The 72,089-nt window shown below is 39.5% G+C and overlaps 1 protein-coding gene and 6 long non-coding RNA genes across 10 annotated transcripts in view; 5 read left to right on the top strand and 2 right to left on the bottom strand.

Moving 5' to 3' along the window:
• The first annotated feature begins 597 nt into the window (after window positions 1-597).
• On the top strand, window positions 598-1,868 carry LOC127534057 (uncharacterized). The gene is made up of 3 exons (XR_007942003.1): window positions 598-622; window positions 1,354-1,462; window positions 1,620-1,868. It is a non-coding gene; the product is annotated as an uncharacterized LOC127534057 (long non-coding RNA).
• A 32,043-nt stretch (window positions 1,869-33,911) lies between these two features.
• LOC127533897 (uncharacterized) lies at window positions 33,912-34,348 on the bottom strand. The gene is made up of 3 exons (XR_007941777.1): window positions 34,242-34,348; window positions 34,045-34,155; window positions 33,912-33,954 (listed from the first exon to the last, which is right to left on the bottom strand). It is a non-coding gene; the product is annotated as an uncharacterized LOC127533897 (long non-coding RNA).
• Window positions 34,349-40,203: 5,855 nt separating this feature from the next.
• Window positions 40,204-41,199, top strand: LOC127534067 (uncharacterized). The gene is made up of 4 exons (XR_007942014.1): window positions 40,204-40,251; window positions 40,510-40,679; window positions 40,770-40,868; window positions 40,961-41,199. It is a non-coding gene; the product is annotated as an uncharacterized LOC127534067 (long non-coding RNA).
• A 121-nt stretch (window positions 41,200-41,320) lies between these two features.
• Window positions 41,321-43,779, top strand: LOC127534066 (uncharacterized). The gene is made up of 9 exons (XR_007942013.1): window positions 41,321-41,459; window positions 41,541-41,634; window positions 41,712-42,055; window positions 42,199-42,316; window positions 42,395-42,486; window positions 42,579-42,696; window positions 42,839-43,291; window positions 43,416-43,568; window positions 43,681-43,779. It is a non-coding gene; the product is annotated as an uncharacterized LOC127534066 (long non-coding RNA).
• A 2,696-nt stretch (window positions 43,780-46,475) lies between these two features.
• LOC127534203 (uncharacterized) lies at window positions 46,476-48,480 on the top strand. The gene is made up of 2 exons (XR_007942240.1): window positions 46,476-47,440; window positions 47,977-48,480. It is a non-coding gene; the product is annotated as an uncharacterized LOC127534203 (long non-coding RNA).
• Window positions 48,476-53,235, bottom strand: LOC127534202 (uncharacterized). Of its 4 annotated transcripts, XR_007942239.1 has the most exons (5): window positions 53,134-53,235; window positions 50,524-51,515; window positions 50,211-50,390; window positions 48,982-49,093; window positions 48,476-48,898 (listed from the first exon to the last, which is right to left on the bottom strand). It is a non-coding gene; the product is annotated as an uncharacterized LOC127534202 (long non-coding RNA). The 4 variants fall into 4 exon arrangements; XR_007942236.1 differs by lacking the exon at window positions 48,982-49,093; XR_007942237.1 differs by lacking the exon at window positions 48,982-49,093 and having other exon boundaries at window positions 50,524-50,722; window positions 53,134-53,222.
• A 16,692-nt stretch (window positions 53,236-69,927) lies between these two features.
• LOC127534179 (homeodomain-interacting protein kinase 1-like) overlaps window positions 69,928-72,089 on the top strand; it is a 15,726-nt gene continuing 13,564 nt past the window's right edge. Inside the window, exons 1-4 of the mRNA XM_051948727.1 lie at window positions 69,928-70,028; window positions 70,115-70,225; window positions 70,316-70,399; window positions 70,520-70,673. Of these exons, the coding sequence (XP_051804687.1) occupies window positions 69,972-70,028; window positions 70,115-70,225; window positions 70,316-70,399; window positions 70,520-70,673 (406 nt within the window). The 5' untranslated portion in view covers window positions 69,928-69,971. The remainder of the gene's footprint in view (window positions 70,029-70,114; window positions 70,226-70,315; window positions 70,400-70,519; window positions 70,674-72,089) is intronic.

Genomic DNA, 72,089 nt, shown 5'->3' with positions numbered 1-72,089 from the left:
CTTTCTGTCTGTCCTGTGTTTGTTTTATGTTTCACTTGGGTGTGCACAGCCCTCAATGGCATAATGTAGGAAACAGCTTGAAATAAACATGATAGGTGAATTTGCCATGAGGACAGGTGATGGTCAAAAAAAAAAAAAAAAAAAAGAGAATGGATGGACATATATATATATATATATATATATATATATATATATATATATGGCATGCCGTTTAGGAAATTATACATTGAATGAAAGTCGATATATATATAATGAAAGCACAAATATATTGAATGAAAGTTGATATATATATATATATATATATATATATATATATATATATATATATATATAATGTTCAGATTTTCATTCCATATATTCCGACTTTCATTCCATATATCGTACTTTCATTCAATATATTCAGATTTTCATTCAATATATTCGTACTTTCAATATATATTCAGTCTTTCTTTCCTACCGAGCCCCGGAAGGGACATGTCCGTATGGCGAAGCGTCAATGAAGGACACTCACCCGGACGAGAATTTTATTGAGTTTTATTTTGAAATCAGCCTGAAATACACAGACATTCAAGCAGTGCAATGCGCTAAGAGTCTGCAATGCAGACCAGCGATCCTGATAATGGTAAGTTTTATTTCTCCAACATCCTGCTGTTAGCCTACTATGAATACGCTAGCTACAACAGTCCCACATCAGTATTATGAACGTTCCGCCAGCTAACGCGGTCCGGACACCGGATCACTGATTAGAGGTTGGCGTTGAACTATTGTTTGCCAGCCAGTTAGCCGCTGGTAAGCTAACAAGCTATGAAACAACTCCTTATAAAACCGGAGGAAAGCAGCAGCAATATTTCAGTCCAAGACCTGTATTCAGAACCTCCCACGCTGTTACACAATGACCCATTAATCATATTACTGAACTATATGGTTATCATTGAAATTTTCCTTGAAGAACCAGTGAACTCTTTGCGAACACATTTTAATTTATGTGTTGATTATGTTTCGTATCAGTAATACAAGTCTAAAAAACTGATTCAAATGATCAAGTTAACACAATGAAGTAAAGAGTACTGGTAATCTGCAGCTATTTTCATAATTTCAAAGTAAAATTCTGATGTGTGATTTTCCAGCTTTACAGATGTGGAAATCCAATGCACTGATTTCTTATACACAGATGCTTTTGGTGTTTTTTGTTATAAAATAAAACAAGGCATTTATCACTGTTGGAAATTATTACAGGTATTATTTGTAACACTTTCTAACATTGTATGGACAAAGCAATAATTAATCAGTTAATGGAGAAAATCATTTGTATTACAGATGCTATCAACAGCATGTCTTGTTCATTTTATTTAGTTGTCGGCCTTGGATGATGAGGTCCAGTTACCAGGAGCACTAGTCCGCAGCTTACTGGTTCCGTCCTGCAGCTCCTCCACGCTGTCCTCCTCTCTACAGACCAAATCAAGTAAGATCTGTTAGACTATGCAGACATCAACATGATCAGTATGTTATCTTTTGACCCATCCTAAAATCACAAACTATAACATTTACTTTAAGTTAACTGTGTTTATGAAAATAGAAAATAATTACTGACAACTAGTATTTTTGGTGCTTTTATGCAGGAAAAGGGAACCAGGAAGCTGCTGTGGATCCTCTGCAGTATCTGGAGAGGTCAGAGGAACGGTTCTTGGAACAGATCGGAAGACACCAAGACGTGACCTCTGCCATGCTCCAGAACATCCAGAAGATGAATGAAAACCTTGGTTGGACTGATGGGACGCATGGTGTCGGTGCTGGAGCAACTGTCCCAGAATTAAACTGCATTGTTGACTATTGACTTTTCTAGAAAATAAATCTTTTTTAGTACTTCACCTGTTTTGTATTTTACTCATGCACTTTGGGTGAATAAACAGAAATTTGTGATGAGAGATGCAAATTTTGTCTATAATCTACAGAGACTTTATTCAGTGTTCAGTGCACACTTTTGTTTCACACATTTTGACAGATAAGCAGTTGTGCTTTTCAAGCAGATTTTAGTCAGAAACATCAGCAGCATATGTTTTTTTTTTACTGTTACACCAATCTAGGCAGATAAACTGCACTACTGCAGCAGATATATTATTGAAATGTGCTTCTATTATGTGTCTACATACATTGCTCACAAATAGTTATTCAACTTTTGGGTGAAATTGATGGAAAATATAAAAAGTGCATGCTGTAGTGATATATCATAAAAGTAGGGTATTTAACTAGAAACATGCAATAGTGATTTCCTCATCTCAAAAAAAATTATTGAATCAAAAGCTAACAACAGTGGAGGGTATGTCACAATAAAAGTGTCTCAGTTTGGACAAAACAGCAGCCTTCAGCTAGCCTAGCCGTGCTAGACAACCCACGGCAACGAATTTAATTCTCTACCAGGGTGGGTCTAGTTACCCTCCATAAGGCTCGAGGCTGGATTCTCCTAAAACTGGCCGGACCAATCACCATCAAGTGTAGAGTCAGAAGGCGGGCGTAACGAAGTGACGACAGAGGCGTGACGATTCTGACAGAAACAACCGGAAACAATAAACAGTTATCTTTGGACTCGGCTTTGGCCACAGCCCTTAAAGATTTGAAGCTAAAATTCAACTTGAAAGATAAACAAAGGACGGCACTGAAGTGTTTCATTGAGAAGAAAGACGTATTTGGACTTATGCCGACGGGATATGGCAAATCCTTAATATACCAGTTGGCTCCGCTGGTTGGGAAGCTAATGGGACTTAGCCACAATCCGCCGGCGCTCTAGAAACTACGTCAGCCTATTCGTTGCGCTGATTGGTTGTATACCTATCCAATTGCTGCAGAGTGAGTTGAAAGACAACCTTTTAGCCCGCCTCCCTCCCTGTCGAACGGCCCTAGACCCTTGTGCCGTCAGAAACATGGGTCTAGTGTGGCTAGGCTAGCCTTCAGCTGAAATCAAGTACAACTGTGTCCCACCAGTGGTATGATCATGGATGTGTCCAGGCAACGGCTGACCTCTGCCTCGTAATTAGCCTTAAGACCAGCTATAAAGATAAACATAGATATTATCATTATCATCAACATATAGCGTGTGTTTAACCTATACGTAGGGATGCAAACATAGTCGAAGCTAAGTAGCTAAGCTAATGCTAACATGTTCAGTGTTCAGAATCAAAACATCTCTAAAAATTACCTGCCTTCTCAAACATAGTCGCCGTTCCCTGTGACAACCATGAAGACAGATAATCACAGAAGAGCTCATCTGAAGAGCAAATGTCCAATAAGGTTCCTGTTTTTGTTTGCCATGTCCTTCCAGGGCTCAGTAGGAAAAAGTCTGAATATATGGAATGAAACTTTGAATAGATGGAATGAAAATCTGGACATTATATATATTCCGGTTTTCATTCCATATATTCCGACTTTCATTCAATATATATCAACTTTCATTCAATATATATATATATATATATCAAGTTTCATTCAATATATATCGATATATATATATATATATATCAAGTTTCATCATGTATATAATTTCCTAAATGGCATGCCATATATATATATATATATATATATATATATACGGGCTTTGCAAAAGTTCTGTTACACTCGGTTTCATGATCTTTAGAGACGTTTACATGTCGGAGTGAAAAATTCCATTAAATAAACTGAAAGTTCTACCTTATAGGTAGGTGTCCTTAAAACAAATTTTTTTCTCCGGTGAAGTTGTATCAAGATGGAAGTCAAAAGAGTTGAGATATCTGCTCTCCTTTGTGCTGAACATCAGCCGGATGACCGTCCACAGAGTCACAGAGAGGCTAAAGAATGGTGAAGACCTGAAAGATCTTCACCATTCTTGAGCCTCTCTGCGACTCTGTGGACGGTCATCCGGCTGATGTTCAGCTGCTTGGCTCTGTCAGACTTGTTGTGGCCAGCATGAAGGAGAGCAGATATCTCAATATCTTTTTATTTAATGGAATTTTTCAGTCCGACATGTAAACGTCTCTAAAGATCATGAAACCGAGTGTAACAGAACTTTTGCAAAGCCCGGTATATATATATATATATATATATATATATATATATATATATATATATATTCATCGATATATTCGTCCAGACAGACTCTAACATACAAGCAGAGCTGTGTAAAGGAACACATGAGGCTAGTGGCTGGTGCTGGGAGATAAGACTGATGGAGGACATCTAATGCTTCAGTGGCTATAGTGCTTTAGTTGTTATACTGCAGATGGTTGGAATCCGGTGGCAGCTGCTGCTATAATTCATTATACTTTAAGGTCTGTGGCTGCTGAGATAAGTCTTTTGTCTGAGTTGTAACACAAAACTGCACCGTTACCTTACATAAAGATCCCCGGTTCATGTCCTTCCTGGGATCTTCCTTCATGGAGTCTCCATGTTCTCCTGTACATGTGTGGCTTTTCTCCAGATTCTCCAGCTTCCTCTCACAGTCCAGAAACATGCTGAGGTTAACTGGTGATTCTAAACTGTGTGTAAGTGTGAATGTGAGTGTGAGTGTTTGACTCTATGTGTAGCCCTGTGATAGACTGTTACTTGTCCAGGTGAACCTTCATCCTCTCAGTCAGCTGGAATCGGCTCCACCAGGGGCGTCACCAGACCTGATACTGTACTGGGGCACACCTGGGGCACAAAGCATTCATGAGAGTGCGCAAAGTGTGCGAGAAAAAAAACATATTCAGCACTTATTCACATAAAAAAACCTAAATAGTTCTTTAAACCATTCAATAATATCAGACTATGTTGTTGTCTAGATCTTTGATTAACCATCTGAAATGTACTGCGGTAATGCATTTGGCCTACTTGTGCACTTTACTCTCAACTTCTAAACCATTACTGATAAATGCAAATAGGAAGAGCAATGAATTTTTTTGAAATATTTATTTCAGTAAACATCTGCAAATTGAACATTTACAAATGTAAAAAATAAAATAAAATAAAATAAAGCACTGTGGTATCTGATCTGTTACATGTATTACTTAATAAGTTAGTAGACTAGAATCTGTTTTGTTTGTTCTAGTATTTGATATGAGTTGCTTGTTATATGTAGTGTTTGCTCTGATGTCTCTGACCACAGATGGAATCTGCATTATATTCAACCCATGCCATGGGAAAGTGTTCTCCTGTTTACAGAGCCCTGTTGGAGGTGTTTTTATGAGGGTTCTTCTGTCTAAAATACTGATTTAGGGATTCTTCAGCTGTTGGAGACACAGGGGGTTTGTTTGGGGATGCTCTTCACTTGTTTTCCATGTGTTAGACAATAAATAACCATATGTTGTACTCATTTACATGTTAAAACCTATAAAACCTGATTACTGGTCACTGTCGGCAGGGATTCAATTGGCCGACTCCTTCCAGGCAGGTTCTGTCTGTACTGATGCTGCTCTTTCTTTTAATAAAATACTTTTAAAGAAAGTCAGTGTCACAGACGTCTCTCCTTCACCTGCACATCACGGACACCAGAGAGAGAAACGACAGCACCCTAAAATCTCTGGGTTCTTTTATTTCCATAGTAGAAGAATAAATGAACAATTGTTGTGTGTCACTTCAGGCAATCATTTTTTGGGGAGTAAACTGTAACGTCTTGTTTTCATTTTTGCAAAGTGGTCAATCACTTTGCTGTGGCTTAACTTGGAAAGTTCCTCACTCTCCACTGACATGATGGCAAGATGGTGAAGCCTATCCTGCCCCATTGTGCTTCTCAGCCAAGTGTGGAGCCGTCTCAGCACACTGAACATCCGTTCACAAGTGCAGCTGGACACTGGGATGGTCAGAGCTATCTGAATGACCTGTGTCAAGGCTGGGAACATGACTTGATCCAGCAAGCTGAAAACACATTGCATGTCTGTGATTGGAGGCTCTCCCACTATTATTTACAGGTGATATATATACAGGAAAAGACCTTAAGCTGCTGCTGTTAAACAGTCTGACAGCAGCAGGTATGAATGACCTGTGGTAGAGCTCCCTCCTTGATGGTGGCGGCAGTAGTTAGTTAGTTAGTCAGTCAGTCTGCTACTGAAGGAGCTGCTCAAAGCTCCTTCAGTGTGGTGGAGGGGGTGAGAGGCGTTGTGAATAACGTTAGCTAACTTAGCATTAACTGAAGACAGACTTATGTTGCCTAGCTAGCTAGGACTTCACTTACCTCTCTCATTCCTCGCTGCTTTATCCCTGCTGCGGGCGAATAACTTTCTGATATCCATCTAGGAGTTACAGTTTGAGTCAAATCAAAATCAAAAAAATATATTTAACAAGTTGTCGGCTAACGTTACCTACCTCAGGCAGTGATTCTCATCGCCCCCCCTCCTCTCTCTCTCTCTCTCTCTCTCGACTTCAGTTGATCAGCTGAAGTCGCTACACGTGAATAAATTACCATATTAATTAGCCATGTGCACATTGTTTGAGTGGAGTGAATACAGTAGCAATGAATTACCATACTAAGTAGTATGTGCGCTGTAGTCTATGCTATGTAGACTTAAAACTCCGAAGTGATTTTTATTGTTTTTATTGGTGAAATTTTTACTGGGGCACTGCAGATCAATACTGGGGCACGTGCCCCAGTGAAATCTGTCTGGCAACGTGGCTGGGCTCCACCCTCCACGACCTTGATGAGGATCTATACATAGGCGTCAGTTTAGGGGGGGACGGTGGGGATGTGTCCCCCCCACTTTTTGTCAGGGGTCATTTTGTCTCCAACACATTCAAATTCTTCACATGTAAGCCGTTGTAAACCCAGTTATTTTCAGCAGTATAGAAAATTCCGACGCTCCTGAACGCACCATCCGCACTCGGCCGAGAGTTGCACAGACACACAGCACACCTTCGTGAGGTTAAAAAAAACGTGCAGATGCTAAATTTGCGCCCGTGCCAAGTGGAAGCTCCAACCAGAGGCGTGCAGGGGCAAAATTTCGGCCCGGGAGAATTAGTACTATAACGGCCCACAGACCCCTCTACCCGCATGTACGGATAGCTCAACAGCTTGAGCCTCTGCTTTTGGTGCAGTGGTTGTGAGTTTGAGCCCAGCTTGTGGCATTTTGCCGCCGTTCTTCGACATTTTCTCAAAGTGCTGTGGTCTCCATCCCCCCCACTTTTAAAAACAAACTGACGCCCTTGGATCTATAGGTGTATGGATAATGGATGATGGATTCCTGGTAATAAAGAGGGTTTTGTCTGTGGTTGGTTCATCTTGTAGACCATCTCTTACTCCAATGTTGCATACATAATTTTTTCATCGTAGTATTCAGTATTTCCTTTGATTTTAACTTTTTAAATTGTAATTAGCTCAAGGACATTCTAGTTATTATCTTTCAGAATGATTTGCTTGCCGAGCATCCCTCTTTGTAAGAAACAAACAAACCACTAAATAACTTAAGAGTTTAACCTGTTAAATCTTTATGTGTCAACAGGTGTAAACTGGCCCAGGCCCAGGTATACTTTGGCCCAGGGTTTAATCTGGCCTGTTACACCGGAATTAATATTAGTAATTAGTAATGAATTATTTAACGTTGTGGTGTGTAACATTTCCTGCAGTGGCTCATTGTTTAAAGCCTGTGAGGTATCAGGTGTTTAAAGTTCAGCTGATTCTCTCATTAATTATCCAGCACACAGTATCAGGTTGGGAGACACTCAACCTCACAGCCCTGTGGATGGTAAACAGACATTGTTAAAAGAAGTAAACAATTCCCATGTGTGTTTTTGACCTTATCATCATCCTTCTTGATGAGTACTGACCAAACATCTGACACTGGTGTGTTTTGTGTAATAGGAAAAAGCAAAGCAGTTCAACAAAATAACTTGAGCACTAATTTGAATGGAAAGGATGACTCTATATTAGTCAGTTAAATGGTTGTCAGTCCAATTTATTCTCCTACATTAGAGTCTTTAGGGACCTCCTCCACTTTCTGCTCAGATCAGTCAGGAAAAACAGCCAAATCTCAGCTTAGAATCATGATATTTCTTCAAAAATCCTTATTTTCTGCATGTCTCATTTAAAAATTCTCCCTGATTCTGGAAAAATACATTAAAATTCTATACTACTCGAAGAATAGTGAACCCATTAGTGACACAGCTGTAACCAACATTTAAAACTACATTCCCCAGCGGGCATCTGATGTCAATGCAACATCAAGTTGATGTCATTCAATGACATCAACTTGATGTTGCATTGACATCAGATGCCCGCTGGGTCATGGACTCTTTATCTTAGCTCGGCTGAACTGCAGACTCTGTTTACACAGAGAAGACATGAGGGAGGCATGAAAACAAATTAAAAATGTTGGTTATAAAATATCTATAGTATGGAGAGTTGCCATTTTTCTAATGTTCTGCATGTTAATTCCAGAAATCCATCCCCTCCCAAGGATTTGCTCCATCGTCTGGTGCCGTGTCGGGCTGGATCCTATGTCCACTTCCACCACACCACCAGCACAGGGAGCCAGAGTTGTTTGCTGGGAGCCCTGTAAAGCCACTAAAAGCACTGAGATGGACTAAAACTCAATGATGATTATGGACAAAATGAAGGCTAAGCTGAATCTAACCGCTACACCTGGGATGTCCACCCCTGGCCCTCACCTCGCTCCCCAGACCGTCTGGAACCACATACACTTCCACACATAGTCAGAAAACTCCCAAGAATAGTCACTGGAGGTGTGGAACAGAACACTTATCATTGGTGATTCTGTAACAGACGTGCAGGAGAGCGGTCAGGACGTCAAAGAAGATAACTCAGTTGAATTTTCTTCAGCCTTTATTCTCTGCAGAAGAGATGAATACATGTAAAATGTCTTCTGGTGAATTTCCTCCCTGCATTCTGCTTTCACAGCAAGTAAACTACTACTGTGTAGCATTTTTAGAAAGTCAATTTTCAACAACAAATTTCACAACAATGAAAACAAATCAAATGCAAAACAAAGAACAATGCCACCTGAGGACCACAAAAACACAGTGTATCAGTGTCATTGCTAGGTGGGGGTGGTTGAACCCAAACACAGGCACACAACAGGCAGACGGATTCTCAGGAACGGATTTTTTAATAAAGAAACACAAGACTGAGGCACACCAAACTCCGTGCAACAATTAGTGAATTTAACCGAAACAAAACAGAACTCACAAATGAACAAGAACAGCAACTAAACTAGCAACGACACGGGCTGAAAATCTAAACTGAAACTAACGGCTGAACTCACAGCTGAATATTCTAACGGGGGGGGGGGCGTGGACGGGGCCCGATGGTGGTGCACGCTGGGGCTGCCGACGTGCGGCCGAGTGAGGCAGCTGCAGAAACGCAGCAGGGACAGGCGGCTGCAGGGACACAGGGAAGGGGAGCCGAGGCAAGGACAGCGGGGGCAGGCTTCAGGGTGGGGGCAGGCAGGGGAAAGTCTGAAATTGTGGCAGACCAGAGCGGAGAGGCTGGTGGAGAGCCAGCAGGAGCAACCGAGACAATGACCAAGCAGTGAGTGACAGGGTGAGCCAGGCCATATATGCCGCTGATTGCTGATTGGGCGCGGCTGTGCTCCACGGCAGCCACGCCCAGTCAGCCTGAGCTGACAGCTGGCCAGGAGAGCAGCACAGAGAGGGGAGGGACCATGACAATCAGGGTGGAATGACTGAACAGAAACAAAACTTAGAACTTAAAATAAAACACATACTTGCAGAAGAGATTAATACATACAAACATGAGTTAGGGAAGTTTTGGCCCCGCCTCTTTTAACTGTTCCCAGCATTCATGAGCCTGCTGAGGCGTGGACGGTCCTGGTGAGCTGTCCTATCATCAGCAACTGCTGTTCAAAACATATAGGATTACAGAATACAGAGATTACTTTATCAACCCATTTTCCAAATTGCACCCCAGCTACATCAAAGACACATACGACTTTGTTCACAAAATGAAAAATTATCAGACACACAGCCACATTCTTATTTTTTCCATAGATGTAAATTCCTTATAGAAACTCCACTTGGAGTTGCTGCACATGTTTAACAAGAAAAACACTCAGAGAGCAGCACTCTGCCAAGGCTGCTCAGTCATATGACTGTTCACTGTTCTGCCTCCTTGCAACTGCCAGATGGACCCTCTTGACACAGTGCCCTAAGCAGGTCCAGATGCTCAGGGTTGTGGATTCCCATCCCTGTGTTCAAGATCTCAGACTGGATGCTGTAGTCGTTTTTGAGTACTTTCACACCTAGCACCTGGGTGACCCGAACCTGGGGGGAAAAAAATTAAATAAAATGAAAAAGTGTGTCTCAAATTGTACAAAGTAGAGCATTGATTCAGGGAGCTTTGTCATCTGACAATTAAGCAGTTTATTTGGATGGAAGTAACTGTATAAGGAGATGTTTCACCTTACCATAGGATCAACAAAAACAGTGTTTCCCAGACTGAGAACTGCTCTGCCTCGATGCTGCAGGCCTCGGATTTTCTGGCTGATTGCCCTGGTGACCTGCAGGAACATGTGTCCATTTAAATAAAGGCAGTGGGCCGTCAGCTTGAGCGCCTTTATAAGAAATCTGGCCTCACTGTCCACTCTCTTCTTGATATGGACCATGTCCAGAAGTATAAAGAAGCCCTAAACACTGCATGCTCCAATCACTACTCCTCAATCATCAATAACTCTAAATCCAGACAAAAAATTTTCAGGACTGTGAACAAACTGCTCAAGCCCCCGGTCTCTGCCTCCACGAGCACCCCTGAGAAGTGCCAGGCTTTTCTTGACTTCTTTGAGGCTAAAATAAATAAAATATCCTTCCTCCATCTTGCCAGTGTCCAATGAATGTGAGGAGTTGCCGACAGGAGTGGATTATACTGTTCTGCTATTAGATCAAGGTTTTAGTGTGGGAAAAGAGATCACAGGCTAGCCTCCCTCAGGCCATTCTACAAAGTCTGAGCACATATTTTCTGGTCATGCACACTAACAACTTTTTCAGATGGATGAAACAATCCTGGACCTGGGTGGTGACTCAACATTTGTAGTTCTAGAGCAGATTGTCTCTTCCACCACGATGTCTAAAACTATTTCTTAGATTTTAAAAAAATGGTGAAGTTGTGGACATTCAAGTGTCTTTTTTGGCCCAAACAGACATAGAATCCAGCAGCCAACAAATGGTTCTTGTATTTATTTTGTCATCCATTGAGTCGTGACACTTGAATAAAATTGCATTTTAAGGTGTTCCTTTATATTTACTTGTCAAAGGAGTGTTTATGCACTGGTCATTTTATCTGATCATTGTCTTTTAAAGCCATACTCAGCCCATGTGGAGATTACCTGAGTGGTAGAGAATTGGCCAAAGATGTACATCTAAAAAACTTCTTGTGCACAATTGGTTGAATTTAACCCCCTTTTTCAAAAACTAAATATAAATTGTATAAATGAGCTTTTGAACTTGATGCATTTATGGTTTTGGTCAGTGGTGGATTTATTTTCCTGTTTTGTACATTATACAGCTTATTATCAAATTAAATCAACCTAAAGCGGTTATCCTAGCCCAGAACAGAGGGGAAAAAACTTTTAGGAAGTTCACAAAACTTCCAAAATAAGGTTTGTCTTATGTAAAAAATTACACTTGTTGGTCTATACAGCAACTGATATCCTGACAAAGACTGATCAGATTGAACTGTTTTGTAACTAAAGTCATAAGAAAGTTCATGGAAGGATCAAGAAATGTGATTAGAATTTTATTCATGTTTAAAATAATCAGTGTGCAGTCAGTCATGCAGAGAAATATGCCAACAGGCAAGCATGAACAAATACCGAGACGAGAAGTTTTACTAATGAAAGATACCTGAATTCATGTTTACTTTAGTTTAAATGCAGCTCTTTTTTATATACAGTCTGCTCTTTTCTTTCTTTAAAAAAATCAGTTTTCTAACTTTAAGCAAATGCAATGCATAATCAATTTCTCATCAGCCAATAGAAATGTGCTAATTTTTTAATCTGCTGTAGCATTGTTCTACGTTTTTAACTGGTCGAAGGGCAAACATATCATTGCAACTGTTCAGGAAAAAAAAAATCCAAAATATTTACTGTTAATGTAAGAATTCACACTGTTATTCTCCTTGTGTTCAGTACAGTTCAAGATCTGGGGCCTCATTTATAAAGCTTGCGTACGCACAAAACAGGGCGAGAAAGTGGTGTAAATCACAACCTTTGCATAGAAAGAGGCGTACGCTGTGTACCTTGTGATTTATAAAAACAAACTTGGTGTGAGAATGTGTGCACCGGTGCGCCAACTTTAATGCTTGCTTAAGCACATTTTGGAGACAGAGGGAACGGCAGTGCCGGAGGGTGAAGTGGTGAATTGATACCAGATTGATCTCAAACCTTTATTGTTATCACATATTAGACTTGTAGAGCCGGATAATCATAAACCCTCATTGTTGTAGATGTTCATATAGTGCGTCATTCGGCCGACGACTGTATTTGCAGAACTATGTTCATATATCAAACTTCCATCTTCAAATGATATAGAGCGGTGAGTGGCACTGATTGATTACTAATTTGGAAAAGGCAAGTGACAATCAGTCCAATCGCTGATCAAGCGGATAAATAGCGGGTGACAGCCGTGCGTAATGTGGCACAATGGATGCGCTGGCAGTGCTGGAAGATCACGTTAAGAATGGAGAGAGATTTTAGGGATAACGGGGATTTCCTGGATGATGACTGGACGATCTTGACCGATCCACTCGCCGAAACCACGTCATCCCGGTACAGACACAGGAACTGACGACTCGGGGGTTTCTGGCGACACCGGCTCCTTCCAGCGGGAATTGTGTTTTATATGAAGAATATATGAGGTTACATTTGTTGTCTAAATCCTATCTGGGACTGATATACAGTTAAATGATGTCCTTTAGGTCTGGGATATCACAACCATCCCTCAGCGCAATAATGCCAGCTGTTTTGGATGACATTATAAACATGACCAGTCAATACATCAGGTTTCCTTACACTGTGGGTGAACAGGCCAACATTAAACGGCAATTTGCAGCGATGTCCGGTTTCCCAAATGTAATCGGCGTAACTGACTGCACTCATGTTGCTGTAAGGGTTCCGAGTGAAGATGAATTTATCTATGTGAACCGAAAAAATGTATTCAATCAGTGTACAAATTATTTGTACATCGGACATGATCATAACAAATTTAGTGGCAGGGTGGCCTGGGTCAACACATGATTCATTCATCCTGACGCACAGCAGGGAAAAGACTGCAGGGGGCGCTGCGTGAAATGCCGTGGATCAGCAGCTTATTTATATACAGATACATTCATGAGTTACTTTGCATTGACCATTCATGGTAAAATGTGGGTGTGTTGTGGGCGGGATGTGAGGTGGATCCACCTGTGCAATCTTCCAGCTGGTGTGTGATTTATCAAGAAATTGCGTGCAGCTGTGCTTACACACAGTTTTATAAATCAGGGGCGAAGGGCATACGCCCATTTCAGATTTTCGGCGTACGCAAACTTTTAGTTTGGATCCTACGCAATGTTTTATAAATGAGGCCCCTGCTCTTTATTCATGCACTTTTGAATGTGTAATTTGTGTTTCTTTGTTGATGAAGCTTTCATCAATGGGATCATGTGGAAGCGGGATTCCTGGTCATGCACGGGAGTCTCTCCTAGAGCTACGAGCAAACAAATGAAGCCTCTGCTGTGAGGTCGTGATGTTCCAGTGAGCAGCACAGGGCTCCTCCAACTCTAATGAAGTCATGACTGATTATGTGTAGATCTTTATTAAATTAACTTTCCCAGCCAGAGGCCTGAGCAAACTTTTCTCGGACTGGTGCTGCTTTCCTGGATCTGCTTTAAGTCTGAACTTTGGTTGTCATTGTCTGTCTTTAGTATCAGACATACAGTTGGTTTCCCAGACCTGAATTAAGTCTAGTCCTTGACTAAACAATCAGATTTTCTGAAGCGAGGTTAGAGCTACTCCAGGACTAATCTCAATAATAACTCAAGCCTTATGAAGGTTTAATTTCAGATTGATGCTCAAAGAAGACTGGTGACTTACTTGGACTATGTCAATGAAGATTAATGAGCATCATCAGCTGGACAAGTTCTTGTCAACAGAAGTGACCCATTGCAAAGGTTTTCTCACCTTCTGCTTGGATTGGATACATTTTCACATGTAATCAGCAAATGTCTGTTAAAAATAAAGAGTATATTTGGTCTTATATTTTGCAGAAACAGCCATGGTATCCAACATGAGTGAGCAAATCACATTTATTTCACAGATTCATGAATTAATGTGACTTTTGTGGGAATTCCATCTGTCTCTCCTTCCTCTTGATTTCCAGTGATTTGCTGTATCTTCATTTTAATTGCATGGAACTTCTAAATTACTTGAATTTATAGTAACTTTCCACTGTAGAAATGGCTTTTTGATGAGGACATCAACAATGTTTTGAAATGTTGCTAATCCAATATCTTGCATCCTTATTTATGTCTAATTTGTTCAATCTATGCGCAGACAGAAACATAAAACCAACTATTTTCAGTTTCAGTGGGAGTTACGTGCTACATCCACATCTTAGCTTAGTATTTTTCAATGTTTTTGCTCATTCACAAGCTGCCTCCCCTTCTCTCTGCAGTCCTTTCATAAATTTTGAATCCTGCTCTTCCTGACCCTCCTGAACCTGCAGCAGCTGTCACTTTGTTTGCTTTCACAGTCAGACGTTTTAAGTGGGACATCAAACAGAGAGTCGCCGTTTGTTGTCTTTCTGTTTGATACTTTCTGCAGGTGTACCTTCTCTTTTTGGAGAATTAAAGCACAAGAAGCTAAAAGTTAACGGAACAACGTCATCCCTTGATCTGACTGCCTTTCCCAGGTTCAGAATAAAGCCATAAGAAAGAAAGAAAATGTCACTTAAAGCCTGTTTGTTATTTAAAATACATGCATTCCTGTAGAAGTGTTTTTAATAATTTTATCAGTTAATGGATGATGATGTTATTTGGGTCCATTCATCCCTATTTTATCTTTTAGACTATTACAAGAACAAGATATATATGAATTTTGCAGTTGGTCATTGTCTCCATAGGGTGAATCTATTAAGTAAGTCCACAGCATTCTCACTAGTGTGACTTATCTTGCCTCTCCAACCTTTCATATATCTGTTTGAATCTACTTACTACAAAGGCCATAGTGTGACTTTATCATTGTTTTACCTTATAATGAACTAATTAAGCTAATTACACAAACTGCCCACATGCAAGTCCAATCTAAGCTAAACTGCTGGACAGAAAGTAGTCCTAGTAGTCGGTAGAAAAAACTTTAAAACTTTACATACTTGGAAAGAATGTAGTATTTTGAGCAGAATAAACTTTTTAAACTTTTAGTTGTTAAGACACAAAGTACTTTTTTTTAGGTGCAATAACCAATAAATCGTCAGCACTTCAGTACATGAAGAGAAAATTGTATATTTGGTGGAATAAACCTTTAAATTATATAGACTTAAAAAAGCATTTTAGGGGGAAAAAAACTTAAAATTTTTCAAAATTCGATAGGAAGTAGTTGGGTGGAATAAACCAATATAACTGATTTATATAAATGAGCTTAAAATTGTCATATTTCATTGTAGTCACTTTATTCAAAATGTTAAAAAATGATGTGTTTTGCACTTGTTGAAAGTTGTATAAAACCAAAGAATTCAACTGAGAAGCCATGACTAACTCAGGCCAGTTGTGAGCATCAACCATGTGACCAAAATCCAGACACTTTTTGGGTGAACCTTTCAATTCATTTTCAATACATTTTATTTACCAGTTCACATGTGTCATCTCAAGACACTTCAATAAGAAAAGTAAAGACAAAATTATAGAGAGAAATGCAACAAATCCAAATTTTCCTTTGGATTCCCTGTCTGAACAAGCACTTGGCGACAGTGGGGAGGTAAAACTCCCTTTTTCAGGAAGAACCCTCCGGCAGAACCAGGCTCAGACAGGGCGGCCATCTGCCTCGACCGGTTGGGGTGAGGGTGAAGGAGAGAGAGAACAGGAAAAGTGAAAAGAGTGGAATCCTGTTGCAAAGACCAGTCCTTCCTCTTCAAGTGTGGGAAGCCATGCGTTAAAGACGCTTCACAGTGAAAAACTGTGACAGTGAAAGACACTTGACAGTGCTGCTCAGTCCATCACATCGGACACACAGCAGCAGCAGAACGTCTTCTTTATCCAAGAGAAGACACGTTGGAAGCAGTTCTTCTTCTTCTTCTTTGTCTTTCTCTGCTCCTTCTCATTGACTTCAGTGTCTTCATCCTCATTACTATCCATGCTGTCCTCAGTGTCTTCAGCAGTGTCAGCATCATCACTGTCCTCATACTCACTGCTCTTCAGGTCACTGCCCTCATCAAGCAAGCCTGTCAGGTTAATTCTGTTTTCAGGGTCTGCAGGCTTAACCATGATGGACAGGCTGGTGGAGGGTCTAGATTCATCGCTAAAAAAAAGGAAACATACACTGTTGGGTTTACATCCGACAAGCAGAGAATGTAAACATGGAAATCAACAAAAGTCCATATCAGTCTTTTGTCACCTGCTGGGCTGCTAATGTCTCACAACCTGTGTACAAAGTAAATAGAAACACACTTACCAACTGCTGGTGGGGGAGCTGCTGCTGAGGTAGCTTTTGGTGATAAAGGGATGCTTGAGGATACCACTGGGGGTGATTCTGTCGTCATCATCCCACTGAAGCATCGCCTTCAACAGCTCGATGCACTCCCTCCTCTCATCAGCCTCTGCTGGGTTGTCCGTCTCAGAGCAGACCTGGTGCAGAAAACATTTTGAAAGTCCAACAGTGGTCAAATCACCTTCCACTGTGAAATGTGAATACCATAAATGAACGGGACTTTTCAGCAACTAGCTGCTGCTTCCTAAACTACCTACCATTTTCATTTCTTCCAGAGAGTCGAACTTGTAAACTGTGGGGTCGGAGTGGACGAGATCGGTCCCAAAATAATCCATAGGTGTCTGAAAGAAGAAAACAATGATGCTTACTAAAGTCTTTATCTTATTGAGTGAGTAAAGGTCAGAGGTAAAATCACAGTAGGAGTATTGTACCTTCAGCCGCCACCAATCATTTGGCATTCTCTCAAAAAATAATCGTGATCTCCGGCCAGCATCGATGAGATATTGCGGCGGCAGATCCAGCAGATGGATCATGCGTCGGAGCTGCAGACAAAACATAACACCATGTTAGACCTGAAGCTAATCCTGTGACAGCTTCTAATGTGTTTCAGCTGCAGTAATTTACTCACTGTCCAGTATTCTGAGTCTGATCCAAAGAGACGATCTTGAGTCATCATCCTGGCCATCACGCAGCCTAACGACCAAACGTCGATGGCCTCTGAATACGGCCGGCCCAGGAAGATTTCTGGAGCTCTAAATGTGGAAAAAACATCAAATGAAGATGTGACACAGTAGACAATAAGGAGACAGCGCTGAATTAAAGATTTCTCAATGTTTAAAAAGTATCAGTATTTCATACCTATATGCAAGTCCTTGGCATAGCTTTCCTGCCCTGGCTTTGGACCTGTACTTGGCCAAACCAAAGTCAATCAGCTTGACCCTGAAGGGCTGCTTCACGCGATCCACCATCATGATGTTATCCTCCTTCACATCAGTGTGGATTATGCCAGCACTCTTTGTTGTTTTCAAAGCTCCAGCCAGCTGCAAGTAACAACATTTATCAGGAGTTTGTTAAAGAAATCTGTCACATGACAATAAAAGTAGAAGTTGTAAAGGTTCTTGAACCACCGATGTTGATTCTAGCACCACTGAAGGAGAGAAATATAAGGAGACAATAGAAGGTCACACCTGCTGAATAACTGTACGGACGTGTTCCAGTGGCATTGGCTGTGGTAAATTCTCCACATAGTCCCACAGGGTGATGTCCAGTTTTTCAAACACCAGGAGCCGCGTATTTTCTACGAAGATGTCTCCTTTGTAGTCAATGATGTTGGACTCCTTTGACTTGTGGCTCATGAGCTTTTTCAGGATTTTCGCCTGTGGAGACATAATATGATTGCTGAGCCACATCGTCCAATCAGTTCTTCTCAACAACTAAAAAGTACATAACATGACCAGTACCACTACTCAGAATCTTGTAGTGGTACCACCTCTTTTTCAAACAATATCTTTTTTGTGTCACTGTTCAGCTGAAATCAGTGTCCTACCTCATGGTCAAGATTGTTCCTTTGGGGCACCTTTATAGCCACGTGCTCTTCAGTGTTGTCTTTCACACATTCCAGCACTGTTCCATAGCTTCCATCTCGCAGTTCTTTCACCACCGTGTAGCCTGTTGGGACTTCGGAACGCTGCCTTGAGGAACTCCCCTCGGAGGAAGATGAGGATGAGGATGATGATGAGGATGATGATGAGGATGAACTTTGAAAGTACATTTTTGTCTTGTCCCAGAAGACTGAAAGTGAAACAGACACAAAAGAGAACCATAATCTATGGATGTCTTGTTAAACCATTGGTAATCTACCACGCTGTTGTGATCTCAGTTTTCAATCATATTTGCTAAATATTGAACCAATTATCATAAAACAACAGCACTGAGTGTTACAACCTGTTCTGAATTGTGTTATAAGACATATTGGACAGTACTGCAGCAAAACTACATGGATGTTTCCTCAGAAACTCCAAAGTGTTTACTTCATTAAACAGAAGAGAGGAGTTACTTACTTCACAAAAGTTTGGTTATCTAGATTTTGCTGAAATGTGGATGTCTCTGAGTTTGGTGTGAAGCTGGTTTCACTAAACTACTCAATAAACGAATCATAAATAAAATACATTGAAATGGTGTCTCCACTCAGAGTTTTTGTGTTTGGCATGAATTCTAGAATGCCTTTAAAAACAATTTAAAATTTCTCAGCATCATTTCATTTTGAAAATGGCATGTTAAATGACCAAAACTGGCACTGTTTTTCTCATCTATCTGCACTTAATAACTTACAGTGACATATTCTGAGTAATGTTGTTATAAATTGTTGAAATCTCTCATTTGTTAGAACATTTTCTGCTTAACTGTGTCTCATTTGACAGATTTTTCTCACATAAAATATATTTCAAATATATTAAAAATGCTAACTTTTAGAAATGTGTTCAGCATTTTTATTCACAAATCAAGATATTTGAGATCATTTTTTTAAAGCCTGTTTATCCACGTCCAGCACATTTTTAACATATTACAGGCATCTGAGGTAATGTTTAAATGACAGTATCTCAAGAACTAATACAGATAAAGCATGATTTTTTTATGGTTAGTTCTAGTTTCAACTACAGGACAAGTCGATGAAATAATCTCTGATAGCAGGTGAATTGAAATTTAAAAAATAATTGAAATTGTCACTGAAAGTCTCATCTTTGAGCACACATTACCCCAAAAAAACAATAATGCAGAAATCATCCAATGATATTTTCTGACACTTTTGTACTTGCATGCCAGGATAATCCAAAACAAAACATGCAGAATATTTTTTTATGAAAAAGAAAATGTGATGAACTTTAGTAACTGATTGAGCAGATATGACAAGTTGTACCACCAAAGACAAAAATATTGCTGGATAGCATAATCCAATTTCATTTTTGGATTCCATGTTGCAAGTTAAGGAAACAGAATGAGCTATTACCTTACTTATTACACTTACTGAATTAATTTACTTATCAGAAAAAAGTGACCTTAAATCTTGCTCACATCAACACATCAGACTATCATTATATACTCCAAAAATGAACATTTCCCAGTAGAAAAATCCCAACATATCTATGCATTTGGTCATGGTTGTATCAAATTATTCCAAGTTTGAAGCTTTAAAACCAAATTTTGTCTTAACAAAAACGTTTGTCCTGCTCTTTACAGGAGTTGGTTTTAGTTATCCAGTTATGACCAAACCTGAACACATCACTTCCCTTCCACACTGCTAAGATCTGACTTTTTAATAACAAGATGTTAAAAATTACAAGACAAGTACAAAACTGAGTGTTACATCCTGTTCTGACTCACGGATTTCATTACAAATTGGACAGAGTTGTAGAAAAATAGATCTTAGAACTGCCTTCTGAATGTTTCCTCTGGTGTTTGCTTCATCAAACAGAACAGTGAAGTCACTTACCTCAAAAATGTTGGCTTCTTTGGACTTTGTTGAAAGGTTGATGAGTTTAATCTCGATGTCCTGCTAATTTCCAGTAGTCCTGTTGTCCTGCTGAAATCCGTAAGACACTGTCCCCAACTGTCTGCACACTGACACTTATATGCAGCATGAATTCTAGAATGTCTCATTCTGAACTATTTTTAGGGGTGTTCATTCTGCATAGAAACCATTGCATATCTTGACAACGGTACTTCAGATCATGCTCAAACTTGGTAGGGGTATTACAGGGGTCCTGAGGAAGTGCAGTGGGGAGTTTGAATCAGATTGGATGAATGGTGGTGTTTATTCGATGCAATGAAATCAAGGTAGTCACATTCTGACAGCAGTCTCAGCACTACTTTGTTTAAATGTAAACAAAGCAGCAGTTATTTTTTAAATTTTTAACTGTCATATTTACTGTAAAGAAAGCACACAGTGGATGGGTTTGGGTTCATGTAAAATGCTGAAACACTGGTGTAGTCACTGTATATGAGGAATATGGTTTTCCAAAGGGAACAAACTTGGAGTTAGTTGAGCCTTTGCAGAAAACATGTTGGGGGTAAATTGTGCCATCAATTATGTTGAAGTAAAATTTAAATTTTACACCTCATATAATGTAAGATCTGTCTCCATTTGTTCATGTATGACCTGATGGGCTGAAAAGTCATTCTGTGGATTTTCATCTGCCACCTGACGTATGAACTTCCCCTTCTTTACTTCTCCGACAGCTCTCTCCAAATCCTTAAGAGAAGCTGAATTCCTGTCTGTCTTCCACTAGTCTCAAAATTAAAATGTCACATAATTTTGGTTCTAACATGTCCATCCATCCATTCTCTATACACCGCTTTATCCTCACTAGGGTCATGGGGGGTGCTGGAGTCTATCCCAGCTGACTCAGGTGAAGGCAGGGGACACCCTGGACAGGTCACCAGTCTGTCACAGGGCTACATATACAGACACACAATCACACTCACATTCACACCTACGGACAATTTAGAGTAACCAATTAACCTCAGCATGTTTTTGGACTGTGGGAGGAAGCCAGAGTACCCGGAGAAAACCCACGCATGTACAGGAAGAACATGCAAACTCCATGCAGAAAGATCCCAGGCCCAGGCCGGGATTTGACCCAGGGATCTTCTTGCTGCAAGGTGAAAGTGCTAACCACTACGACACTGTGCAGCCCTAAATATTGAACCAATTATCATAAAACAACAGCACTGAGTGTTACAACCTGTTCTGAATTGTGTTATAAGGCATATTGGACAGTATTGCAGCAAAACTACACGGATGTTTCCTCAGAAACTCCAAAGTGTTTACTTCATTAAACAGAAGAGAGGAGTTACTTACTTCACAAAAGTTTGGTTATCTAGATTTTGTTGAAATGTGGATGTCTCTGAGTTTGGTGTTAAGCTGGTTTCACTAAACTACTCAATAAACGAATAAATAACTCAATAAAATACATTGAAATGGTGTCTCCACTCAGAGTTTTTGTGTTTGGCATGAATTCTAGAATGCCTTTAAAAACAATTTAAAATTTCTCAGCATTGTTTAATTTTGAAAATGGCATGTTAAATGACCAAAACTGGCACTGTTTTTCTCATCTATCTGCACTTAATAACCTATAATGACATGCTCTGATTAATGTTATTATAAACTGCTGAAATCTGAAATTTGTTTGAATATTTTCTGCTCAACCATGTCTCATTTGTATAATTTTTTATAGCACAAAATATGGATATTTATAACTGTATTTGTATATTTTTATTAATATCAAGTACTTTCAGATAATTAAAAAACTCAAAAGCCTGTTTATCCACTTCTGGCACATTTTTCACACATGAAAGGCATTTGAGGTGATGTTTAAATGACAATAGTATAATATTTGAACCGTAAGGGAATCCTGAAAGGAAAATCTCAGTTTGTTCTCAAATCCCAAATAGACCGGTGTCAGCTTTGAACAATAAAAACAGACTTCCACCCTCAGAATGTTTATACATGTCTCAGAATGTTCAGACAGTCAGATTTAAGAGGCAGATGGAAAATGTCACCAATTGATCTGTCCTTAATAACTCCGAATGAGGACGCCTGGAAATTGCTCTGCCAAGTGACACATGCCCTGCTGTTTCCAAATGATGTTGTGCTTTCTAGGATTTCTAGACGCAGTTATACATTCTTCTTTGGGGAGTAAAGCTGTGAAGTGATGTGATTCTGACATTTGGAGTTTTTATTGTTTAGAAATTGACTCAACTGAACTGAACTGAACTGTGTGAACAACTAAAGGTTTAAAAGGCTTATTTCCACCAAAATACTACTTTCTCTCAAAATATGTAAAGGTTAAATGTTATTCCACTCAAATAGCACTCTCTGTCTTAACAACAAAGGGTTTTTTCCCCAAAAATGCTGTTTTGTGTTCAAGTATGTATAGTTCTAAAGGTATAGTCCACCAATATACAACTTTCTCCTCAAGTACTTAAGTTTTACAGTTCATTTCATCCAAATAGTACTTTCTGTCTTAATGACAAAAGGTGAAAAAGTTTGTTACCCCTCAAATGCTTCTTTCTCTCCAAGTATGTGATGGTTTTAGTTTATTTTACCCAAATAGCACTTTCTGCCTTAATAATTGTGGTTTTAAAGGTATAGTCAACTTAAAATATTACATTCTGTGCCAGTACTTAAAAAGGTTATTTCACCCAAATGTTGACTTACACTGTAAATAGTTCTTCAGTGATGCAGTTCATATTACTTTATTTCACAAAGCATATCTGCTCCAGTAAATCAATTTAAATTTTGTTTTGCGTTTCTGAAAGTTACAGATAAGTAATATGTGTGAATATTCAACTGGCTTAAAATTTTCTATCCCAAAGTTGATTTTACTGAACTTATCACAAAATTGATTTAAAAAAGTCAATTTCTGAGCGTTTACCAAAACTACAGCTTTCGGACACGCCCACATCCTGCAGGACGAAGGAACATGTCCGGGTATCATTCAAACACTGGCGCCTTCCTTTGGTTGACTTGGTCTTCACAGAGAAGCTACAGACATGTAAGTAACCGTTTTCATTGCTCAAAAATAGGTTTTACCCGAATGAAGATGAGCCTGCTTCAATATTCAATCCCGACTTTAATGCAGAAGCATGGCTTGTCTTGTTTTCCCACTGTGTTAGCCAGTAATGTTGCTTAATGTGATGTAGTGAAAAACGGCTAACCTTACAAAGTATATTTCGTAGACAAATGAGGTTTCTACTATATATTATCCTCAAGCGTCATCTTCATGATCGTTTACTAGTAGGATTATAATTATTTTTTATTCTGTTACTGCTACTGTTATTTATTTTTTATTGCTACTGGAGAAATTCCAGCTAGCAGCTAGCTGTGCGCGGGGCTAATGCTAACATGCCAGCTAATCATTAGCAGCGCTGTTTGTAGTTCCTGTTCGATTCTGTACGGATGGCTATACAGATTCAATTTCTCGGGCTCTGTTAAACACCGTTTTTGGAGCTCCGGATAGTGAAGCTAATGCCAGCAGTGCATGGTGACTGATGGCTTCAACCGGGAGCATTTCTTCTAAATCGCTGTGACTGCAGAACAGCTGCAGACTGGTGGTGTCTGAGCGCTGAACGCACACTCAGACTGAGTACGTGCTGCTGTTATGGCAAAGAAAATGACTAAACGGCAGATAAAAACAGCTCTCCCATGGATAGGGAACGGCAGGCATAGGTGTGGTCTGTGGAATTGAAAAAAAAAAAAAAATTCTACTAATCCGAGATAATGGATGTCAGATTTGCATGACCTATTATCATTAAAATGTACACAGGCTTGAAATACACACGTGGACAAAATTGTTGGTACCCCTCAGTTAAAGAAGGAAAAACCCACAATTCTCACTGAAATCACTTGAAACTCACAAAAGTAACAATAAATAAAAATTTATTGAAAATTAAATAATCAAAAACAGCCATTACTTTTGAATTGTTGATTAACATAATTATTTAAAAAAACAAACTAATGAAACAGGCCTGGACAAAAATGATGGTACCTCTATAAAAGATTGAAAACTATTTGACCAGAGTGACATGATTAACTCAGGTGTGTCATTTAATTGACATCACAGGTGTTTCCAAACTCATAATCAGTCAGTCTGCCTATTTAAAGGGAGACAAGTAGTCACCCTGCTGTTTGGTGAAAAGGTGTGTACCACACTGAACATGGACAACAGAAAGCGAAGGAGAGAATTGTCCCAGGACATCCGAAAAAAAATGATAGACAAACATCTTAAAGGTAAAGGCTATAAGACCATCTCTAAACAGCTTGAAGTTCCTGTGACAACAGTGGCTCATATTATTCAGAAGTTCAAGACCCACGGGACAGTAGCCAACCTCCCTGGACGTGGCCGCAAGAGGAAAATTGATGACAAATTGAAGAGACGGATCGTTGGAATTGTATCCAAAGAGCCCAGAGCAACCTCCAAAGAAATTAAAGGTGAACTCCAAGGCCAAGGTACATCAGTGTCAGATCGCACCATTCGTCGTTGTTTGAGCCAAAGTGGACTTCATGGGAGACGACCAAGGAGGACACCACTGCTGAAAAAAACTGATAAAAAAACTCATAAAAAAGCGAGACTGGAATTTGCAAAAATGCATGTTGACAAGCCACAAAGCTTCTGGGAGAATGTCCTTTGGACAGATGAGACCAAACTGGAGCTTTTTGGTAAGGCACATCAACTCTATGTTCATAGACTCAAAAACCAAGCATACGAAGAAAAGAACACTGTCCCTACGGTGAAACATGGAGGAGGCTCAGTAATGTTTTGGGGCTGCTTTGCTGCATCTGGCACAGGGTGTCTTGAAAGTGTGCAAGGTACGATGAAATCTGAAGACTATCAAGGCATTCTGGAGAGAAATGTGCTGCCTAGTGTCAGAAAGCTTGGTCTCAGTCGCAGGTCATGGGTCTTCCAACAGGACAACGATCCAAAACACACAGCCAAAAACACCCAAGAATGGCTGAGAGAAAAGCGTTGGACTATTCTAAAGTGGCCTTCTATGAGCCCAGATCTGAATCCCATTGAACATATGTGGAAGGAGCTGAAACATGCCATTTGGAGAAGACACCCATCAAACCTGAGACAACTGGAGCTGTTTGCTCATGAGGAGTGGGCCAAAATACCTGTTGACAGCTGCAGAACGCTCATTGACAAATACAGAAATCGTTTAATTGCAGTGATTGCCTCAAAAGGTTGTGCAACAAAATATTAAGTTATGAGTACCATCATTATTGTCCAGCCCTATTTCATTAGTTTGTTTTTTAAATAATTATGTTAATCAACAATTCAAAAGTAATGGCTGTTTTTGATTATTTAATTTTCAATAAATTTTTATTTATTGTTACTTTTGTGAGTTTCAAGTGATTTCAGTGAGAATTGTGGGTTTTTCCTTCTTTAACTGAGGGGTACCAACAATTTTGTCCACGTGTGTATTTTACTGCCCATCTAAGTAAAATAGAATATATAAAAGTATAATTTTTAATCACATTATTAAACTAATGAACTTTTCACAATATTATTTACTGAGATTCACTGGTAGACTTTTAATCCACTTGTTATATAATAATATTTTTATCAGTTGTTTCTTTGCATTGAAATCCTTTTTGATGTTCTTGTTGCTTCTTCAGAAGACCTTCAGATCAGAGAAATACAACCCAGAAGTTCTGTGTCAACATCAGGTGCAGCAGTTTCTATCCTAATGTAAATCAAGCAGGTTAGAGGCTATTGCAGTTCATGGTTTTTGTGTTATACTGTAATTTACACACAGATTTAAGGTGTTCATTCATCTCCTCACCCCTTATGGATAGTCAGGTGAAGTTAAATAGTAAATTTTAAAGCTTTACAGGAAAACATAGGTTAAATCATTTTCAGCATTCTGCTGAACTGCTGCTACAAAGTGGGACTTTTGTTAAAACCTACCCCCACAGTAATACCTCTTTATTTTGTTCTGACAGATGGGATGGCCCTGTAAATTATAGTATTAGTTACATGATGGCCAAAACATACAGCTACAGTAGAATGGAAGTGGTTGTGCAGTCCCCAGGAGTGGCAGAATTTAAAGAAAGATGGCCGCCCCTCTTCAAACCATTCCAGGTAAATCATTTCTCATTTTACTGTTCCTGAACCTCCACTTATTTTAAACAGTAATAATGATTGCATAAAATTCAGAGGCTGTGTTTACACCTCCTGAAAGTCCCAAACACCTGCTGTCTTTCAGATCAGTGAGGAGTTTCGTAGGTGCACTGCAGTTCCACTACAGTCAACATTGATGTCCCAGCTGGACAGGTACACTCCAAAGCTCCTGCAGCTGTTTGATGCAACGGGAGGAGCAGAGGGTCAGAACATCAAGAACATGCTGATGGAACTGATACAGGTAAGACAAGAGGGGTTTATTAAGCCCCAAAACATACAACCACACTGACATCTGAAAACTACTCACACATGATGGGGTTTACTTTCCACATGACAGGAAGTTTAGTTTCTATTTTGTTGGTTTATTTATTTTTATTTATTGTATGTTGTATGTTCCTTGTTTCCCATCCCTCCTGCTCCCCCTCCATCTTCCTCTACCTCTATCTTTCTACCTCTCCTCCTCCTCTGTCCCTCTCAACCTGCCCGGCCAGCAGGCAGATGGTTCCCCCACATAAAGAACCAGGTCCTACTTGAGGTTTTTTCCCTGTTAAAGGGTGTTTTCCTTGCCACTGTCTCCTTAGGGCTGCTCTGGGAGTTCATATGGGTTCTGTAAAGCGTCTTAAGACAATTTGATCTCTAATTGATGCTATATAAATAAATTGAATTGAATTTATTTATTATTTCAACAAATGAGACATTTCATCCTAACTGTGTTCTCTTTGTATGTCACACAGGGAACAACAGAGACAAATATACACGAGGAACTGAAAACTCAAAGGTTGAGAATCTACACTTGCCAGGAGCAAGATGCTGCTGGTATTCTCATCGAGGATGTCCCAGTGCTTCCTGGTCTTGAAACTCCAGCAAGAGTATGCTGCCTACTCCTTGGATTAACATATGCCCTAAATCTGGAATATACACCCAAACTCTCAGACATTTGAGGTCTTCTAAAGACTTTGTTTTACTAGACTTTCTGCAGCCAAAACCAACAGCAGCTTCTTGCCTAAGCTGGTCCACCATGAACGGTCACAGTCCTCTGATATTGAAGAAGGGAGTAATATTAAAAGATCTGTTATCGGAGACCCAATTGTAGTTTTGGGAGGAGGTGATCTGCCCAGACAACCTGCCAGAAAGGAGTCAGGAGCTGCAAAGTTTCTTAAAAAACACAGACGATAACAGAAATACGTGCATTGTGTCTGTCTGATATCATCAATTAGTTTATTTATTCTTAATGTCTCTTTAAATTTAGACTGATTAGGATTAAATTCTGTTGTTGCAGAGGATTAGATGAAGTGAAATGGACACAAATGGCCACTGAATCATTTTCTTCACCTGGAATATCTTGGGGATGAATCATCAGCACAAATCACCAGCAGTAATAGAAAATGTTATCAGGCTGTAACTGAAACTTGAGCTTTGCAAAATCAACTCAATACTCTGAGCTGCTAAACTGAAAAAAAAAAAAAACAATTTGCATTTGTTCTGTGACTGCCTTCTTCATTGTACCGTTCCTTAATTAGCTTGTTATTTCTATGTTTAAAAAAGCAAAAACATCATATACATCAGTGATAGGATGACATTTAGAGGTTGGAGTGTTGAAGATGATGAGGCTGATGAGGGTTATAATGATTGTAGTGGTTGTGATGACGGCAATGAGGACGATGGTGCCAGCAGTGATAATGACGGTGATAGAAAAAAGGATTATAATACACAAAATACACAGTAGATGTTCTTGGGGCTGACAATGAGGATGCTAATGAGGAAGATGACGGTGGTATTCATGTTGATGGTCCACCTAGCCGTCCATTTTCGTCCTCTTATCCAGGGTTGTGTCACAGTGGTAGCAGGCTAAGAAGGACATTCGAGACACCTTCTCCCCAACAATGCTTTCCAGCTCTGTACAAAGACGTTCCCAGGCCAGATGACATATGTATACCCCCCATAAAGTTCTGCGTCTACCCTGGGATGTCCTCCCGGTTGGATGCTCTCTGAAAACCTCCAAAGAGAGTTACCATCAGATGCCAGCACCACCTGCATGTTCCTATGAGGTTAAAAGTGAACCAAAACAATGTTTTAACATTCAAAGGAGTTTTGGAAGATGCTGTCAGACTATGATAAATGACAACACACAAAAAAGACATTCAATTTTTTAAAGATGTTATTGAGACCTCAGAAAGCAGAATGTCATTCTGAAACGTTCCTCTCATGCAATTTGTTAACAAACGTGGAAGTTGGAAGTTGCTGTTGAGAACTTTCTTCTATAAAACAATCCTATTATGTTACATGATATGTGCATCAAATATTTTAAGAACATTTCTACAGTCTATAGAGAACTTTATCCTGCCTTTAAAATGACTGGATTCTGGGAACTAAATGAAAACTTCCCACTAAAAGCATTACAAGAACTTTGCAGAACATTTTCAAAATTTCTAGTTGGGTATCCAGAGCTCATGACCATAGCTGAAGGTAGGAACAAAGGTCAGTTCCCTCTTCACCACAACAGTCCCGTACAACTTCCACACTACAGCTACTGTTTTACTCCATGTTCCCTCGTGACCTGCATATCATGGTACAGTGAACCCTCGCTATAACGCGGTTCACCTTTCACGGCTTCGCTGTTTCACGGATTTTTTTAGTGCAGTTTTTTTATGCTTTTTTTAAACACTTCATTGTGTTCTGCATCCTGATTGGCTAAGGGACTGACCAACATGAACAGTCTCTGCGCCTCGTCTCCTCTGCCATACAGGCCAGCGCTGCCTGCTGTGGAGCGCTGGATCATTTCTCTCCTTGGTCTCCACGTAGTGAGACACCCTGAAAGACGGAGCCGACGGACATACAGACATACAGACATCATCACAGCAATGAAGAGTCCATTAGTGATGAGTGAGTACTGACCCTTGAGTGTTCTGAGAAACAACTCCAACTGAGAATGAACGAATGAGTCCTAATAGACGATGGAAGACACAATCCGAGCTGTTCGGGACTCTTGAAGGCAATCATTGGACGGTTGAAATTGTTGCTGCTGTTTAATGCGTCTGCATGTCAGAGAAAAACACTCCAAACCCTTGAACGGACAAAAGCATAAAGGCCGGCTTATGTCCCTGAAAGGCTGCACTGGTCAAGATATCCAATGTTAAAAAATGAGCCAAACAGTGCGAGGTGGCAGGATATTCAATTCAATTCAATACAATTATATTTATATAGCGTCAATTACAGTCAAATCGTCTCAAGACGCTTTACAGAACCCATATTCCTGACCCCCAGAGCAAGCCCAAAGGCGACAGTAGCAAGGAAAACACCCTTTTAACAGGGAAGAAACCTCGAGCAGAACCCGGCTCTATATAGGGGGGACCCATCTGCCTGCTGGCCGGGCGGGTTGAGAGGGACAGAGGAGGGCAAGGGGGAGGGATGGGAGAAGAGGGAGGGGTGGGAAAGCACGGAAAACACAACACACATTTGGATACATGTATGACAGGATATGTGAACCAAACAAAGTATAAGCTAACATTGAAAACTGACTCATAGTTTACTCTGATGATGTACGGCTCTGACATTAAACATACTCCATATATAGCTAGCAGTAAAATTCAAACAGTATGTAAGTTAGCATAACAAGTATAGTGAAGGCAATGCAGAGTTGACTGGTGGAAAAAGGGGAGTTGGAAGCAGAGGGCTGGAAGAAGGTCAGCAGCAGCATCCCACAGTGGACATGATGGAGACTGGACCAGCTGGTGGAACATCAACCGCAGATCTGAAGCATCCAGCTCTGGGACCAGGGACACTCGGAGAAATAGCACAGGGGGAAACAGAGTGAATGTACTGCAATAACGGTACACATATTAAATGTAAAGGTAGATAGAGAAGGGCTCAGTGCGTCAAGAGAAGTCCCCCAGCAGCCTAGGCCTATAGCAGCATGACTAGGGGCAGAACGAAGGGCCCCTAACTATAAGATTTGTCAAAAAGGAACGTTTTAAGCCTGGTCTTATAAACAGAGAGGGTATCTGCCTCCAGAACCCAAACTGGGAGCAGGTTCCACAAGAGAGGCGCCTGATAACTGAAGGCTCTGCCTCCCATTCTGCTTTTAGAAATTCTAGGAACAACAAGTAAGCCTGCAGTTTGAGAGCGAAGAGTTCTACTAGGATAATAAGGTACTATCAGATCTTTAAGATATGATGGAGATTGGTTATTAAGAGCTTTATATGTCAGGAGAAGGATTTTAAATTCTATTCTGGATTTAACAGGAAGCCAGTGAAAGGAAGCAAGTATAGGGGAAATATGATCTCTTTTGCTAACTCCTGTCAGTACTCTCGCAGCAGCGTTTTGGATCAACTGTAGATGTTTAAGAGAGCTATTTGGACAACCCAATAATAAGGAATTTCAATAGGCAAGCCTGGAAGTAACATAAGCATGAACTAATTTTTCTGCATCACTCTGAGACAGGATGTTCCTGATTTTTACAATATTACGCAGGTGAAAAAAGGAAGTCCTACAGACTTGCTTTATGTGTGAGTTAAAGGACATGTCCTGGTCAAAAATAACTCCAAGATTCCTCACAGTAGTACTGGAGGCCAACGTAATGCCATCCAGAGTAACTACTATATGGGAGAGGACTCGAAGGAGAATTCATTCATATTCATTCCTCAAACAATCATCAGTGTACAGGGAATGAAACTGTGATTCTATGTCAATGAAGATTAATGAGCATCATCAGCTGGACAAGTTCTTGTCAACAGAAGTGACCCATTGCAAAGGTTTTCTCACCTTCTGCTTGGATTGGATACATTTTCACATGTAATCAGCAAATGTCTGTTAAAAATAAAGAGTATATTTGGTCTTATATTTTGCAGAAACAGCCATGGTATCCAACATGAGTGAGCAAATCACATTTATTTCACAGATTCATGAATTAATGTGACTTTTGTGGGAATTCCATCTGTCTCTCCTTCCTCTTGATTTCCAGTGATTTGCTGTATCTTCATTTTAATTGCATGGAACTTCTAAATTACTTGAATTTATAGTAACTTTCCACTGTAGAAATGGCTTTTTGATGAGGACATCAACAATGTTTTGAAATGTTGCTAATCCAATATCTTGCATCCTTATTTATGTCTAATTTGTTCAATCTATGCGCAGACAGAAACATAAAACCAACTATTTTCAGTTTCAGTGGGAGTTACGTGCTACATCCACATCTTAGCTTAGTATTTTTCAGTGTTTTTGCTCATTCACAAGCTGCCTCCCCTTCTCTCTGCAGTCCTTTCATAAATTTTGAATCCTGCTCTTCCTGACCCTCCTGAACCTGCAGCAGCTGTCACTTTGTTTGCTTTCACAGTCAGACGTTTTAAGTGGGACATCAAACAGAGAGTCGCCGTTTGTTGTCTTTCTGTTTGATACTTTTTGCAGGTGTACCTTCTCTTTTTGGAGAATTAAAGCACAAGAAGCTAAAAGTTAACGGAACAACGTCATCCCTTGATCTGACTGCCTTTCCCAGGTTCAGAATAAAGCCATAAGAAAGAAAGAAAATGTCACTTAATGCCTGTTTGTTATTTAAAATACATGCATTCCTGTAGAAGTGTTTTTAATAATTTTATCAGTTAATGGATGATGATGATGTTATTTGGGCCCATTCATCCCTATTTTATCTTTTAGACTATTACAAGAACAAGATATATATGAATTTTGCAGTTGGTCATTGTCTCCATAGGGTGAATCTATTAATTAAGTCCACAGCATTCTCACTAGTGTGACTTATCTTGCCTCTCCAACCTTTCATATATCTGTTTGAATCTACTTACTACAAAGGCCATAGTGTGACTTTATCATTGTTTTACCTTATAATGAACTAATTGAGCTAATTACACAAACTGCCCACATGCAAGTCCAATCTAAGCGAAACTGCTGGACAGAAAGTAGTCCTAGTAGTCGGTAGAAAAAACTTTAAAACTTTACATACTTGGAAAGAATGTAGTATTTTGCGCAGAATAAACTTTTTAAACCTTTAGTTGTTAAGACAGAAAGTACTTCTTTTTTAGGTGCAATAACCTATAAATCGTCAGCACTTCAGTACTTGGAGAGAAAATTGTATATTTGGTGGAATAAACCTTTAAATTATATAGACTTAAAAAAAGCATTTTAGGGGAATAAAACCCTTAAAATTTTTACAAAATTCGATAGGAAGTAGTTGGGTGGAATAAACCAATATAACTGATTTATATAAATGAGCTTAAAATTGTCATATTTCATTGTAGTCACTTTATTCAAAATGTTAAAAAATTATGTGTTTTGCACTTGTTGAAAGTTGTATAAAACCAAAGAATTCAACTGAGAAGCCATGACTGACTCAGGCCAGTTGTGAGCAACAACCATGTGACCAAAATCCAGACACTTTTTGGGTGAACCTTTCAATTCATTTTCAATACATTTTATTTACCAGTTCACATGTGTCATCTCAAGACACTTCAATAAGAAAAGTAAAGGCAAAATTATAGAGAGAAATCCAACAAATCCAAAATTTCCTTTGGATTCCCTGTCTGAGCAAGCACTTGGCGACAGTGGGGAGGTAAAACTCCCTTTTTCAGGAAGAACCCTCCGGCAGAACCAGGCTCAGACAGGGCGGCCATCTGCCTCGACCGGTTGGGGTGAGGGTGAAGGAGAGAGAGAACAGGAAAAGTGAAAAGAGTGGAATCCTGTTGCAAAGACCAGGCCTTCCTCTTCAAGTGTGGGAAGCCATGCGTTAAAGACGCTTCACAGTGAAAAACTGTGACAGTGAAAGACACTTGACAGTGCTGCTCAGTCCATCACATCGGACACACAGCAGCAGCAGAACGTCTTCTTTATCCAAGAGAAGACACGTTGGAAGCAGTTCTTCTTCTTCTTCTTTGTCTTTCTCTGCTCCTTCTCATTGACTTCAGTATCTTCATCCTCATTACTCTCCATGCCGTCCTCAGTGTCTTCAGCAGTGTCAGCATCGTCACTGTCCTCATACTCACTGCTCTTCAGGTCACTGTCCTCATCAAGCAAGCCTGTCAGGTTAATTCTGTTTTCAGGGTCTGCAGGCTTAACCATGATGGACAGGCTGGTGGAGGGTCTAGATTCATCGCTAAAAAAAGGAAACATACACTGTTGGGTTTACATCCGACAAGCAGAGAATGTAAACATGGAAATCAACAAAAGTCCATATCAGTCTTTTGTCACCGGCTGGGCTGCTAATGTCTCACAACCTGTGTACAAAGTAAATAGAAACACACTTACCAACTGCTGGCGGGGGAGCTGCTGCTGAGGTAGCTTTTGGTGATAAAGGGATGCTTGAGGATACCACTGGGGGTGATTCTGTCATCATCATCCCACTGAAGCATCGCCTTCAACAGCTCGATGCACTCCCTCCTCTCATCAGCCTCTGCTGGGTTGTCCGTCTCAGAGCAGACCTGGTGCAGAAAACATTTTGAAAGTTCAACAGTGGTCAAATCACCTTCCACTGTGAAATGTGAATACCATAAATGAACGGGACTTTTCAGCAACTAGCTGCTGCTTCCTAAACTACCTACCGTTTTCATTTCATCCAGAGAGTCGAACGTGTAAACTGTGAGGTCGGAGTGGACGAGATCGGTCCCAAAATAATCCATAGGTGTCTGAAGGAAGAAAACAATGATGCTTACTAAAGTCTTTATCTTATTGAGTGAGTAAAGGTCAGAGGTAAAATCACAGTAGGAGTATTGTACCTTCAGCCGCCACCAATCATTTGGCATTCTCTCAAAAAATAATCGTGATCTCCGGCCAGCATCGATGAGATATTGCGGCGGCAGATCCAGCAGATGGATCATGCGTCGGAGCTGCAGACAAAACATAACACCATGTTAGACCTGAAGCTAATCCTGTGACGGCTTCTAATGTGTTTCAGCTGCAGTAATTTACTCACTGTCCAGTATTCTGAGTCTGATCCAAAGAGACTATCTTGAGTCATCATCCTGGCCATCACGCAGCCTAACGACCAAACGTCGATGGCCTCTGAATACGGCCGGCCCAGGAAGATTTCTGGAGCTCTAAATGTGGAAAAAAAACATCAAATGAAGATGTGACACAGTAGACAATAAGGAGACAGCGCTGAATTAAAGATTTCTCAATGTTTAAAAAGTATCAGTATTTCATACCTATATGCAAGTCCTTGGCATAGCTTTCCTGCCCTGGCTTTGGACCTGTACTTGGCCAAACCAAAGTCAATCAGCTTGACCCTGAAGGGCTGCTTCACGCGATCCACCATCATGATGTTGTCCTCCTTCACATCAGTGTGGATTATGCCAGCACTCTTTGTTGTTTTCAAAGCTCCAGCCAGCTGCAAGTAACAACATTTATCAGGAGTTTGTTAAAGAAATCTGTCACATGACAATAAAAGTAGAAGTTGTAAAGGTTCCTGAACCACCGATGTTGATTCTAGCACCACTGAAGGAGAGAAATATAAGGAGACAATAGAAGGTCACACCTGCTGGATAACTGTACGGACGTGTTCCAGTGGCATTGGCTGTGGTAAATTCTCCACATAGTCCCACAGGGTGATGTCCAGTTTTTCAAACACCAGGAGCCGCGTATTTTCTACGAAGATGTCTCCTTTGTAGTCAATGATGTTGGACTCCTTTGAGTTGTGGCTCATGAGCTTTTTCAGGATTTTCGCCTGTGGAGACATAATATGATTGCTGAGCCACATAGTCCAATCAGTTCTTCTCAACAACTAAAAAGTACATAACATGACCAGTACCACTACTCAGAATCTTGTAGTGGTACCACCTCTTTTTCAAACAATATCTTTTTTGTGTCACTGTTCAGCTGAAATCAGTGTCCTACCTCATGGTCAAGATTGTTCCTTTGGGGCACCTTTATAGCCACGTGCTCTTCAGTGTTGTTTTTCACACATTCCAGCACTGTTCCATAGCTTCCATCTCGCAGTTCTTTCACCACCGTGTAGCCTGTTGGGACTTCGGAACGCTGCCTTGAGGAACTCCCCTCGGAGGAAGATGAGGATGAGGATGATGATGAGGATGATGATGAACTTTGAAAGTACATTTTTGTTTTGTCCCAGAAGACTGAAAGTGAAACAGACACAAAAGAGAACCATAATATATGGATGTCTTGTTAAACCATTGGTAATCTACCACGCTGTTGTGATCTCAGTTTTCAATCATATTTGCTAAATATTGAACCAATTATCATAAAACAACAGCACTGAGTGTTACAACCTGTTCTGAATTGTGTTATAAGACATATTGGACAGTACTGCAGCAAAACTACATGGATGTTTCCTCAGAAACTCCAAAGTGTTTACTTCATTAAACAGAAGAGAGGAGTTACTTACTTCACAAAAGTTTGGTTATCTAGATTTTGCTGAAATGTGGATGTCTCTGAGTTTGGTGTGAAGCTGCTTTCACTAAACTACTCAATAAACGAATAAATAACTCAATAAAATACATTGAAATGGTGTCTCCACTCAGAGTTTTTGTGTTTGGCATGAATTCTAGAATGCCTTTAAAAACTATTTAAAATTTCTCAGCATTGTTTCATTTTGAAAATGGCATGTTAAATGACCAAAACTGGCACTGTTTTTCTCATCTATCTGCACTTAATAACTTACAGTGACATATTCTGAGTAATGTTGTTATAAATTGTTGAAATCTCTCATTTGTTAGAACATTTTCTGCTTAACTGTGTCTCATTTGACAGATTTTTCTCACATAAAATATATTTCAAAAATATATTAAAAATGCTAACTTTTAGAAATGTGTTCAGCATTTTTATTCACAAATCAAGATATTTGAGATCATTTTTTTAAAGCCTGTTTATCCACGTCCAGCACATTTTTAACATATTACAGGCATCTGAGGTAATGTTTAAATGACAGTATCTCAAGAACTAATACAGATAAAGGATGATTTTTTTTATGGTTAGTTCTAGTTTCAACTACAGGACAAGTTGATGAAATAATCTCTGATAACAGGTGAATTGAAATTTAAAAAATAATTGAAATTGTCACTGAAAGTCTCATCTTTGAGCACACATTACCCCAAAAAAACAATAATGCAGAAATCATCCAATGATATTTTCTGACACTTTTGTACTTGCATGCCAGGATAATCCAAAACAAAACATGCAGAATATTTTTTTATGAAAAAGAAAATGTGATGAACTTTAGTAACTGATTGAGCAGATATGACAAGTTGTACCACCAAAGACAAAAATATTGCTGGATAGCATAATCCAATTTCATTTTTGGATTCCATGTTGCAAGTTAAGGAAACAGAATGAACTATTACCTTACTTATTACACTTACTGAATTAATTTACTTATCAGAAAAAAGTGACCTTAAATCTTGCTCACATCAACACATCAGACTATCATTTTATACTCCAAAAATGAACATTTCCCAGTAGAAAAATCCCAACATATCTATGCATTTGGTCATGGTTGTATCAAATTATTCCAAGTTTGAAGCTTTAAAACCAAATTTTGTCTTAACAAAAATGTTTGTCCTGCTCTTTACAGGAGTTGGTTTTAGTTATCCAGTTATGACCAAACCTGAACACATCACTTCCCTTCCACACTGCTAAGATCTGACTTTTTAATAACAAGATGTTAAAAATTACAAGACAAGTACAAAACTGAGTGTTACATCCTGTTCTGACTCACGGATTTCTTTACAGATTGGACAGAGTTGTAGAAAAATAGATCTTAGAACTGCCTTCTGAATGTTTCCTCTGGTGTTTGCTTCATCAAACAGAACAGTGAAGTCACTTACCTCAAAAATGTTGGCTTCTTTGGACTTTGTTGAAAGGTTGATGAGTTTAATCTCGATGTCCTGCTAATTTCCAGTAGTCCTGTTGTCCTGCTGAAATCCGTAAGACACTGTCCCCAACTGTCTGCACACTGACACTTATATGCAGCATGAATTCAAGAATGTCCCATTCTGAACTATTTTTAGGGGTGTTCACTCTGCATAGAAACCATTGCATATCTTGACAACGGTACTTCAGATCATGCTCAAACTTGGTAGGGGTATTACAGGGGTCCTGAGGAAGTGCAGTGGGGAGTTTGAATCAGATTGGATGAATGGTGGTGTTTTTTCGATGCAATGAAATCAAGGTAGTCACATTCTGACAGCAGTCTCAGCACTACTTTGTTTAAATGTAAACAAAGCAGCAGTTATTTTTTAAATTTTTAACTGTCATATTTACTGTAAAGAAAGCACACAGTGGATGGGTTTGGGTTCATGTAAAATGCTGAAACACTGGTGTAGTCACTGTATATGAGGAATATGGTTTTCCAAAGGGAACAAACTTGGAGTTAGTTGAGCCTTTGCAGAAAACATGTTGGGGGTAAATTGTGCCATCAATTTTGTCAAAGTAAAATTTCTGCAAACGCGATTATACAAACACTATACGCCGATGGAAAGCTTAGATTCTCATGAATCCGCCGGTATAAACCACTTTCAGATGTGATTACCACACCGGGTAATATAAACACATTTGTCCGACAAACAACGAATATCCATCCATCCGTTCTCTATACACGGCTTCAACGCACACAGCGCGACTCACATTTCCGGGTTCATTATTACACACAGATGAAAATATTCCACAAAAAACGGCCATAATCCAACCTTAGACATCCAGACGACACAAGCCAGTAAAATATTTTGTCCAAAACATGTCCTGAAGTCGGTATATACTCCACGAATTGGTCGTTTTCGAGGAAATGCACCTCGCGATGCCCGTCCAATATTCCCTGTACTTCTCGTCATATTTTTTATTTACAAATAGAATATTAGCGATTTTTTTGTACTGAAAATGGCTGGAACTGACTGCAGCTTAGTGTTTGTTTGTTTGCAAACGGGTTTGATTTTATTTTCATATCTGAATCTTAATCACACCTGAATAGAACGTTTAATTAATCAAATATTCCTCGTGTGTCATGTTTCTCCTCGGTCAGATTTAAGCGAGTTAGGGCATTTTTGAATGGGTATGTTATATTTTTAATGTAAAAGCGTTGCGAATCCAACGCTATATTTTGCATTACATCGTCCCATATTTCTAATGTGATTCCTTTATTTTTGCTGCAGGATTTGGGTATTTGAGATTAAAAAACGTTAGTGTTTGTTTGTTTGCAAACGAGTTTGATTTTATTTTCATATCTGAATCTTAATCACACCAGGCTGTCAGTCCAGTAACCGGCAGCAGTCCCAGTGAGGGGAGGGGAGCCCCACATCACTCCGCGGCCAGACGGCAGATGAATCGCGCATGCGCAAAGTCACTACAGATCCCATCCAGACTTACGGAGCCATATAAACGAAAATGTTTCTTCACTGTCATGCTAAAATAAACCACAGCATTTAGCCTCTAGTGAAAAAACATATTTTGGGTGTTTTTTATTCACTTTTTGGTCTCTTCCACAACGTTGTTCCTCTCTCCTACAACGTTGATTACAATTACATGCAAACTGGGAAATATGCAAATTAGACGATGACGTCATTTAGCGACTTCTAGCGACTTGTAGGACAGCCAATAGCGACTTTCCTCACTGAGGAGTTGGCAACAGTGTCCGCGACCCGCCCTCGACCCACTCCCCGAGAGAAGAATCTGCCCTTTCTCCGCTAACCCCTCTCCAGGTAAGATGTGTTACTACGCTGCTGGTGTTTTGTTGTCTATCTCGTCAAGCACATGGTATACGTATTAAAGCAAAGATTCGTTTTGTTTTCAGGTATTAAACCTGACCATACGGAAATGATATTGTACTTTTTGTGCCTAAAAACAGCGATGTTTTGTAATGTTTGTCTAGCTAGCTTAAGGCCCCATCCACACGAAGACAAAACGAGGTCTAAACGCATAAGTTTCCACACAAAGACGGCGTTTTGGGGGTCTGTAAACTCTCATTTTTGAAACCAGGTTCCAGAGTGGAAAGATTTTGAAACGCCGTTTACGCGGCTCCGTGTTTACTGGCTATCCACTGATACGCTTGCTCCATAGTTTCATAACTTCATTGATACACATGCGCCACACGCGCGGCAATGGCGGCGTACAGTGTAGCAAATGTGCTGATGAAGCTAGTGACCCTACTATCCCTGTTGCAGCAAAAGCTCCTTCTTCTCAATCACCACCGAGTTGAACAAACAATTATCGAGGACACATTACAGCACTTTGTTTACTTTCCCGGCTTGGTGTTTACAACTTTTGCCGCAAGTGCGCATGTCCACTGTTTTTTCTTCTGTTTGCGCGTGTTTCCGTCATATCGTTACAGCGCCCCTAGAGGTCCGGCATGTGTTTTACAGCGTTTCCATGCGTATCGAGTGCATTCATGGAGACGGACACAACTTCCTCCGACGCCTTCGTCTTTATGGCGATCGTTTTTGAAACTGTTAAGCGTTTTGTCTTCGTGTGGATGGGGCCTAAGACACCTGTGTGTACACTAATATCAGTAGCCGGTTATTCCCACGTAGGGTGATAACATTGTCATAATAAGTCATAATTTCCTATTCGGCTCCCTTAAACCTTCTATGTTGATTGAGAAAAAACGGGAACTTTGTTTTTACTCATAAGATTAGGAAACTGTGGTTCATTCAGTTGCTTTTTAAACCTTTCTGTAAATACAAACACAGCTACTAAGTATTTGTCTCTGTTCTCCTTTTAGTTGCTGTTTCATCCATCCCCTGACCTTTCACCTCTGCGTCAACTAGAAAAGCAAACCCAAAGGCACTTTTAAGAGCCATATCTTTCTATCTTTCTGTCCATTTCTGTCTTTCTATTCATCTGTCTGTCTGTTTATCCCTCTATCAGTGTCAGTGTCCTCGTCAGCCATCCGTAAATTCTTTGTATAGTAAGTCTGCCTGTTTGTCTGCATTTGTTGGGCATCCTTTGTGTTGTCTCTGCAATGAACCTGCAGTCATTCGGTTAGTATTCTAAAATACTAAACTTATTTCATGGCGGGCTTTTTTTGGAATTATGGGTCGTTGTGTATTTATTGTATTTTGGGGGAGCTGGTAGAATTTTTTTAGAGTCAGAAGCACCCAACTGGAAAGTGGACAAAATAATTAGCACATCTTCTGCCAGAACTCAAAGGGGCTAAACCTTGAGATAGATATCCCAGTTTATAGCACATTATTCCCATGAAATAAATATTTTATAATCATTTTGCCTTTCTCTCCTAGGTGCAGAGATTGTCTTCCTGAGGAGTGGTTCTGTGGTGACTGTGATATACTGCATCACAAAAAGCAGCCACTCCACAACCGGGAGTGCATTATTGATGGTTTTTTTAAAGCCATTCCTCCAAGTACGTGCATCATGAACCAGGGCGATGGATACTGCACCCACGAGCAAGGTTCGTCTTGATCTGAGTATTGTTATCTTCCATATGTATTTCTAGCTTGTCACAAATAATGTAATTAATTGTTTTCTTATATTTTGTCAGCATGTCTTTTGCCAGTTGGGAAGGCATCGTGCTCTTCTTGCAAAGGCACAAATATTGTCACATCACCAGGGAAACCAGCGATTTTAATTACCATCAATGGTAAGAAAAATTCACTACACTACACTAATAATTTTTAGGAAGTATGTGGTTGTTATGTATTCATGATGTTGTTTATTTGCGTTGTGTTCAAGGACGTTATGACTTGCATCAACCACTGCACTTCTGTGAAACATGCCAGAGGCAGTGGGCTCCGGAACTGAAGGACCTCATTAGGAGCGGTTATTGGCCGGCCTCTCTTAGTGTGTATACCTTGTACACTCTAGACCTTCTGAGCTCCTTTCAGGAATTGAAGGTCATTTCTCCTGGTTTTGCCAGACAGGTCTTTGCAAAATTGCTGGAGCATCGCACAAAGTGTGGAGGGAGAGTAAGTTCATTTATTCTTCACCATATTAAACTGTATTTCAGCAGACAGTTTGTAATATAACTATATTTTTATATTCTCTTTATCTTCTAGTCGGGACATATCAATGGAGATGCACTGCAGCGCAGTTTTTTAGAGTTGTCATACTCATTTGAAAAAAAGCAACTGTGCTGTGGTGCTGAATTCACTTGCCCTGCCTGCACGCCTGAAATGTTGGCTGTTTCTGCAGATGGAAACAGAAAGTTATATCGCTTTGGCCAAAGTGGAAGGTGCTCTTTTTCCCAGTCTTTTTTATGATTCACTTATATTGTTATGTGATGAATGGATCTGTCTGTTTTTATCTCCCTCAGCTCTGATGACCCTGCCTTTCTTGAGGGGCTCTTTGTAGCCAAAGACAGTGAGGTGGCCATATTTACAGATGCCATCCAAAAAGCAGTCAAAAATGTAAGATATATTTATAATGTAACAAAATATTAACAGAAATGCTTTCATTTTATTAAAGTTTGTTGTGTATGTCATAGACACAGGGAAAAGGGAAGTGTGGGGACTCCCAGTGGACAGCAGCAAGAGAGAGATCAAAGAGGGCTTCAAAATTGGATGAAGAGGTGATGGAGGTGGCAGTATGTCGCCATGGCTTTCTTTTGAAAGCCCTTAATATGTACGGGGGGAGATATTTGCATACCCCCTCTTCCTTCAGAAAGAACTGATGCCAGCCAAGCCTCAGTTCTTTGCAATGGATGTGGCTTGCAAATACTGGCCCTACCTTGAAAAAGCCGCCAATGTCCTTCCGGCCCTCCAGGAGCTGACAACCATGAAGCCATTCCTTAGTGTGATGCATGCAAGAGCTCATGCAACAAAGTGTGAGGTATTTTAAACATATTTTTACATAGTCATATGTGAATTTTCAATGTTTACAAAAACAGTAATAACATACAAATGAATCTGATGCATAACTATGGTATTTATCTTTTTTGCATTATCATTACATCCACATTTACTTACTCATAGATCAAATGGAGCGGTAGGAACCAGGAAGGAGCAGGGACAACTGCTGGTGAGGAGGTTTAGCAAGTGAATAGCTACCTGTCTCGTTGTGCCCTGACGACAAAGTACATGTCGAAAGCAGGTGAGTAATTCTTTTGCCATAATTTTTCTCTGTTCTTTTTAGATTGCATTTAATAAACTTATTTTTCATTTTCTACAGCACGAGTGGACATGCTTACATTGCATGCTCTGGGGTGGAACCACAAAAAAAGGACCTTTTTACATCAGGCCCTTTCTACAAGATATGTAAAGGTAAGTCTGTATTTATGGTTTTGTTGTGTCATTTGTTGACCACTTTTTTTGTTCTCTCTTTAATATATTTATTGTATAACACTTTTTATCAGACCTGTCAAAGACTGCTAGATGAGACTGTAAGGCTAGCTGAGCTGAAAGCAGAGCTACAGTGCACTGACGAAATGGCATCACAGTGGATGTCCGAGGTGACTGAATGGGCAGCTGACAGTAAGTACAGTAAGAGTTGATACCAAAAAACTGAAAACAACAGTTTGTTGTATTAAAATGGGTTTTATATAAAGATCAAAACAAGGTTTTACATTTCAAGTCATGTGTTCTATTTTAATTTACTTTCCCTCTAATTCTATAGAGACACCTCATACCACTGAAGGCACCACACGGGAAGAACGTCAACAGCCCATTGTGGGACTCTTCCTGAGTGTCAGGCAGCGGAAGTAAAGTCTTTATCGTCAAAATGGTATAACAATAAAACGTATATCCATCATATATCATATTCATATATCAATCGACCTTATATAACTATATTTGACATTCCACAAGCAATTGAATGTACTTGCAATCCACTGCCCATTATCTAAACTTTGTGTTCTTGTTCTTAATGTATCTTTAGACAGCAGCAAGCTTCGCCACTGCCTTCGTAGGAAGCTGGGAGAGGACAAGAAGGTGCTTCTTCAGGAGATGCAGACATACAATGCCTCTGCTCTATCAGAGACTGAAAAAATGGATGTGGCTGTTGTGGAGCATGCATTGACTGGAGAGTGCACTGTGTCCCCTTTGTGGCCATGGGAGGATCATGGCATGGGTAAAGATTCATAAGAACTGATTTTGAGGTTGTACAGTTTATTAAACTAAACTATATGTATTAAGTGTAATAATATTCCTTTTGTTTTGTGGCCTTTTTTTACATTCACTGTTATTGGGAATAGCAAACATCACAATCAAGAAGAGGGTGTATGACCAAGTGATGCTCACCATGAGACTGCAAGAGGAGAAAAGCATTTTGGTGTTGGAGATGGTACAACATTGCACATGGTTGCAGAAGAAGGCAGATGAACTTCGAAACAAGGTGGCTGAGAATGGTAAGTTGAAGCAAATATGTGTTCATTGGAATCAAGCCTTTCAAACTGAAACAAGTCAAAGTGGTAGTGTAGTGTGTGCATTATGTAATCTCTTTTGTACTTTGAAATTTAGGCAAGACCGACGAAGGACTTTGCTGTCTCTTTAAAGGACAACTTTCAGAGGTGTCAGAGCAGTTGCAAGTAGTCATGCACCAGTACAAGACTGTTTTAGGCCCTGAGGCCTCTGCCCTTCAAATGGAGGAGGAGGAGGAGGATCAAAGGGCCCTCAGCAGTCCAGACAGCAGTGAAGATGAAGACATCGCCGATTAGGTAATTTACTCATGTGTGTACCGTATACTTGCGTTTTATACCTGTGACTTTTCTATACTTTCTTTTTTCCAGATAACAGACTGCAGTGAAGGGCATGGACTTGGCATGTTTTGTTTGATGTAGGACAGTAGTAGCTCAGGGGGTAGAGTTTTTTTTCAGCATACAGAAAGTTGGCAATTCAATCCCGCCCTATCCTAGTTCTGTCCACTATGTCCCACAACACTGAACCCACATTGTTCCCAGTGAGTCCTCCATAGTGATGATGATGAATGATCAAGTTTGCTCAAGGATGCCTTTGAGTTCCACTTGGGAGTGAAGAATGGTGTCCAAGCTCCTGCTGTGCTCCAGGTCCCCTAGCCAGGGGATTAACTTACCTCTATAGTCTCTACAGTGTTCAGAAATAAACTCATCAATGGAGGGCTTGCATTGTTTGTGTTTACTTTGAGACTTGTTGGATATCAAGTGTCTCTTAAAATGTGCACTGTTTAGGAATGGGGCCTTAACCTATGGCTTGTACAATAAATATGCATCAGCAATAAATTTGCCTCAATAGTCTTAATACTTATCAGCCTATTGATAAACATATCACCTTGCTGAAATGATGTTCTTGTGTTTTATTCCTGTCTACACACATTTACAACTGGGAAATATATACAAAAAAAACTTTTGCATTAACTAGATATCTGCATTGATCAATAGGCTACATTTTATTTTAAAAAAAGTTTAGATTTCCCTCTAGGTGGACCAGATGTAATAGTTGTTTGAAAAACATGAAAAAATCCTGATGCCACTGCACGCATCTCTTTAGTGAAGCGCGACGATCACAAGTCATGTCTGAGACTATTTTTGATGTCCTTTCTTTCTTTGAATTTGGAAACGTTTTTATAAGTGCTATCAAAACATTGTACAAAGATAACAATAGTTCAGTGAAACTTCTACATGGCACTTCTCCAAGATTTAACGTAAGTAAAGGCGTGAGGCAAGGCTGCCCAGCCTCTCCTTACATTTTTTTACTAGGTGCTAAAGTGCTAAATTCTTTAATTTCTCAAATCCCCATTAAAGGAATCAATGTTCTTGGCAAAGAACTTAAAGTAACACAGCTAGCAGATGATACGACAATATTTCTGAAAAATGCCGACGAAGTTCCCATGACACTATCCACTTTCACAACATTTTCTAAAGCATCAGGCTTACATTTAAATTTAAAAAAGTGTGAAATTCTATCCATAAGAAAGATCAATCGCGCTGAAATTTGTAGCATTCCAGTCAAAGACTCAGTTACTTATCTTGTTATTAATATCAGTAATAATTCTAACGACAGAGAACGGAATAACTTTGCTCCAATTGAAGATGCTATAACAAAGAAATTTAACTGTTGGCCGGTAAGAGATTTATCGATATATGGAAGAGTCTTGTCAAGTAAGGCAGAAATTGATGAAAATAGTTCTTACCAATCCTGTGGCTGAAGGAGGACTAAATGTGCTTACATTTGTTGTTTTCAATCAAACAATTAAAATAAATTGGATCAAAAGATACTTAAAAAATGTTGATAGTTTTTGGAACACTATCCCTAATTATCTTTTTCAGAAAATAGGTGGCCTTAATTTTCTCTTTCTAATAGGAAAACTACCAATCAAACTTGAAAACTTTCATCATCAAGTTTTATTGTGCTGGCAGCTTCTCTACAAACACAATTACTCTCCTCACCACTGTATCTTATGGAACAACTCTTATATTACACACAGAAATAAGACTTTGTACTTGAACAATTGGTTTATGAACAATGCAAACACTGTAAAGCAACTCTTGAATGATAATGGTGAGTTTTATAACTATGAGGCATTCGTAGACACTTATCATTTGGAGGTTTCCAGGCAAGAGTTTCATACTGTGATTACAAAATAAAAATCCTTGCTTGTAACATTCAGAGTATCACGCTCTCTGTTTTGGAGAGCCCTATTTCCATAAATGGCATGGATTTGTTAAATAAAAACTGCTCAAATAATTTTATTAGAAGTGGTCTAGAGCATATCACAGCTCCAGCTTGTAAGTATCGATCAGTATGTCTGAATAGAAAACAGTGGAACACAATCTTTTTAATGCCTCACAGATATATACTCACAAATACAATAAAAGAGTTTCTTTATAAGATTACCCACAGATACTATCCTGTTAAAGCAAATGTATGTCGTTTTATGTCAAACATAAGTAACCGGTGCACTTTTTGTAATTGTGAAGGAGAAACTGTTGAGTATATATTTGTTGACTGTTTTCACACCACTTCCTTTTGGTTCCATTTAGAAAGATATCTCGCAAGAATATTTAAAAAAGAAACTATGCTCAAGAGAACAGGTATTTTATTTTACTATAACAACCCTAATTTCTCTGGTGATGAAATATATATCATTAACCGGATTTGTATACTAGCAAAATTTTTTATGCATAAAATGATTTGGATTACGAAATGACCCTCCTTTTATGTATTTGAAACTACAGATTTCCAAAGTTACTTAAAAACTATTGCAAAATTAAAACAAATGAATAAAAAATTGACAAAAACATTAAGAATGTTAGATAAATACAACTTTATTACCCCTTCTTGACAGACTCTATATTTTTATTTATTTTTTCTTGTTATGTGTTTCATTATGACTGTACGATTATTGCAATTGCAATGCATGTGTCTTAAGTTTACATTTGTATGTTGTTTCTGCTTAAAAGAAAATAAAGGATGTTAATTCTTTAAAAAAAAACGAGTCACCTCTAAGACCTCTATTTAATAATAAATGTATATGTTTATGACTTTTAGACGTGCGTCTTCCCGTTATGTAACCATATATCTTAGGTTTAAACGTTTCCTACCAAAAAGTCACCACATATGTTTTCTCAACCCTAACCTGTCAACCAAACCAGCATTCAGTAAAAAACTACAACGGCATGCGGAAATGTCCGGAAGTTGCAATACACAGTGCTGTGCGCCGCCATATTGTTTTGTAGTTCCAATGTGTTTTCTCTATTATGTGAAGTTAACACAAGAATATTCTAGAATTTATGTTAGGTATGGAGGATGGAGAACACACCCACTCAGTCAAATGTTAGGTTTCCTAACGGTAAAAGGGCAAAATCATGTTTTCTTCAGGATTTATCACTTATCAGTGGTGCCCTCTATTGACATTTTTTCAGGTTATAGTAGTACAGGGGCCTATTTCACGAAGCAGGTTTTACAAACTCTGAGTTTCTTCCTCAACTCTGAGTTGATCTACTCTGAGATAGAAAACTCTGAGTTTTCGGTTTCACAACGGCTGATTTGAGTTGGTTTAATTAACTTGGAGTAGTTTGACCCGGAGTTACGCGCGTGCACCGCAAGTCTGAAAAGACAGCATCAATGGAACCCCGATTCGACGAGTCACCATGGAAACGGGGAAGCGAAAGGCTGCGTTTTTGAACTGGAAGTTTTTAACGCGCTCATATGGCGAGTTTGAACACGTTTTTAGAAAGAAGTGCAACACCGCTGCAGCTGCAAAAGAGAGAGAGACGGCGTGGAGAACAGCCCGGATCAATGCGTAAGTTTAAATGTAGTCCTTTGTAATCGTAATAATATTACAGGGAATAACTGTCTGAATGGCAGCCTAGTAAGTTATTTCATTTAGGGGAAATCCCGACGGGGCAGCAGCTTAAGATGAAATATAAAAACATTGTTCAAACAGGTCAGACCTCGGCATTATCTCATGGAGGTACTTCATGTTGATCATGTTTTACATCGTAAAGTAGCCTAAATATTAAGTGACTGTTTGACTGTGCAGTTGTTTTATCCACACATAGCCTAAATGTCTGCATCCATATCATGTCCTGTTAAATAATTAAGCCTATTTAAACTAACATAGACTTCTGCTCAGCCAACAGAAAGAAAGCAGATGACTGTAAAACAGTGGTATAAAAGGTCATGGATGCATATATATATATATATATATATATATATATATATATATATATATATATATATATATATATATATATACCTTGTAACTGTAAGTAGGCAACACTCCAAAGATTGATCCAAATGGTAGTTTAAGTTTACTGAAACATGTCACTGATCTAGGATGAAGAGGATGAAACTGTGTCTGCTGCCTTTACAGAGGGGGATCCAGAAAGGCATACAGAGCTATGTTACTGATAGTTCTCTTCCCATTCACATTTTGGGTGGAATATAGAGTGTGACATTTAGCCTACACTGAAGTATTGCACATTCTCATCCTTTTTAACAGAGCATGGCTGGACAGCAGCAGGATGGTTCCTCAGCTTCCACTGCACAGACTGACACAGTGAGATGGATGTTCAGGAAACACCAGAGCTTCATTCTGTGGAATTCATGTGCAACTGTAGAATTGAATGTCCTCTATGTATTCCCAGTTATCAGTAAAACAGATTTACAAACTGCATTTGCTGAGAAAAATCCAAAAAACAGATTAGGAGGGCAGATCTGGAAATTGAAATACTGGAGCACAAGTTAGAGGTGGTGATGGTCACAGGTGAATTATGTTAACTACTGGAACATGAACTGAACTATCTTTTATTTGTAGGAAATAAAGAAGAGCAAATGAAATGTGTATCATGTCTTTATTTGCTGTGGTGGTGATGATGGAGACTTAAACTCTAAAGTGATTATTGCATACGGTGTCTCTGACTGCTCTGCTGTCCTGGATAGCTGCAGGTGGATGGGCTCATCATCTGGGTCTTCAGTTTGTAGGGCAGGGTGTTGCTCTCCTCTAATAGTGGTAATATTATGAAGAACAACACATGCCACAGTAATATCACAGGCCCTCTCAGGGGTCACCCTGAGGAGACGTAGACTCTGGAAACGGGCTTTCAGCAGGCCTATGGTCATCTCCACCCGGGCTCTGGTCCTGCAGTGAGTCCGGTTGAAGTTCTGTTGGGGGCCTGGTTCAGGGTCAGGGTATGAGGTCATCAGCCTGGGTTGGCATGGTAACCCCTGTCACCCAGCAGAAGGCCATCAAACTCTCCTGTAATGTATAGAGGATACATCAGAGTATATTAAAGGAGGGAGACAAGAGAATTCTATTGTGAAAATCTTTATGCTGCTGACCATGCTGCAGTCTGTTGCTCAGGTTAGACTCTCCATAAATCCTGGAGTCATGAACAGACCCAGACCACGTGGCCTCCACATTAGAAATGATGTATGCAGCATCACAGATGATCTAACAGTGCAGAGAATGACAGATGTAGTTTACACGAGTTAAAAGGCTGTTTGTCCTGCTATTGTACTCCTAAAGGTTGTATAAACATTTTTACAAGGCACTTCAACAAAACAGGATCATTGTAAGATAAACTACTTGTCCTATAAAAATGCTTCAGTCAACAGAAGCCATCCAGGCTAGGAAAAGAATTTCTGATGATTTCAAATAAACAGAATACAGCTAAACATAACTTTAGTGACTATGACACACCTATATACCTGTTTTTAGAGCTGCAACAATTAGATATTGCCAAATACATTATCAACTATTTTAATCTTTTTTTGTTGTTCAAGCAAGGAAAAAATGAAGCCTTAAATTGAAGTCTCTTAAAAGTATTTTTTTTTAAATTCTAGGCCCCTTTAGAGGAAATATTCAAAATGAAAAATAAATATTATTCCTGAAAAAACAAAACAAGCAGACTGGACCAATACTTGATCATTAAATCATACAAATATGGCGGTGACTTCATATTGTTTTGTTCTCATGCAATAAAAAAAGTACAATTTAAAACAATTAAAATTCTGGAAAACCAAAAGTGACATTGAAGGTCTTTAATATTGTAAATACGATAACTTTCTGATAGATTTTTCAGATCAAATAAAAAGAAAATGTTAAAAAAAAAGTCACTGGGTGTATTTGGGTCGGAGATGAAACTAGACATTTGTCATCTTCAGTTTTTGGAAACAATGGCTGACATTTTTCAGAATTTAGACTAAGAAACTCATGATGTACTCATTTAATCAAGACAATTATTGACAGATTTATTAACGCTTTAAACCATTGTTAGCTGCAGTACTACGTGTTTAATAGCTGGAACAAGAAACCTATTAACTGATTAGTTTATAGTCAGAAAATAAATCTGCAACTACTTTAATAGTCCATTAATCACTTTTATTTTTAGCCAAACATTCCTTTATTTGGCTTTTTCTTTCTGTAATTTTTTTTGGTCCTTTTGATAAAAAAAAGTCTGAAGAAGATGCTTTCAACTCAGTGAAACTAAAATGGTAAAGTTATTAAACTAATTAAAGATTAAATGAATGGTAATAAAAAATGATAAGCTACACTTTGTCTGACTTACGATGCAGTATCTGGTGCACATGCTGCAGAGTGATTGTGGTACGATTGGCTGCGGGGTTTTTATGGAGATGTTCGACTTTCTGTAGTTGCAGGCGCTTCTCTTCTGGTTGAAGGAGGTCAGACAGTTCTGGCTGCAAAAATCCTTCATGGCTCTTTTAGCATCCGGAGCCAGAATGATGTCCTGAGCTCGAAAGATCAACCGGAGAGGAAACAAGATCAAGAGGAGGTACAAATTCAGTCACATTCAGCATTTTCAGGCACATCATCAGTCACTTTGCACATTAAATCAAAGCTAATCTGGCCCTGTAGCTCACTTTTGGCAGTTGTGGCAGATCGTTGTGGGTCCTTTGATGGTGGGAAGCGATGTGGTGAGGCAGTTGGTGGAGCAGAAGAACGCAGGAGAACCTTTCCTCTGGAACGCCATCTGGCCTTTAATCAGGTTCTTCTTGCAGTGTGAACAGGACATGTGCAGAGACGACGGGTTGGTGACGGGCAGCGTCTGAGTATCGGTACCTGAAGTTACAGAAAAGACAGATCCGATCCTCAAGTCCTCCTGTCAGCAAGAAAACAGCAGGAAGGAACAACAGGTGAGCCAGTGCTGCTCTGGATCTAATCCGAGCAAACATTGTGAAAAAAGATGATCTCTTTGAATGGAGAGAATACTGAGGTTGAAAATTTGCTGGCAGGTTCTAAAGATGTATTATCTTTTTAAAAAATATAAATATTAAACCATTTACGAGAGCCAGAAATTGTTAAATAACAAAACTAAATAAATGACATAAAATATACAAAGTGCAGTTCCATCAGAAAAACAGATCGACGCTTAAATCCACATTATTGTATCAAAATCACTGTTACACCCAGCCTCGGGTCACTGAACGCAGCATGAAACTGTCATCCTGTTGAAGCAGCACACACCACAGCTTTGTCCAACAAAAGTAACAATTTATTTCCAATAAACAAATATAAACAAAGGTTGTATTAAACAAACTAAAAGTAGGGATGAGCTTGAGCCAAAAATCACTAAACAAAGCCACGCTAAATTTCCTGAACACAAGGGTGAAAAAATGAAACAAAAAGTAGCAGCTCGGTCTCTCTCCTACAAATAACAAATGACAGGATGGACTGTGCTGCTGTGTGCCGGTTGGGACTGCGCAGGATGACTCGCCCATCTGGTCCTCCCTCTCTCTGACCCCCGGAAACGACGTCATCTTCCGCTTTTACATCTGACCTCCAAGCAGAGCGAGCCAATCCGGCGCCGATCCGTCAACGTGGTGACCAATCCTGTCGGCGGTATGGCACAGTCCTATTTACATATTTGGTCGGTGAAATACACAGGACACACAGCGCAGAAAAAACAACCATGAATGACCGCAGTCGTAACAATCACATTATGTTTCATTTAAAAAACTGCCAAAAATACGCTCTTTGCACTAGACCCTGTTGAAAAAATAAAAACTAAAAAAAATTGGCATTATTTGACCAAAAATTGTCAAAAAAAGGAAGAATGATTGCATTTTAAGCTTTCCAGCTGCCCTTGAACTAATGCAACGTGCAATTCTGTCAGGAAAGTTAACACAATCTTATATTTCATTAAAAGGAAATTATATGGTATCAAAAAAGTTGCCAAAAAATAAACTCCATGAGATGCTGCTAAAAAAAATAATCTGCATTCCTTGTCAGAACTTTAAAGTCATGACCGACTCAGCTCTGACCGACGGTCACACGGCAAAAAAAAAATCAGAGGCTATTCAGCTGAACTGCAGTCAATGTTTACACACAACAGACGGGTGAATGGAAACGAATTAGAGAAATTTAGAGCTAAACAGAAGACTGTTCATCAATACAATAAAATAACATGGCTCAAAAACAGTTGTTGGAAGAAACATTCAGCACGGTGAAACATCTTTATCGATCACATACAGAGCTGTGCGGGAAAACCTTGTAGAGGTTGTAAAATCCTAAATATTAAAATATCTTCAACATGTAGAGTTATGTATGTATCTGTGGACACTTGGAACTATGTTGTACAAATGTATGATGTGATTTCAGGTTGTTTCCTTTGAGCTCTTGTAAAACAGACTTTAATTTTTCACTGTAAATGCGTTCTACTGCGCAAAACTCACTTCTGAGATCTCTCTACCTCCAGTCAGGATTTTATATTGCAGACAAAAAATGAGCTCATAGTGAGAAAAAAATGCATAAAAATGCACAAAACCTGCTTGGGGTTCAGAGGGTTCACGGAGTGTTGCATTAATTTAGTTCCATCTTTTAGAATATGAAGGCTGTTGTAGGAGAGGATCACTATTTGTCTGATAGGGTGCTGACTCAGGGTTGGATAACCAGGGTCACACCAGGAGTACCGGCCAGAGCACCACTTAAGGCCGCTCAGAGTATAAGGTGAACAAAGGCTAGGAGGCGGATGTTGATACTTTTTCTGTACTTTACTCCTTATGCAGCATCAAACCGAGACAGACCAAGTCTTTGGTTAGTGTGTGGTTTCCTACAATAAAATAAAAGATGCAACTTAGGTAAAAATAAAGAAACATATCCATGAATGAACTTAAAGTATAAATTGTCACTAATTCAAGAAACAAGCAATAATTAAATGAGGGAGGTAATCAAAGATTACAGGCTTAATTCTGCCACACAGTGATAATAAATACTTTAAACATGCTGTCAAGTTGCCGTAAATATCACACAGCCCACTTCCGGTGTAACGCTCTTACTGTGATACAACTTCCGGTAACGATCCGCGCTAAACAGCGGCAACGAACAGCATCAAACTCAGCGCATTTGGCACGGCGACAACGCCCCCCAAAATACACATACACCAACAACTAACGTACAATCATTACTAAACATGATATTCATCACTAAACAACACATATATGCCACACAGGTCACACAACAACCGCACTCACCCGTCTTCTACGCACACACATCCATCTGCAGCACAGGTCCTGCCAGAATGACTCTAACCAGCAGAGCAGCGCACACACCCACTCGCTCTCACGCTGCATGACGTCACTCACCACACAACTATCACGTAAACAGGCCCATCCACAAGGTTAGGAATGCAATGAAAACAACTGAGAACAGATAACAATGTACATCAGAAACAGTCATATAGACTGGCAACTTTGGGACCTTTTCTACAGCTGTGCTGCTTAAAGCTCCAGTGAAGCATAAGATTTACTCCAGGAGTCCAATTTAAACAGTAAATCTGTGAATTTAAAGAACCCTCCGGTGCCAAAACACTTCACAGCAGATTTATTACCGTCACAATGAATTTCTGTCACAGCAACTGCAAGGTAATCTGCAGAACTGAGCATTGACCGTACGATGATTTCCATCAGAAATGTGTGTCTGGGGCGCCCGTATAGCTCAACAGGTTAAGCGGGTGACCCATGTACAGGGGCTGGTCTCTGACGCAGCGGCCGGGGTTCGATTCCTGCTTGCGGCCCTTTGCTGCATGTCTTCCCCCTACTCTTCTCCCCCATTTCCTGTCTGCCTTTACTACAACTTTACAAATAAAGCCAAAAGTGGCAAAAACAAACTAGAAAAGCACTCAGAGAGTGCAGACGTCCACCAAGGATAGAGAGGAAAACAGGAAACCCATGCAGTAAAGGATCATGAGCTGGAATTAAACCTGCATCTCTGACACAGTTCTGTTTATGAATCACCTTCTTAACCAGTTGAGCTATCTGGACACCTTGCTCCAATTTGTTGGACGACATACTAACCTATGATGTTTTTGTCATACTTTGGACCACATACTAAAACATACTAAAAAATTCAAAGTGATCCAGAATCCAGGATCCTTTCCGGATTGCCACCAAAATTAAATCAGCTCTTCCTCTTACCATAGTCTACATCCCCTCAAAATTTCATGTGAATCTGCACAGGCGTTTGTGAGTTATCTTGCTAACGGACAGACACACAAACGCTGGGTGTCACACACTGTAAAAACTGCTGCTTAGATCCTACTCAAAAAACATGAGGCAACATTTTCCAAGCACTTTTCAGTAGTTTAGTGAACTTCTCTCTTTTTTGATTTAGAAAAACTCAAAAATTAGTATTTCACCAAGTTAAAAGTTCTGAGTATTGTGTGGAAGAAAAAGCCAAAAAAAAATTGAGTTGAACTAACTTAAAAAACAGTCAGTTGTTAATGACATCATACTGTCAAGTAAGATGCAGATGTTGAGGTCTCAGAGAGCACTTAGGCCCACTTAAGCCTTAAAGGTAACAAAGGTTTTGAAGCAGACAAAGATCTGAAGAAGAAACATTATACGTTAACCACATGATTATGCTTGCTGAAATACATATATTCTAGAGTGTTGATCTGATTAAAGCGATGATTCGGATGATTTATTATGTTTAGATTAAGAAGGATGATTTGAGGAGTGATTCTGTGTAAAGTAATCTCTGTTTAAGCTCTGTGTGTGTGCAGGCCTTAAGAAAGCAGAAGTGCAGAAAGCAGCAGTCACCATGACACAGCAACCTCCTCAGAAAAGGGAAGTTTGGGGAAATGTGTGTGTGTTAACAACAGAATGTGGACACTGTATTTGCTGTAAAACCATGACTTCTGTATTACTGATGTATGTGATAACAAGTTGATTGCATGAGTTAGACGGTGTCAGGGGCGTACCTAGCTAGAGATGTGTGTAGGGGAGAGAGTATAAAGAAGCAGTGACACAAGCACTGAACGGGAGACGTTCGCCGGAGCTGTCAGAAGAGCTGCAAAGGGGAACTTGGCCGGAGTTCTGAAGATTCTTCACCGCATCTATTGCCCTAGAGACGGGAAGACGACGCAGGACTTAGGCTCCAGAGATCGCTGAGAACATCGCTGGAGGCAAAGTCTTTTTCTGACTTTGATCAACAAGCGAAGACCACACTCTGCCAAACGGAGAGTCCTAAGAGGTTCTGCAGTTATCCAGAAGAGACCAATAGAGGGAAGAACCGACTACATCCAGAGAGGCAAAGGAGGCAGCAGCACAGGGCTGTTCCCCTCCCCGGGGCTGGGAGACCCAGTGACCCACTACAGCCTGAACAGAAGAGGGTTCCCCATCATCACCATCCAACAGAGAAGACAGCTGGGGCGTAAGCACTAACGTTCCAGCCGATTCCAGAGATAACTGCCAGACCACGATTGGCTCACGGGACTCCTCCGCTCCCCCTGCTGAAGGAAGAAACCCTTTTGTCCGCAAAAAAGACTTCGTACCGAGTCTACCGGACAACTGAGGACTCCTCCCAGACGCAAGTCCAGATTGGGTGGTACAGTAGTGGCCACGCTGTTCGCTCTCTCTCCTAAAAATACTAATTAGAGAAGACTGTCAGGTACGCTCAATTTAGTTACTTTAGTATCATTTTTAATAATCAGGACTAATTAATTGTTTAATCATGAATTGATGCTGTGCCCCTGCTAATTTTGCTTAATAAAACGCTTTATTGCATTTAAAGAGAAGCCTAATGAAATTATTATAAACCACTGATTCTGCATAGTGGTAAAAAGTTAAGTTGATTGTGTGCATTAAATCCAATGGTTCTTAAAGGTTACTTAGTCCAAAGTGAGAGTGTTTAAACATTACCCCTGAGGTTAGTTTTCCAAACCTCTAAAACCAACCTAGGAATATCACTTAGTGCATGCAGTCCTTAGAGAGAAGCTGACCGATAACGAATGTGAATGATAGATCAATTCTACTACTTAGAAGGGCTGCTTAGTGAGATAGCATTTATCAGATAAGAGGGGTGAGACGTTTGGATGTAAGGCAGTCAGAACCTGGGCGAGTGTCTCTCGACTCCAGCTTAATTATTCTACTGAATCCTGTTAGGTGGAATTCTAATAGGCAGATAGAATCTAACCCTTTAAACGGAGAGCTGGACCTGATTTAACCTGAGGCAAGGGTTAAAGAAGGCTAGACTGGCGGACAATACTTAATAAAATAAAGTAAGATGATGTCATACACTCAATCTTATTGCTTTAAAAAATTCTTTTTCATGGTTTGAAAGTCTAAATTACTTTATAAAATTAGTATGAAAAAAACCAATAAAATCTGGTCCATTGAAGAAAGAAAAGTATTTGTGTCCAACATTTAGTAATCAAAAGCATTTTCTGCAACTTCACAGTTCTTAACTGTTTAAATACGATTTTTGTTTTAAAATCTAAAATAGATCAAAGTAAACTGTGACCTGATCTTCAAGTGCTGAACAGAACAGTGTTTTAGCATATGTACATATGCCCGAGGGTAAGAGAACAAAACAAAGTTTTTGATTTTAAGATGCATATTAGAACACTTCAACTTCTTCTTCTTTTCCTTTCGGCTTTTCCCTTCAGGGGTCGCCACAGCGAATCAATTGCCTCCATCTAACCCTGTCTGCTGCATCCTCTTCTCTCTCACCAACTACCTTCATGTCCTCTTTAACCACAAACACTTCAACAATTTACAGAATACAAATTCTGACCTGCAGCTGATAAAATCTTCACAGCGAAAACATTTGTCATAAACTCCACCTACACCTGCCTACAAGGACAATTAACAAAAGAACAATTGACTTGTTGGTGGGTGCTCTCCATTCAGCTCCACAGCTGTCTGTAAACCCAGGTATGACGTTGTTGAACAGGAGCTAAAACTGTTCATGGTGGACCAGCTTAGGCAAGAAGCTGCTGTTGGTTTTGGCTGCAGAAAGTCTAGTAAAACAAAGTCTTTAGAAGACCTCAAATGTCTGAGAGTTTGGGTGTATATTCCAGATTTAGGGCATATGTTAATCCAAGGAGTAGGCAGCATACTCTTGCTGGAGTTTCAAGACCAGGAAACACTGGTCCTCGATGAGAATACCAGCAGCATCTTGCTCCTGGCAAGTGTAGATTCTCAACCTTTGAGTTTTCAGTTCCTCGTGTATATTTGTCTCTGTTGTTCCCTGTGTGACATACAAAGAGAACACAGTTAGGATGAAATGTCTCATTTGTTGAAATAATAAATAAATTCAATTCAATTTTATTTATATAGCATCAATTAGAGATCAAATTGTCTTAAGACGCTTTACAGAACCCATATGAACTCCCAGAGCAGCCCTAAGGAGACAGTGGCAAGGAAAACACCCTTTAACAGGGAAAAAACCTCAAGTAGGACCTGGTTCTTTATGTGGGGGAACCATCTGCCTGCTGGCCGGGCAGGTTGAGAGGGACAGAGGAGGAGGAGAGGTAGAAAGATAGAGGTAGAGGAAGATGGAGGGGGAGCAGGAGGGATGGGAAACAAGGAACATACAACATACAATAAATAAAAATAAATAAACCAACAAAATAGAAATTAAACTTCCTGTCATGTGGAAAGTAAACCCCATCATGTGTGAGTAGTTTTCAGATTTCAGTGTGGTTGTATGTTTTGGGGCTTAATAAACCCCTCTTGTCTTACCTGTATCAGTTCCATCAGCATGTTCTTGATGTTCTGACCCTCTGCTCCTCCCGTTGCATCAAACAGCTGCAGGAGCTTTGGAGTGTACCTGTCCAGCTGAGACATCAATGTTGACTGTAGTGGAACTGCAGTGCACCTACGAACCTCCTCACTGATCTGAAAGACAGCAGGTGTTTGGGACTTTCAGGAGGTGTAAACACAGCCTCTGAATTTTATGCCATCATTATTACTGTTTAAAATAAGTGGAGGTTCAGGAACAGTAAAATGAGAAATGATTTACCTGGAATGGTTTGAAGAGGGGCGGCCATCTTTCTTTAAATTCTGCCACTCCTGGGGACTGCACAACCACTTCCATTCTACTGGAGCTGTATGTTTTGGCCATCATGTAACTAATACTATAATTTACAGGGCCATCCCATCTGTCAGAACAAAATAAAGAGGTATTACTGTGGGGGTAGGTTTTAACAAAAGTCCCACTTTGTAGCAGCAGTTCAGCAGAATGCTGAAAATGATTTAACCAATGTTTTCCTGTAAAGCTTTAAAATTTACTATTTAACTTCACCTGACTATCCATAAGGGGTGAGGAGATGAATGAACACCTTAAATCTGTGTGTAAATTACAGTATAACACAAAAACCATGAACTGCAATAGCCTCTAACCTGCTTGATTTACTTTAGGATAGAAACTGCTGCACCTGATGTTGACACAGAACTTCTGGGTTGTATTTCTCTGATCTGAAGGTCTTCTGAAGAAGCAACAAGAACATCAAAAAGGATTTCAATGCAAAGAAACAACTGATAAAAATATTATTATATAACAAGTGGATTACAAATCTACCAGTGAATCTTAATAAATAAGAATATTGTGAAAAGTTCATTAGTTTAATAATTTGGTTAAAAATTATACTTTTACATATTCTATTTTACTTAGATGGGCAGTAAAATATTTCAAGCCTGTGTATATTTTAATGATAATAGGTCATGCAAATCTGACATCCATTATCTCGGATTATTAGAATTTATTTTTTTTTTAATTCCACAGATCACACCTATGCCTGCCGTTCCCTATCCATGGGAGAGCTGTTTTTATCTGCTGTTTAGTCATTTTCTTTGCCATAACAGCAGCACGTACTCAGTCTGAGTGTGCGTTCAGCGCTAGTGTTGTGACGTTCATGAACGAACTCGTTCTTTTGAACGGCTCGTTAACATGAACGATGGGAACCGAGTCGCAGCTGGGAACCGTTCTTTTTTTTCTTCTCCCACTTACATGGGGATTCCCCATTGGGGAGGAGTGCAGCCCAGCGGCTGCGCTGGGCTGCACTCCTCCCCATGCGCCACACAGACACAGATACACGTGAATGCCCCTTGCCTTGGAGAGCGGGTTAAGTTCAACGTGATTGGCTGCGAAAGTTCAGCCGCGCGGAGTGATTGGTCGAGAGCAGAGCCGCAGTAATGTGTGTGGTGTGAGTAGCGAGCGGTGTAAACAAGGAGGAGAGTCAGTCCGTCTTCGTCGGCAAAATGAGCCAGTTACGGAAACGGAGCAGCATTTGGATGCACTTTTCTCTCGTGGCAGACAGTAAGGCTCAATGTAGCATTTGTAAAAAAATATTTCATTTAAGTCAGGCTCCACAAATAATTTACACAGACACCTGAAAACTCAGCACCCAACAATAAAAGTGGCAGAGGTGAGAAGAGAGCTGGATGACTCAGACATTAGTGGCCATGAAGTCTCTGTAAATCCCAGTGCTTCTTCTGCCTCCACATCAGGTAGTGCTAAACTTCATACCAGTGCTACTATCACTCGAACCACAGCCACAGCTACAGCAGCCTCTGATTCCACTGGGCCCACATCTTTGCCTGACCAGGCACCTGCTGCTGCTACCACAAAAACAAAGCAGACATCGCTCAGTCAGTACTTCACTGCTCCTGTGTTGACCCCATTGAGACAGGGGAAGATAGATGAAGAACTGGCAAAGATGATAGCCACCGACTTCCAGCCATTTAAAATTGTGGAAGACAGAGGATTCAGAAACTTCTGCTATGCTCTCAACCCCTCCTATATTCCTCCATGTAGGAGGGTACTAACCCAGAGAGTGTCTGAAATGCATGAGAGAGAAGTAGCATCACTTAGGAGAAGGGTGTCCGAAGTGTCAGCAGTGTGCCTCACAACAGATTGTTGGACGTCAAGGGTTACTACCTCATTCATGTCTGTAACATGCCACTTTATTGAAGATTTCCACATGTCCTCCTGCCTACTGGACTGTTTTGAATTCAGTGAGCGGCACACAGCAGACAACCTGGCAGAAAAGCTTCGTAGTGTTGCAGCAGAGTGGGGGATTGATAAGAAAGTGGTGTGCTGCTTAACCGACAATGCTGCAAACATTACTAAGGCTATTCAAATAACAGGATGGAGCCACCTTCCATGCCTGGCACATACCATTAATCTTGTGGTCAGAGATGCCCTAAAGGTCCACAATCTATCATCGATAAAGTTAAAGAGGCAGTGGAATACTTTCACAGAAGCCCAGTGGCTGCACAAAAACTAAAGGAAACACAGCTCCAAATGAAGATGGATGAGCTGCGACTCAAACAGGACTGTGTCACAAGATGGAACTCTACGTATTACATGTTGGAGAGTTTTCTGACCAACAAAAATCCCATCGTGTCCACCCTGGCCATCACCAATGCACCAGTCCGCCCTTTATCCCAAGAAGAATGGACTACGCTGCAGGAAATGTGCACCATCTTGAAACCATTTGAGGAGGTCACTGTTGAACTCAGTGCAGAAAGGTATGTTGTTCAGCAGTAGATTTCTATAGCATGCATGCAAATTACCTGATACTAAATTATTAATATTTGATACCATAATAGATATCTGTGTAGTACATTGTAATATTTGTCATTGTTTAACAACTTTACAATTGTATCATTAAAGTAATATGTTTGTTTGTTTTTTGTCACTGGCTACGTGACAGTCTCCAAAGTCATACTGCTGGCTAGGGGACTGCAAAGAGCCACAAACGATTTCCGGAGGAGGGCAACAAGACAGGCAGCAAAAGACATGGTCAACTGTCTTTGTGCAAGCATGTCGACTAGATTCCATCGAATCGAATCAAACCACATCCTTGCAGATGCTGCTGCTCTTGACCCTCGATTTAAGAGGATGGCTTTCGCTGATGCCAGAACTGCAGACGAGACCTTCCAGAGGATATCAACTGCAGCAGGAAGACTCAGTCCTAACAGCAGCGAACCCATCCAGCAACCAGTCGAAGTAGAAGAAGCAGGCAGTGCGGCCGCAGCTGAATCAGTTGTTTGGAGCTATTTCCATGAGGATGTAAGGGTGGCAAAAATGTATCACATTTTTTTCTGTAAATCTAGGATGACATCAATCTAATATCACAATCTCATAACAATTGTTGTATCTCCCATTGTTATATCTCCCACCCCGAGCAGGTAGCGGGAACAGTATCAGCCAGGAATCCCATGGCAGATGCTGTCATGGAGGTGCGAGCCTTCTTAGAGCCTCTTCTTGCAAAAAATGAGGATCCCCTCAAGTGGTGGGAAAGTCGGGCCCCTGTGTACCCCAGGCTTAGCAAGCTGATGGCCAGGAAGCTGTGTGTTGTGGCGACATCAGTTCCCTCTGAGAGAATATTCTCGAAAACCGGACCGATTATCTCAGAGAAGAGAAGTCGCCTCAAGCCTTCGAAGGTCAGATCACTTGTCTTCCTTAACGCTAATTTGCCCAAAGACAAGATGGACAGGCAGAAGAAGCCATAAAGTATGGAACTGCTTTGTATTTGTTTACATTGGATTTTGTTATTGTTCAATTAAGACTTGAAGGGGCAGATCTCCCGTTTTTCGAAAAGGAGCTCATTTGCACACACTTGTAGGACAGTCCACCAGTCTATGCAGAGTTTATATTAGTAGTAATAGTGGGCTGTATGTTCATATTTTCTTATTTATTCTAGTTGTATCTGTTTTTTCCAATACTTGAAATATTTTTTGTAATTGAAGGACAGTCTTGCAAGTTGTTTTCTAAGATTTTCTATCAAAAATAACAATTGTATAGAATTTACACTGATTCTCAGGTATAGGCTGCTATTAACCCAAAGACAGTTCAAGAGTCCTCCTCAGGGTTTAACTTTTTTACAGAGCAACAAAATGCACCCCAGGACAGTCCACCAGTCTATTGAACAGTTTATTTGTTTGTATGTTTTGTTGTTCTGTATTATTAACAATGTTCTTGTGTGGAAATCTTTGCACTAAAAGCTGTTTTGCACAGAAATTCACTGTAGCCTGCTTTGTTTTTTTTAATGTTTATACGTGTTCAAGTCATGGTTTACACACATACACAGAATTTGTACAAAGGGTAATTCAAAATAGTCATGTCACCGTCAAAGCAGAGTGATATGGCGTCACCCTGTGGAATATTTGCAATTAATCCAGATCAGACTTTAAAATTTAATCCACACATGTCAAATAAGGTTATAATCAATATTTCAGAATAATTCAAACTCATATTGGTGGGATATCTAAATTAATTCCTCCCAGTGATTATTTCCAAGATAAAACGAGTTAAGGCCAGACTGGCTTCTTAAAACTTAATAAATATTAATAAATAATATTTATTTAAATATTATTTAAATATTTAAATATTAATAATTAATAAATATAAAAAATGAGCCAAATGAGCCAGTTTTTTTAACGGCTCTTTGAAAGGAACGGCTCACCAATTTCCGGCTCCCCTCAAAGAGCCATAAATCCCATCTCTATTCAGCGCTCAGACACCACCAGTCTGCAGCCACAGCGATTTAGAAGAAATGCTCCCGGTTGAAGCAACCAGTCACCATGCACTGCTGGCATTAGCTTCACTATCCGGAGCTCCAAAAACGGTGTTTAACAGAGCCCTAGAAATTGAATCTGTATAGCCATCCGTACAGAATCGAACAGGAACTACAAACAGCGCTGCTAATGATTAGCTGGCATGTTAGCATTAGCCCCGCGCACAGCTAGCTGCTAGCTGGAATTTCTACAGTAGCAGTAAAAAATAAATAACAGTAGCAGTAACAGAATAAAAAAATAATTATAATCCTACTAGAAAACGATCATGAAGACGACGCTTGAGGATAATATATAGTAGAAACCTAATTTGTCTACGAAATATACTTTGTAAGGTTAGCCGTTTTTCACTACATCACATTAAGCAACATTACTGGCTAACACAGTGGGAAAACAAGACAAGCCATGCTTCTGCATTAAAGTCGGGATTGAATATTGCAGCAGGCTCATCTTCATTCGGGTAAAACCTATTTTTGAGCAATGAAAACGGTTACTTACATGTCTGTAGCTTCTCTGTGAAGACCAAGTCAACCAAAGGAAGGCGCCAGTGTTTGAATGATACCCGGACACGTTCCTTCGTCCTGCAGGATGTGGGTGTGTCCGAAAGCTGTAGTTTTGGTAAACGCTCAGAAATTGACTTTTTTAAATCAGTTTTGTGATAAGTTCAATAAAATCAACTTTGGGATAGAAAATTTTAAGCCAGTTGAATATTCACACATATTACTTATCTGTAACTTTCAGAAACGCAAAACAAAATTTAAATTGATTTACTGGAGCAGATATGCTTTGTGAAATAAAGTAATATGAACTGCATCACTGAAGAACTATTTACAGTGTAAGTCAACATTTGGGTGAAATAACCTTTTTAAGTACTGGCACAGAATGTAATATTTTAAGTTGAATATACCTTTAAAACCACAATTATTAAGGCAGAAAGTGCTATTTGGGTAAAATAAACTTAAACCATCACATACTTGGAGAGAAAGAAGCATTTGAGGGGTAACAAACTTTTTCACCTTTAGTCATTAAGACAGAAAGTACTATTTGGATGAAATGAACTGTAAAACTGAAGTACTTGAGGAGAAAGTTGTATATTGGTGGACTATACCTTTAAAACTATACATACTTGAACACAAAACACCATTTTTTGGGGGAAAAAACCCTTTGTTGTTAAGACAGAGAGTGCTATTTGAGTGGAATAAACTTTTAACCTTTACATATTTTGAGAGAAAGTAGTATTTTGGTGGAAATAAGCCTTTTAAACCTTTAGTTCACAGTGGGCTGCTCGGCTTATTTTTTGGAAAAAATGTAATATCTTGGCTAAAAATCATCCCCTGGTAGTGATTGAGGGCTCATTTCAACCGCAATATACTTGGGAATACATCTAAAAAGATATCTTTAAATTATATGAAAAAGTTAAGGCTGCAGGGAGATTTTTCTAGACATAAGTGTCGGGTTCCACCGATGGAATTTGGTGATTAAACGTAAATTTGAAAGGCGAGACATGATATTGCCTTCAAATGTTTTATTAACTAATTCTATGCAGAGTAAATGAGTACTTTACAAAAACATAACAGTGAAACATGAAGTTAGTTATCCTCCATAGGCCTATCATAACACAGGACATAAAGGCTTTTCTCTGAACTTAACCATGTAACCTAATGAATTATTCACAAAGATATTACTTAAACTACATAATGTCACGTTCATTGGGTGTTTATCTCTGTTGGGAAATTTCCTACAGCTAATACTTACTATGAACAGAATACCATCTTTTACTATGATCCATGCAGTACAAGTAAAGATAAGTGCATTTTGGTTCTCTAAACCAAAACTAGTTCTGCAAGCTCTTTCACTGCTCTATGTAGTTTTGTTTTAATGAGAAATACAAAAATGTGAATCCTTAAAAGGAAAAATTGTGACAAAAAACAAAATGAAATCTGCCCTAAATTGATGCCTTAAATGACCATTTTCAAAATTTGAAGGCAGTTGTTACACTTAGAGACATCTAGAAGTCTTTTTATACTGCAAAGTATGTGTATATTAGAAGTACTACTTACAATTTGGATACATACGTGTTAACATCAATCGCCCAAGGTCCACACAGGGGAACTTAGACCTTCTTCAGTAAAATTTGATCTGTGAGAGTTGCCATAAGCCAGATTTTCTGACACTTGTATTTTTCAACACCTGACATCCTATTCTTTCAGAAAATATATACTTTCCCATATCTGGCTTATGGCAAGTGAAAATATTCTGGGTGGTACATGAAAATAGTCTCAGAAAAAAAGTGAAAATTTACTATATTTTTTCAAACTTATGCTACTTACGCTAATTGGACGCCTGTGGAATGTGTCATTTCCTGAGATTCAAACTGGCCGAACTTTTTAAAGAATAGAACGTTTGACTTGATTTTGTTTTTTTTTTGAACTGGATTTTTATTCTACTATAAGAAAAACAAAAATAAAAGCAATTTGGAATGGGGTCAAATTTTCTAGATTTCCAGGTTCCAGCCCACTGTGTAGTTGTTCACACAGTTCAGTTCAGTTCAGTTGAGTCAATTTCTAAACAATAAAAACTCCAAATGTCAGAATCACATCACTTCACTGCTTTACTCCCCAAAGAAGAATGTATAACTGCGTCTAGAAATCCTACAAAGCACAACATCATTTGGAAACAGCAGGGCATGTGTCACTTGGCAGAGCAATTTCCAGGCGTCCTCATTCGGAGTTATTAAGGACAGATCAATTGGTGACATTTTCCATCTGCCTCTTAAATCCGACTGTCTGAACATTCTGAGACATGTATAAACATTCTGAGGGTGGAAGTCTGTTTTTATTGTTCAAAGCTGACACCGGTCTATTTGGGATTTGAGAACAAACTGAGATTTTCCTTTCAGGATTCCCTTACGGTTCAAATATTATACTATTGTGATTTAAACATCACCTCAAATGCCTTTCATGTGTGAAAAATGTGCCAGAAGTGGATAAACAGGCTTTTGAGTTTTTTAATTATCTGAAAGTACTTGATATTAATAAAAATATACAAATACAGTTATAAATATCCATATTTTGTGCCATAAAAAATTATACAAATGAGACATGGTTGAGCAGAAAATATTCAAACAAATTTCAGATTTCAGCAGTTTATAATAACATTAATCAGAGCATGTCATTATAGGTTATTAAGTGCAGATAGATGAGAAAAACAGTGCCAGTTTTGGTCATTTAACATGCCATTTTCAAAATTAAACAACACTAAGAATTTTTAAATTGTTTTTAAAGGCATTCTAGAATTCATGCCAAACACAAAAACTCTGAGTGGAGACACCATTTCAAAGTATTTTATTGAGTTATTTATTCGTTTATTGAGTAGTTTAGTGAAACCAGCTTAACACCAAACACAGAGACATCCACATTTCAACAAAATCTAGATAACCAAACTTTTGTGAAGTAAGTAACTCCTCTCTTCTGTTTAATGAAGTAAACACTTTGGAGTTTCTGAGGAAACATCCGTGTAGTTTTGCTGCAGTACTGTCCAATATGCCTTATAACACAATTCAGAACAGGTTGTAACACTCAGTGCTGTTGTTTTATGATAATTGGTTCAATATTTAGGGCTGCACAGTGTCGTAGTGGTTAGCACTTTCACCTTGCAGCAAGAAGATCCCCGGTTCAAATCCCGGCCTGGGCCTGGGATCTTTCTGCATGGAGTTTGCATGTTCTCCCTGTGCATGCGTGGGTTTTCTCCGGGTACTCCGGCTTCCTCCCACAGTCCAAAAACATGCTGAGGTTAATTGGTTACTCTAATTTGCCCGTAGGTGTGAATGTGAGTGTGATTGTGTGTCTGTATATGTAGCCCTGTGACAGACTGGTGACCTGTCCAGGGTGTCCCCTGCCTTCACCCGAGTCAGCTGGGATAGACTCCAGCACCCCCCATGACCCTAGTGAGGATAAAGCGGTGTATAGAGGATGGATGGATGGACATGTTAGAACCAAAATTATGTGACATTTTAATTTTGAGACTAGTGGAAGACAGACAGGACTTCAGCTTCTCTTAAGGATTTGGAGAGAGCTGTAGGAGAAGTAAGGAAGGGGAAGTTCATACGTCAGGTGGCAGATGAAGATCCACAGAATGACTTTTCAGCCCATCAGGGTCATACATGAACAAATGGAGACAGATCTTACATTATATGAGGTGTAAAATTTAAATTTTACTTTGACATAATTGATGGCACAATTTACCCCCAACATGTTTTCTGCAAAGGCTCAACTAACTCCAAGTTTGTTCCCTTTGGAAAACCATATTCCTCATATACAGTGACTACACCAGTGTTTCAGCATTTTACATGAACCCAAACCCATCCACTGTGTGCTTTCTTTACAGTAAATATGACAGTTAAAAATTTAAAAAATAACTGCTGCTTTGTTTACATTTAAACAAAGTAGTGCTGAGACTGCTGTCAGAATGTGACTACCTTGATTTCATTGCATCGAAAAAACACCACCATTCATCCAATCTGATTCAAACTCCCCACTGCACTTCCTCAGGACCCCTGTAATACCCCTACCAAGTTTGAGCATGATCTGAAGTACCGTTGTCAAGATATGCAATGGTTTCTATGCAGAATGAACACCCCTAAAAATAGTTCAGAATGAGACATTCTAGAATTCATGCTGCATATAAGTGTCAGTGTGCAGACAGTTGGGGACAGTGTCTTACGGATTTCAGCAGGACAACAGGACTACTGGAAATTAGCAGGACATCGAGATTAAACTCATCAACCTTTCAACAAAGTCCAAAGAAGCCAACATTTTTGAGGTAAGTGACTTCACTGTTCTGTTTGATGAAGCAAACACCAGAGGAAACATTCAGAAGGCAGTTCTAAGATCTATTTTTCTACAACTCTGTCCAATCTGTAAAGAAATCCGTGAGTCAGAACAGGATGTAACACTCAGTTTTGTACTTGTCTTGTAATTTTTAACATCTTGTTATTAAAAAGTCAGATCTTAGCAGCGTGGAAGGGAAGTGATGTGTTCAGGTTTGGTCATAACTGGATAACTAAAACCAACTCCTGTAAAGAGCAGGACAAACATTTTTGTTAAGACAAAATTTGGTTTTAAAGCTTCAAACTTGGAATAATTTGATACAACCATGACCAAATGCATAGATATGTTGGGATTTTTCTACTGGGAAATGTTCATTTTGGAGTATATAATGATAGTCTGATGTGTTGATGTGAGCAAGATTTAAGGTCACTTTTTTCTGATAAGTAAATTAATTCAGTAAGTGTAATAAGTAAGGTAATAGTTCATTCTGTTTCCTTAACTTGCAACATGGAATCCAAAAATGAAATTGGATTATGCAATTACAAAAGTGTCAGAAAATATCATTGGATGATTTCTGCATTATTGTTTTTTTGGGGTAATGTGTGCTCAAAGATGAGACTTTCAGTGACAATTTCAATTATTTTTTAAATTTCAATTCACCTGCTATCAGAGATTATTTCATCGACTTGTCCTGTAGTTGAAACTAGAACTAACCATAAAAAAAATCATGCTTTATCTGTATTAGTTCTTGAGATACTGTCATTTAAACATTACCTCAAATGCCTGTAATATGTTAAAAATGTGCTGGACGTGGATAAACAGGCTTTAAAAAAATGATCTCAAATATCTTGATTTGTGAATAAAAATGCTGAACACATTTCTAAAAGTTAGCATTTTTAATATATTTGAAATATATTTTATGTGAGAAAAATCTGTCAAATGAGACACAGTTAAGCAGAAAATGTTCTAACAAATGAGAGATTTCAACAATTTATAACAACATTACTCAGAATATGTCACTATAAGTTATTAAGTGCAGATAGATGAGAAAAACAGTGCCAGTTTTGGTCATTTAACATGCCATTTTCAAAATGAAATGATGCTGAGAAATTTTAAATTGTTTTTAAAGGCATTCTAGAATTCATGCCAAACACAAAAACTCTGAGTGGAGACACCATTTCAATGTATTTTATTTATGATTCGTTTATTGAGTAGTTTAGTGAAAGCAGCTTCACACCAAACTCAGAGACATCCACATTTCAGCAAAATTTGGATAACCAAACTTTTGTGAAGTAAGTAACTCCTCTCTTCTGTTTAATGAAGTAAACACTTTGGAGTTTCTGAGGAAACATCCATGTAGTTTTGCTGCAGTACTGTCCAATATGTCTTATAACACAATTCAGAACAGGTTGTAACACTCAGTGCTGTTGTTTTATGATAATTGGTTCAATATTTAGCAAATATGATTGAAAACTGAGATCACAACAGCGTGGTAGATTACCAATGGTTTAACAAGACATCCATAGATTATGGTTCTCTTTTGTGTCTGTTTCACTTTCAGTCTTCTGGGACAAGACAAAAATGTACTTTCAAAGTTCATCCTCATCATCATCCTCATCATCATCCTCATCCTCATCATCATCCTCATCTTCCTCCAAGGGGAGTTCCTCAAGGCAGCGTTCCGAAGTCCCAACAGGCTACACGGTGGTGAAAGAACTGGGAGATGGAAGCTATGGAACAGTGCTGGAATGTGTGAAAAACAACACTGAAGAGCACGTGGCTATAAAGGTGCCCCAAAGGAACAATCTTGACCATGAGGTAGGACACTGATTTCAGCTGAACAGTGACACAAAAAAGATATTGTTTGAAAAAGAGGTGGTACCACTACAAGATTCTGAGTAGTGGTACTGGTCATGTTATGTACTTTTTAGTTGTTGAGAAGAACTGATTGGACTATGTGGCTCAGCAATCATATTATGTCTCCACAGGCGAAAATCCTGAAAAAGCTCATGAGCCACACCTCAAAGGAGTCCAACATCATTGACTACAAAGGAGACATCTTTGTAGAAAATACGCGGCTCCTGGTGTTTGAAAAACTGGACATCACCCTGTGGGACTATGTGGAGAATTTACCACAGCCAATGCCACTGGAACACGTCCGTACAGTTATCCAGCAGGTGTGACCTTCTATTGTCTCCTTATATTTCTCTCCTTCAGTGGTGCTAGAATCAACATCGGTGTTTCAGGAACCTTTACAACTTCTACTTTTATTGTCATGTGACAGATTTCTTTAACAAACTCCTGATAAATGTTGTTACTTGCAGCTGGCTGGAGCTTTGAAAACAACAAAGAGTGCTGGCATAATCCACACTGATGTGAAGGAGGATAACATCATGATGGTGGATCGCGTGAAGCAGCCCTTCAGGGTCAAGCTGATTGACTTTGGTTTGGCCAAGTACAGGTCCAAAGCCAGGGCAGGAAAGCTATGCCAAGGACTTGCATATAGGTATGAAATACTGATACTTTTTAAACATTGAGAAATCTTTAATTCAGCGCTGTCTCCTTACTGTCTACTGTGTCACATCTTCATTTGATGTTTTTTCCACATTTAGAGCTCCAGAAATCTTCCTGGGCCGGCCGTATTCAGAGGCCATCGACGTTTGGTCGTTAGGCTGCGTGATGGCCAGGATGATGACTCAAGATAGTCTCTTTGGATCAGACTCAGAATACTGGACAGTGAGTAAATTACTGCAGCTGAAACACATTAGAAGCCGTCACAGGATTAGCTTCAGGTCTAACATGGTGTTATGTTTTGTCTGCAGCTCCGACGCATGATCCATCTGCTGGATCTGCCGCCGCAATATCTCATCGATGCTGGCCGGAGATCACGATTATTTTTTGAGAGAATGCCAAATGATTGGTGGCGGCTGAAGGTACAATACTCCTACTGTGATTTTACCTCTGACCTTTACTCACTCAATAAGATAAAGACTTTAGTAAGCATCATTGTTTTCTTCTTTCAGACACCTATGGATTATTTTGGGACCGATCTCGTCCACTCCGACCCCACAGTTTACAAGTTCGACTCTCTGGAAGAAATGAAAACGGTAGGTAGTTTAGGAAGCAGCAGCTAGTTGCTGAAAAGTCCCGTTCATTTATGGTATTCACATTTCACGGCGGAAGGTGATTTGACCACTGTTGGACTTTCAAAATGTTTTCTGCACCAGCTGTGCTCTGAGACGGACAACCCAGCAGAGGCTGATGAGAGGAGGGAGTGCATCGAGCTGTTGAAGGCGATGCTTCAGTGGGATGATGACGACAGAATCACCCCCAGTGGTATCCTCAGGCATCCCTTTATCACCAAAAGCTACCTCAGCAGCAGCTCCTCCACCAGCAGTTGGTAAGTGTGTTTCTATTTACTTTGTACACAGGTTGTGAGACATTAGCAGCCCAGCAGGTGACAAAAGACTGATATGGACTTTTGTTGATTTCCATGTTTACATTCTCTGCTTGTCGGATGTAAACCCAACAGTGTATGTTTCCTTTTTTAGCGATGAATCTAGACCCTCCACCAGCCTGTCCATCATGGTTAAGCCTGCAGACCCTGAAAACAGAATTAACCTGACAGGCTTGCTTGATGAGGACAGTGACCTGAAGAGCAGTGAGTATGAGGACAGTGATGATGCTGACACTGCTGAAGACACTGAGGACAGCATGGAGAGTAATGAGGATGAAGACACTGAAGTCACTGAGAAGGAGCAGAGAAAGACAAAGAAGAAGAAGAAGAACTGCTTCCAACGTGTCTTCTCTTGGATAAAGAAGACGTTCTGCTGCTGCTGTGTGTCCGATGTGATGGACTGAGCAGCACTGTCAAGTGTCTTTCACTGTCACAGTTTTTCACTGTGAAGCGTCTTTAACGCATGGCTTCCCACACTTGAAGAGGAAGGCCTGGTCTTTGCAACAGGATTCCACTCTTTTCACTTTTCCTGTTCTCTCTCTCCTTCACCCTCACCCCAACCGGTCGAGGCAGATGGCCGCCCTGTCTGAGCCTGGTTCTGCCGGAGGGTTCTTCCTGAAAAAGGGAGTTTTACCTCCCCACTGTCGCCAAGTGCTTGCTCAGACAGGGAATCCAAAGGAAACTTTGGATTTGTTGGATTTCTCTCTATAATTTTGTCTTTACTTTTCTTATTGAAATGGTGAATAAAATTTATTGAAAATGAAGTGAAAGGTTCACCCAAAAAGTGTCTGGATTTTGGTCACATGGTTGTTGCTCACAACTGGCCTGAGTCAGTCATGCAGGGCTTAAAGTGAGAAAAAATCCTGAGCCTGAACTTCTAAGATCCAATTTATAGTGTCAATAAACGTATTTAAATGTGTTTTAAAACTCACTAAAACACAATATATATGAGATTCTATTAATTCAGAGCAAATATGAGGTCATCTGGTGGAAATAATGCCCATCATGATCCCACTATTTTATTGTTGCTCAAATGTAAAACCTTACTCGGCCAAAACTTAAGGCATTTTAGAAAGTGCCCCAAGTCAGATTTTTTTGTGTGTTGATGTTTTAATACCACATCACTATAATTGCAAAGATTTATTTTAGTGTAAAGGGGGAAAATCATGAAAATCAAGTACATGTATTATTAATAACTTTTCATAATTTTTTATCTCTTCAGTAGATTTAACAAGAACTCAAAACAACACCAACCAAAACCAAACTGCTACAAAACTCTGCTGCTTTCCTTCATAAGGCACAGTTTTTACTTACAACATTATCTCAAGTGTCAGTCTCAA

Source organism: Acanthochromis polyacanthus, chromosome 5, assembly GCF_021347895.1.
Source record: "Acanthochromis polyacanthus isolate Apoly-LR-REF ecotype Palm Island chromosome 5, KAUST_Apoly_ChrSc, whole genome shotgun sequence".
Taxonomy (NCBI): Eukaryota; Metazoa; Chordata; class Actinopteri; family Pomacentridae; genus Acanthochromis; species Acanthochromis polyacanthus.
The sequence above is the reverse complement of the archived record's forward strand: the minus strand, read 5'-3'. Positions and strand labels throughout refer to the sequence as shown.